We start from the raw sequence: 72089 nt of genomic DNA on the forward strand, positions 1-72089 counted from the left end.
TGAAAGACCAGTACCAAAAGAATTTTGCATCTCTAAAGAAAGAAATTAAAGAAGATACCAGAAAATGGAAAGATCTCCTATTCTCTTGGATAGGTAGGATTAACATAGTAAAAATGGTAATCTTGCCAAAAGCAATCTACAAATTCAATGCAATCCCCATCAAAATCGCAACCCAATTCTTCACAGACCTTGAAAGAACAATTCTCAACTTTATATGGAGAAACAAAACACCCAGGATAGCCAAAACATCCCTAAAATAAAGGAACTTTTGGAGGCATCACCATCCAAGACTTCAAGCTCGATTACAGAGCTATAGTCCTGAAAACAGCTTGGTATTGGCACAAAAATAGACAGGTAGACCAATGGAAAAGAATTGAAAACCCTGATATTACCCCACACACCTCTGAACACATGATTTTTGACAAACAATCCAAATTTATACGATGGAACAATGAGAACATCTTCAACAAATGGTGCTGGCATAACTGGTTGCAGACATGTAGAAGACTGCAGTTAGACCCAAGCCTATCACCTTGCACCAAACTTAAGTCAAAATGGATTCAAGATCTCAACATAAATCCAGATACACTGAACATATTAGAAGACAAAGTGGGACATACCCTTGAATTAATCAGTACAGAACACCTGCTTCTTGAACGTTACACAGTAGCACAGACACTGTGGTCAACCATTGATAAATGGGACTTCTTAAAACTGAGAAGCTTCTGTAAGGCAAAGGACACAGTCAATGAGACAAAATGACAGCCCACAGACTGGGAAAAGATATTCACCAACCCCACATCTGACAGAGGGCTGATCTCCAAAATATACAAAGAACTCAAGAAGCTAGTCCCCCAAACACCAAATGACCCAATTAAAAAGTGGGGTACAGAACTAAATAGACAGTTCTCAATAGAGGAATCCAAAATGTCTGAAAAACACATGAGAAAGTGTTCAACATCCTTAGCCATCAGGGAAATGCAAATCAAAACAACTCTGAGATACCATCTTACTCCTGACAGAATGGCTAAAATCAAAAATACCAATGACAGTTTATGCTGGAGAGGATGTGGAGAAAGAGGAACACTCCTCCACTGCTGGTGGGAGTGCCAACTTGTACAGCCACTGTGGAGATCAGAATGGCGACTCCTCAAAAGGGGAATGAGTCTACCACAAGATCCAGCAATTCCACTCCTAGGCATATACCCAAAAGAAGCACATTCATATAACAAGGACATATGTTCAACCATGTTTATAGCAGCGTTATTTGTAATAGCCAGAAACTGGAAGCAGCCTAGATGCCCTTCAACCGTAGAATGGATAGAGAAAATGTGGTATATTTACCCAATGGAGTATTACTCAGCAGAAAAAAACAATGGAATCTTGGAATTTGCAAGAAAATGGATGGAACTTGAAAAAACCATTCTGAGCGAGGTAACCAATCACAAAAAGACAAAAATGATATGTACTTAGTCATATGTAGACCTGCTTTATGATACATAGTAGTGACCATGCTTTATCAGACTTGTTTTTAATGATGTTGCTCAAAATGGTTTCCTCCCAGATGATGACCGAGAAGCTGATTTAAAAAAAAAAATGGTGTCAAGTACCACAAGAGTAACAGAACTACACTGTTTTCTGGGATTTTGTTTTTTACATTTTGTTGTGATTTTGTTTTTTACATTTTGTTGTTGTTTGTTTGTTTTTTGGTTTTTGTTTTTGTTTGTTTTTTGTTTTTTTAAATGGAGTGTGCTTGATGTCTCTACAATTTTGTTCAAATGACTGCAGAACCTGGAAAAGCTGTTGTTGATATTGATGCATAACATATTGCCATTATTGCTCTCTCTTTATATATATATATATATATAGATAGATAGATAGATAGATAGATAGATAGATATAGATATAGATATAGATATATAGATATATATATGCTAATTGAAACTCAAATATGTGATGAATCCAAGGTGTTTCCGAGAGTTCTCACCTGTGCATGCAAATTTGATTTCATCTTTAGTAAGTAGTTAAGTTATATGCTTGCCAAAAAATAAAATAAGTGACATACTGGAAGACAAATGTCACACAATTTCAATTTTATGTGTAACCTAGAAATGATGAACTTATGGGAACAGAGAACAGAATTGTGGCTATTAGACTTCAATGTGGGTCTTTTAGCAATGGTGAAATGATTGGTTTAAGGATATAAAACTGCAGTTGGACAAGAGGCATAGACTCTGTGAAGTCTTGAGGTCTACTGAGAGCATGATAAATATGGTTGATAACAATATGCTATATTTTAAAAGTTGTGAGATGGTATACTTTAAGTGTTCTCAAAACAAAAATGATGAATGTGTGTGATATAACATGTTAATTGGTTTAATTTAGCCATGCCATTGTGAATATACTGTATTGTGTATCATAATTGTGCATGACTTTATTTATGAGCTAAATAAATGAATGAAAACAAAAAGAAATGTTCAGCAGTAAATGGCACTATTAAATGTGTGTCCTTTTGGAGAAATTGTGTGACTTTGGGGCAGGTTTTGAGATTGCTGTTGCTCAAGCTTCCCTCAATGTGACTTTTAGTTGACTTCCTCTTGTTTCTGAGTCAAGAATATAGCACTCTTAGCTCCAGCACCAATTCTGCCTGCACACCACCATACTCTGCCATGATAACAATGAACTGAATATCTGAAACTATAAGTGAGCCCCCTCAATTAAATGTTTTCATTTTTAATACTTGCTGTAGTGATGGTGTCTCTTCACAGCAATAAAAACCCAAACGAAAACAGTATCCATGAATTTTTTGACAACATATGCAGTCCAAGTGTTGAGATATATGAATGACAGAATTATTTTTGTTCATGTTCCTTCATTTTATATCAGAAATGCAAAAAAGTAAGTTTGGAATTCATTTAGTCATCAAGAAGAGAAGAATAATTGATTTCTTGATTTTTTAAATTTTAATCAGCTTTATGATAACTAATGTATTCTCTTATTTGAGAATATCTAACATGGCACATTCTGAATATGGCTATCTGCCTTACTTGTTGGTTTTATCTAAGGATTGAAAAACTGGTTTATACTTGCATATTGTTTGTTTTAGCTCTGCTGCCTTTGAGACAGTCTTTCTCTATGTAACCTCAGCTGTTCCCCCAACTATGTTTCATGTCTCTATGTCCTTGCAGCTGGTATTACACAAACTCACCACCATTCTCTTAGGTGTATCTTTGAGGAACACAAATATGTGTCTCAATTAACAATTTGAATTTAAACACTAACAATGTACTTATTCACATGATATTGAATTTTAACTTTAATTAGAATATATTTTATTCCATCATTAAAATCATCAACTTACAAAGTGTCTCTTTCTCGAATAATATAACCCAAGAACATCAGCTCTACATAAATGATGTTCTGTTGCCACCTGTATTATTTTGTCACATAATCAACTCCCATCTGCTGAGGCTAGACATGAACCCAGCTACATAACCCTGAATTTTAATCTGTCCTGCCTGTGTGATGTCTTGGGGAAATGGTTGCACAGAACATGTGGTTGTGGCCAACCAAGGTTTGCGTTAATTTGAAACTTACTCCAAGACAGTCACCCCATGCCCTACAGTGTCTGCATGGCCAAGAACTGGAGATTGGATAGCCCAGAGAACTAGGGCAGAACCCACCACAAATGGTAATAAAAATCAATTAAAATTATTTCCAATGATATTCTGTTGTACTTATAGATCAATGCCCTGTCTAGTCCGTCATCATAGGAGAGGCTTCCTTTGGGAGCAGATAGAGTGGGTGCAGGGATCCACAGTAGACATTTTGTGGACAGAGTCTAAATTTGAGGTCTCCATTTATTCATTCCTCTCTCAGAGCTTGTGGAAAACTAGGGAAGAGTGTGGTGGCACATTGTTTATGATCTAATAAAGCCACTGGAGATCAGAATGCAAAGACAGCTAGACCAGCTATACAAGCTGAGAAGTGGTGGCACACACCTTTTTAATCCCTGGACTCAGGAGACAGGCAGATGGATTTCTGTGAGTTCAAGACCACCCAGGGTCAAATTAAAGTGATTCCATCTAAAAGAGAAATAGCTTGTGCCTTTAATTCCAGCACTAGAGAGGACATAAGGAGCTCAATGTAGTCTCAGAGAGAAGTCTAGGATGCTGAGGGTTGGTGGAGAGCAGTGCAGTCTGGAGATGCGATCTGAGGACATGATCTCCCCTTTGGTCTGAGCCTTGGTAGAGGTGAGAACTCTCTAGCGTCTGGCTGCTTTGCTTCTCTGATCTTCAGCTTTAACTCCAATCTCTGACTCTGTGTTTTTATTATTTGTGTTACAAAAAATGGATACGAAAGATTACAAGAGTCAAAGGGGATGTAGGACACTGGAAGAACATGCCCTACCAAATCAACTAAGCAGGGCTCACATGGGCTCACAGAGACTGGAGCTGAAAGAACAGAGCCTGCATTAGTTCCTCGGCATATATGTTATAGCTGCTTTTGTGGGACTCCTAAAAGTGGGAGCTGCTGCATCCCAATACTTAAGCCTGCTTTTGGGACTCCTTTCCTCCTCTTGGTTCCCTGGTCCAGCTTCGATATGGGGTTTTGTACATTGCCTTATTGTATTTTTGTCCTGTTAGCTGTATTCTCTTGGGAGGCCTGCTCTTCTCTGAAGAGGAAATGGGGGAGTGGATTAGGGAGAGTGGTGAAATGGTGAGGGGAGAAGGGGGGATGGAGGGAGGGGAGACTGTGGTTAGATGTTCTGTATGAAAGAGGGATCTCTGCTTAATTAATTAATTAATTTCAGATCTAAAAAAATGTTGATACACTGTAAATGCGGTGGTTACCCCATGACCGTGAGAAATTTCTGAATACTTCAGTTTACCGGAGTCTAGCTCCGGATGAGGGCAGGATCTGAAGATTTGTGTATGCAAAAGTCGCGACTGGAGGAATCCGACATGACAGGACACTTCCTCGTTTCATTTTAGGACAGAAGGACAGAGAAGAAGCACAATGACAGAGATCAGGTCCCAGCAAGGGATGTAAGGAGTAGGAGAGGGAAGGGAGTGAGCCAGGGCACGGTGGGCTCGAATCTTGCAGCCCGACTGACAAGCAGCCAAAGTGCTTCATAATTTATACAGAATCCAGTAAGTAGAGCTACATTTATATTGTTCCAAAACATAGATCATATCACTTTTTTGTTTTGAAACATGTGTTTCACTTCCTTTTGCTCATCTTTTAGTCATCATTAATAAACTATGACAGAACAGAGTTATGATTTCCAATCATTTTTTTCCTCAAGTTTTAACATCACTGATACAGTTATCTTTCATAACCAATTTTACTCATCAACCACATAAAATCTTTAAGAATCTAAAGGTTTTGACAGTCTGTTCCAAGGCTAGGAGTTTTTGTGGCTACAAGGACATTAGACCAAAACAATCTTCAACCTATCCCTGGCATACTGCCATGTCCCAAGTAGCGTATTATTAACTCTTAGTAGTCAGAGTGTCAAAGAACTATGTTCAGGCAAGAGCTGCTATTATGTCAAATTCTGACATAATATGATGTTCATATTTTATATCTTTATAAAATATTTTTATCATCCTTCTCCATCATTCTTTGCCCATCAGTATAAGTCCCTGTGTAGGACAGAGGTAACTAAGGCTAGTCTAATTTTGTTGCTGTATATGCCACAGAATTGCCTGATTGTATAGTGGAAAGAGGCTTGCAATCTGACATGTGGCCAACTCCTCTAGTCCAGTGAATCTTGTTAACCTTTTTGAGCTTACTTTGTTTTGAATATCTTGTTCATGTGTAGGTGCAGGAACAGATGATTCAAGAGTGTTTCATAGCCTCATAAATAGACCTCTGGCTTCTTCATGTGTGTCACAACCTCCAAAGCATAAGGAAGACCTTCAAGTAGACAAGGATATCTCCATAAAAGTGAGAGATGTAGCATGTTCAGGTCTTTCCTGGGGAAGCTTAAAAGCAGAACTCCTGAGAGAAAGCATAAATAATTCATAAGAAATTTTCTATACATCCAATGTCTCTAAATTGTACAAACATTAAAATATCCCAGTATGCAACAGGTGGAGATGAAGGGCAAAGGTGTCGAGGCAGCCATCATGTGGCTCAGCTTTGCTGGATTTTGTGAAACACCTATGCTGGCCTAATGACATTTGCCTTTCCCATCACATATGGCTGTGTCATCAATTCATACATAATTGCTGCCAATCTATTTTGTAATCCATTCGACTTTTACTTTATTAATACACCCATATGATGAAAGAAAAAATCTAGCCAGGTGGTGGTGGTGCATGCCTTTAATACCAGCACTCAGGAGGCATAGGCAGCTGGATCTCAGTGAGTTTGAGACCAGCCTGGTCTACAAGAGCTAGTTCCCTGACAGTCTTCAAGCCACAGAGAAACCTTGCCTCAAAAAACCTATAAATTACAACAAAACTTAAAGAAAAGAGTTGTAACAATTTAAGATACGAAAATACAACCACAACAATTAAATAACAGCCTTCGAATTTAAAAAAAAACATTTTAGAGTATTGAGCTACCAAAACTAGCAACTATTTATATTACTACTGATATTATTTTATTTATATCAGTATTAACTCAATATTATTTGTTGTGCACTCTTGTTATACTCAGGGAACAGAGAAGTGATAAAGCAAGCACTTTTTACCTGTGAGAGATATCAAACTGTAGAACATTATTTTATTAAAATAAAATGTAACTTTACTTTTAATTAGTGATATTCAATGTGCAAAAATTTAAATAATGAATCTATAGTTTATTTTTGCTATACAAATGTTTACTATACCCCTTGGTGGTATTTTCTTCACTTTTGTTTCAGCATTTGTTTCTAGTGGTTATTAAGTTTGCTTTTTTGTTCTTGTTGCTAGAATAATTCACAGGTAAACCCACTCAAGAAACCTATTGTGCTTCCTGATCAAAGTGATAGCAGGCTATAACGAGCAATTTAAATTTTAATGAGCATATTCATGCCCAAGGTCATAACAAATGTTAAAAAATATAAAATGAGCTACCACAAAACACTAATGATAAAGCAAGCCCTAAATATGGGTAGATCAAGGTAATATTAGGCAGAGTGTACTTTCAGAAGGATCTGTGGTATTTTCTTTGAATAGAGAAGCTTAGTTCAAGTAGGATATATCATATTAAATAAAATAGCAGACTAAAGTGTATAAGTCTTTCTTCTAAAAATAGGTAAACAAAAATCAGGAAGGTAAAAATTTAAGCAATGTACCAAACTCTATAGTGTGAATACACTGTTATTTCCCAATTTGAGACACTGCATTAATATATTTCCCAGAATATATTTTTAACTTAAGATAATTAATGTGTAGTATACTCAATTGGCTTATAATTTGACCAGTAAAAAAAGGACAGAATATTTCTTCTTCTTTTAGCCTATTTTTATTGCTAGAATGAGAATTTTAAGAAATAACTTTTTTGTGATAATGGTTTTTAGTTTTGTGTTGTTTTAGGACGGATGTATTAAAGAAGTAAAATGAAATTTCTCTCTTAAAGGGTTTTTTGTTTGTTGGGTGGTTTTGTTTGTTTTCTCGAGACAGGATTTCTCTGTATTGGTTTGGAGGCTGTCTTAGAACTGGCTCTGTAGACCAGTCCGGCTTTGAACTCACAGAGATCTGTCTGCCTCTGTTTTCCAAGTGCTGGGATTTAAGGCGTGAGCCACCAATGCCTGGAATATTAAAGAGTTTTTCACAAAACTTTGCTAAATACTAGACATGTGAAGCTCTGGGTTTTTATTTGGCTTCTTTAGGAATGGTATAATTATTGTATGATGATAAATGGTAGGAGGTGTAAAATGTTATAAATATATTCTCAGCCATAATCTTCTGCTATGTTGAAATTTTCACTCATAAACAGTGAGTCAGTATTAAAATTTATAAAACAGAATTAGGTAAAAAATTTAGGTGATATAATGTCCATATTTTATGCTCCATAATCTACAGACATAAGACTGTATCTTCTCAATGTACAGTTATATCTAACAATTTTAGCATGAAAGCTATTACCATAATTGTGTTGCATTTTTAATGTTTATGTTATATTTGGTAAACAACATAAAAAGTAAAACTAAATATAGATCACTGACAAGAAAACCATCAAATCATTATAGAAACCACAGGATACATGGGAAGTGAGTGTTTAGGTACAGTCTAGTATTTCTGACTTTTAGTTAAAACTTTAAAAATTTGTAGTAAAAACATTGGTACTTGTTTCCCATAAAATTTATAATGTTGCAGTGTGATCATTTTTTCTAGCACAGAATAAACCATACAATTGTTGTTGGCCATCTACATGGATAAAAATAATAAATTCTTGCAGTAGTCCAAAATTTCCAAATGAAAGTGGGATGTCAGAATTTATCAAAGTATCTTTATTAAATACAGAGAAAATATTAACACAGATAATTAGATACACATCAAATATCATGTCAGAGTCTATTGGAAGGCTACACATCAATCTGGTAAAAAATGCAAGCATATATGGATATGAAATTATGAAATATAGTCAGTACATATCTATATATGCGTAAATACGGACTTAAGTTCATAATTGTCCTTCAAAATTACTCTTGATTTGTTATTTTAATTTTTGAACTTCATGTATTTATTGTGGCAGGGACACATTCATTTCATCATATGCTGACGTCAAAGTCAAATTATGGTTGTCAGTTTTCTCTCTCCACCAAGTACCATCTTTTCAAGAGGGTGCTCAGGGTAACAGATGTGGTGGGAGGCATCTTTGTCTGCTCAGGCATCTAACACATCATCATTGGTTATTTCAAAATGCTTATTTTTAAAAGATTTTTAGGTGCATATGTGTTTGTGTGATTGTGCCATATGCATAAAGATACCTATGTTGGCCAGAAGAGGAGACCAATTTTCCACTGGAGCTGATTTATAGATGACTGTAATAATATAGAAGTGGGTGCTTGGAACCAAAATCTGGTCCTTTGGAAGAACAGTAAGTGGTCTTGGCTACACAACAACATGCCAGTCTCCTGATTTACTATTTTTAGAGTCTACAACTCACTATACATTAATTCCTGACAGAGTTTTTTTGAAAATCTTCACATTAAGCTTGTGTAACCCAAGCTCTTATACTGCCTACACAAATACAGAAGTTATTAGATCTGGGTCTCACAGATTCAAGCATCAGAGGTCCCATGCCACCTCTCTTTCCTGCTGGAGGTAACACAGACTATGTTGGTTCTGCAGCTGTCAGACTGAGGTCCATGATTTCCCACTTGATAAGGACAGCTGTTTCTGTGGGCTTTCCTAGCTTGGTCTTGACCCCTTTGTCCATCACTCCTCCCTCTCTACAACTGGATTCCAGGAGTTATTTAGCTATCTTGTTAAAATAGTATAGTATATATTTCACAGCATTTCCACTTAATTGCTGAGTGTTACCTGTAATGTTTGTGGTCTGTTTGATTAGAAAACTTAAACGTTTAGGATATGAGCAATTTTGTAGGGAGGTTAAACATGCAGAAATGATTCCATGGATTTTTGTCACCATTATATTAGTCAAGTTTCTGCTACTGGAACATAAATTCAAGTTCCTGAGAAAATCAGCTAATTGACAAGGTATTTTGAGTCATAGACTCAACAGCTTCAGTCCATTGTTGCTTAACACCTTTGTGTTAGTGTTCATTCAATGTATCCATATCATGGCAAGGTGCATATAGTGAATAATACTTCTTGCCTCATGGATTCTAGAAAGGAAGTGGACAAAGTTCCCCATATCCTCTCATGTGTACAGATCCAACTTAATTCTTTAGGCTTCATCTCTTGTTTATTATTTCCTTTATGTTTTGCTATCATATTATAGTTAAATCATTTCCCCTTTAATAACCTCCTTCCAAATTCTCCAATAAACCCATCCCTTCTCACAAATAGAATTAGGTTGAGAAGAAACAGAATATCAGTTCTCAAAAAAAGCAGAACACATAATCTGGATAATCCAGATGTATCCAGAATCAAAAGGAAAACTCAGAAAAGAAACATAGGAAAAGGGGGATATTATGAAAAAACAAAACCTTTGAATAATGGAAATAGATTTCACACCACAAAGGTTTTTCTCTCTAATTCCAAAAATGTGCCTTCCGTATGTGTCTCTGAAGACATAGAAGATCCAAAACTTGGAAGTCAGTTCCTAGGATAATCAGTAGTTACTCTATCACATACAGACATGTATTTCACAAAGGAAGCAATTGTGTGTATTCATATTTGAGGTCTTCTATCTTCATTGAAGATTTGCAAAATATTCAGATCTCATTAAAACATAATACTTTAACTGTAACTCTAAATGTCAAATGGTAATGTCAAACTTTTTAAAATATTCATGTTTATCAAAATACAAGTTACTATTTGTGTGCTTAAGTGTAATATTGCTGATGAATCAACATTGCAATCCATTCTCCACAAATAATTCAAGACATGTTGAAGGGTAAATAAAATGTAATTATCAAAATGCTTGCTCATGATTAGAAGGGCTAAGAACATTGCAAAGTAAAACCTGTTTTACAGAGTACATAATACATATACCAACAAAAGAATTACAGTGTTCTCTATTGCATATTTTTACAGAATGTTTAGTCATTGCAGCATTTTTCAGATTTTTTAAACTATATAAATGTATTATGTGAGTATGCACATTCACAGATATGCTTTTGAGTTGTGAGTGATATTTACTATCACTTAGTCCAACCTCATAATTTTCTGTAGTCTACTTAAATAATTTCACAAATTAATGAATACCATCAAGTCCAAACCTATAATTTCACAAATGGAGAACCAGAAATATTTATTCACTATTTATGATACTGTGTATTTAATAAATTTAAACCATGGAGAAAATCCCAATCCTTAAACTATGCTTTTATATTCCAATTGATGGCCCTATTTTATTTCAATAGATATCAGAAATATATGACTGTTTCCTAAGAGAAAATTTGGGTATATCATTGTCAGCGCATGGCTATGTATGGACATTGGTATGAACACATATACTTCAGCAAAGATATTCTACAAAATACTTGAAGATTATTTTTGTTTTCTATATTATCATTTTCCAGTTCCTGTCTTTTACTGTCATTTCTAGGTATAAATTCTTAAGCAGAGACCCACAGCTAAACACTGAGCTTAACTCCTAGAATCCAGTTCCAGAGATGGATGAGTGATGAGCCAAGGGGTCAAGACCAGGTTGGAGAAACCCAAAGAAATAGCTGACCTGAACAAGGAGGAGCTTATGGACTCTAGACTGAGAAATCAGCATAGTACTGTTCCAGACCCCCTGAATGTAGATGTAAGTTTGAAGGCCTGGGCAGTCTATGTGGCTTCTGCTAGTGGATCAGTATTTATTCCAAGTACATAAATGGACTTTGGGAGCCCATTCTATATATAGGGATGCTTTCTCAGTCTAGACACACGGAGGAGGGCCTAGGCCCTGCTCCAAATGATATGACAGAGTGTGAAGATCCCCATGGAAAACCTCACTGTCCCTGGGGAGCAGAAAGGAGATGGGATAGGAGGTTGGTGGGGGGCAGGGGAAAAGGTGAGAGGGGAAGGGAGAGGGCACTGGGATTGACATATAAAACAAGCTTGTTTCTAATTTAAATAAAAAAGGATAAATTTCTTATCCAACTCAACAAATCAGGGTTTATCACTAAGTTTAAAGACAACTACATTATGTTGCATCATTATTTGATTATTCTCAGAATAAGGCAAGTCAGCCTCAAGAAATATTATTGCAAGATAATAAATTAAGAGATTCAAATGTTGATATATTTTCAGTTACCTATTACTATTACTTTACTGTTTTGTTTCCCTATTACAAAAATTCTTGAATTAATGTTGGGAATATGTGAACAGTTTTGTGTGTGCTTATGCAGGGTAACAGATTTCTGAACAAGACCTACTAGAACTATCTGCTAAATAGTAAACTGTGAAAATAATTGGATACAGAAAGACGGTCAGGATTATATATTGATTTATTTTGGAAGTTTAAAAGTCTATTTCTCAACCGGGCATTGGTGGTTCATGCCTTTATGAAGAGAGCTGCGTGGAGCCGCACCTTAAAGATGGCGCTGGTGTGGCAATCCAGGGTTGGTGGTCCATGCCTACTTAAGGGCTGGGAGAGGCTTGCCCGGGGAGAGAGATCGCTGTTAACAAGGTCCTGAATAAACTGCTTTCAAGAAGAGCTCCGGTGTTGCATCATCCTTGCTGGTCGAGGAGGTCGTGACACCTTTATTCCTAGCACTTGGGAGGCAGAGGCAGTCTGATCTCTGAGAGATGAGCCTGGTGTACAGAGCAAGTTCCAGGACAGGATCCAAAGCAATAAAGAGAAACCCTGTCTCGAAAAACAAAATAAAAAACAAACAAATATGTCTACTTCTCAAATGGTTGTAAGATTTTGTTAGTTTAATCTAAAAGCACTGGAGATAATGGGAACACTGCCATGATTCCTATAAGCTCTCAGATTTATAATTATAGGGCTCCAGTCTTGTGAAACAGATTGTTTCACAGCAACCATGTGGCTTTTGTCACATTTATCTGACATAGAAATTATGACATTGAAACGAGTTTATTTGCATTATGTCTACTTTTGAAACAGAAATATAAAAATAGTTTGAATCAGCAAATAAATGTGACATGAAATATGTTATAGTGGTTCTGGAGAAATGGCTCCAATGATAAGAGTACTTACTGCTGTTGCACAGGACCTGGTTTCACTGTCCAGCACCCACATGGCAACTCACAATCAAGTATAACTCAAATTCCAGGAGATCCAATGATCTGGACCACCAGAATACCAAGCAAAAATTTACTACACATACTTTCCTGCAGCCAATTCACTAATACATGTAAATAAATATAAATATTTATAAGTGAATACTGGTCTGATATCAACCGAACATTATTATCTTCCATTGAACAGTACCTTACAACAAAATCTACTACAAAAGACAACAATTCAGAAATATTTTGGAAATTTAAGAATAAATAAGGAAGAAACTACACTAAAGAGTATATTGTGAGAAATGTGTTAGTTCTTTCCGTATATACACATTAAACATAGTGGTCAACATTGCTAACACTGTATTTTTCCAAGAAATTATTTTTTTTAGTTCAAATTAGAAACAAATCTGTTTCACATGTCAATCCCTGCTACTTCTTCCTCCACTTCTTCCTGACCCCCCACCACTCCATTCTCCTTCTTCTCCCCAGGGAGGGTAAAGCCCTCCATGGGGGATCCCCAAAGTCTGTCATATCATCCTGGGCAGGGCCTAGGCCCTCCCTCATGTGTACAGGCTGAGAGAGCATTCCTCCACGTGGAGTGGGCCCCCAATTCTTTCTCACACTAAGGATAAATACTAATCTACTCTCAATGTACCCATAGTGTTCCAAGGCCTCCTCACTGACATCCACATTCAGGGATCTGGAACAGTCTCATGCTGGCCTCCCAGACATCATTCTGGGGTCCATGCTCTCCCCCTTGTTCAGATTAGCTGTTTCTGTGGGTTTCAAAAGCCTGGACTTGACCTCTTTGCTCATCACTGGGTTCCAGAGTTCAGTTCAGTGTTTAGCTGTTGGTATCTGTCTCTGCTTCTATCATCCACTGGATGAAGGCTCTAGAATGGCATATAAGGTAGTCATCAATCTCATTATAGGGGAAGGGCATTTAGAGTAGCCTCTCCACTATTACTTAGATTGCCAGTTGGTGTCATCCTTGTAGATCTCTGGAAATCTCCCTAGTACCCTGAAACTGAGAAGATTCTGTAAGGAAAAGGACACTGACAGCAAGACAAAAATGACAGCCCACAGAATGGGAAAAAAATATTCACCAACCCCACATCTGACAGAGGGCTGATATCCAAAATATACAATAAACACAGGAAGCTAGCCGCCAAAACACCAAACAATGAAATTAAAAAGTGGGTTGCAGAACTAAATAGAGAATTCTCAACAGAGAAATCTAAAATTGCTGAAAGATACTTAAGAAAGTGCTGACACTCTATTTTTAATTAATTCTTGGTTTTCATTGCCAAGTTATTGTGTCTTTTCATGGAGTGTAATTAACACTTATTATTTGAAGAACAGTAAATGTTATTGATTTTTAATGAACACTTCTGTTTTGACATACAAGTGTGTATGTAAATACATGCCTGAATGAGCATGTCATGTATGTGTCTACTTGTATGCAGGAATATGTGGCTTGTGGTCATATATGGGAAAGCATGAGCCTTCTTCCTCCTCTATCACTCTCAACTTTATTATTTTGACATGAAGCCCAACATTTTGGTTAGACTGACTGACCAGCAAGTTCCTATCATTTGCTTGTCTTTACCCTCAAATTCTGGACAACAGAAAATTGCAAGGAATGCAGGTTTTTCTTCGGGTAATAGTGATTTGAATTCAAGTGTTGTTACTCTTGCCTAAGGAACAACATCCCAGGATTTAGCAAATACTCTATGATTAATAAGTCAATAAATAACATAAAATGCTACTATCCTGTATCAATTTAAAATAATTAGTATATTCTCAAAACTTATATTTAAATTATTCTTTCTATTTATATAATGAAATAACATGATTATGGGTTGATTCTTTTTAATTTTTTAGACAATAATTTATAGCCTAGATTTGCTTGAGACTGCCTGCTTCACCCACCCTGTCTTCAAACTAGTGATGCAAGGTGCATGGCAATTAACTATATAAGATATAAGAAAAACAAAAGCAATCAAACATACAAACAAACAAACATGTCCACAGGTTAAAAAGAATGTTGACCTTTATGGGATGCTGTACTATCCATTTCAGTAATGTACTTTAAATTTCAAAATATCTAAATAATTATACCAAAGTTTCCTCAGAAATCAATTAAAATATCTAAATCTAAATTAAAGACACATATCAACTTTTTCGAGGCACTTATGACACACATGTTACTTAGAACCACAAGACCAATGTATTCTTACAAAATAGCTATGGATAATAGCAGTTGAGTGGCATTTTACAGAATTCAAGGAGAAACTTTAGTCTTTGGTCTTCTCCCTTGAACTTTGATTTTTGTCACTCTGAGAACTTATTAATAATATCAATTGTATATACAGTGAACAGGAACAATACTTTGTTTTATAGTGAAAGTAATTGTAATCACTACCACTGAATGTTTTAATTTTAAATCAGCTTTGTCTTTGTCTATGTAGCATATCCTATTGTTTTTATTTCTCATCTTTAGGTATGTCCTGTAATTATTATTTACCACAATTATTCTCTTTCCTCTGTATTTGAAGTTTGACATTGTTGCTGCTTTTTGTGATAAGTACCAAGGTCTGCCTGAGTAGATGCCCCATCCTGTGATCTGCTTTGCACATGTGTTCCTGGTCTAAGTCTGAGCCTTTAACATGAGGACCAACATAAGATTGCTCAAGTGAATCACATGATTTTAAGTGTATCACTGGAAGACATAGCTCTAAATTTCTAAATTTATTTATGAAACTTACAATGACATACTCTGCCTATCTGGTACAATTTGTCATTTATTTCTGCACAGTGGACTGTAGAGAACTATTTGAGCACATGAGATGAACACACAGTCCTGCCATAATCACTGTGTTCCTGGTAACAGATTTCAATTCATTTTAAGAGTGTGTATGCTATCTCTTCTTCATATCCAATAAAAGGCTACCTGTAATTGTGGGTAAAATTAGTTGAATGATGCAAAAGGAAATTTTTGCTTAATAAATATGGGATTATGTTAATTTCACATTATGCCAATAAATTAATGGCACAAATATTATTCATCTCAGAATTGAAAAAATATAAATGCCAAATAATAGTTGTGTTTGTGGTAAGATTAATGAAGAAAAAATTAAACGAGCATGGCAGTACTACAGCTCGTAAGTAGGAAATGCTCACTGCACTGCCTGTTCTTACACTATAACAGTCATTTGCTGTTTTTTTGTCTAAATTGAGAAAAGTTATGTAACTTCTCTCTAACTAGTGGAACTACATTTGTATATTAACATCTGTACCTAAACCTAATGATGTAATTAAATAAATAGATGTTTAATATCTAGAGTTTCGATTCACTTGCATCTTACCAACATGGTTCCAATCATTCTATTCTTAAAATTTACAAAAAAATCAACTGCTATTGGCTTACATCATTTTAATCCCAACAAGTGGGAGGCAGAGTCAGCAGAAGCAGGCAGATCTCTGTGAGTTGATGTCCAACCTGGTCTACAGAGCATTACACAGGAAAAAAATTACAAAAAAAAAAAAAAAACATGGCTAGGCAGTGGTGGTGCACACCTTTAATCCCAGCACTTGGGATTAAATCTTGAGACCATTTTGGCCTACAAGACCCAGTTCCAGGACAGCCTCTAAAGCCACAGAGAAACCCTGCCTCTAACTGCCCCCCCAAAACAAACAATACATACCTAATAGGACAGAGACCACTTTGCAGACTCTCTGATGATTTTCATCCCAAAAGATGTTGCATAAGTGCTAAGTGAAAGGTCAAGTTAAAAGAGGAAATCCTTAACTTTAGAAGACTTTAGTATAATAGTTATCAAAACTATTACAATAATTATGCCTTCCTTCAAATATGTCTTTTTTATGTCTTACCAACAAGGACTTTATGCCTTACCAACAATAAATAAAAAAAATGGATGTAAACATTATCAATGGCCACACAAATATTAAGAACAAAATATTATTTTAAATGGAAAATAAAATGATAGAATTAACAAAATGTGGATTGCACAAAAAGATAAAATTCCTAGATTGTGACTTTGAAGATTAGGTAAAAACAAACAAATAGACAGAAAATATAAGTGATTAAAGTATCAAATTTTCATTGAGAAAAGGGATTAAGTATTATTAATTATTACTGACACATGTTTAGATTCGAGAAATGACACTATGTGAGAAGCAGACAAAAGGGATTGGTTGTCTGTTTGTCAGTAACATAACACTAAACATATTGGGAAAAACTGCAGAACTCAAATCATAAGAGAAAAAAAATGTGAGCAAAAACAAGAAAGAAAAGACATTGCCCACACTAATTTAGATGAGTTGGAAAGCCAATAGCATATTTATTATCAAACAAAAATGAAAGCTAGAAGTTTCTGAAAATGAACTAAAGATGAAAACATATACCTTTAAAATAACAGGTATGTTATCTTATGGAGAAATTTATTGTGCTGATTAATAAAAAGAAACATGAAAGAGGTGTAATCTGTCCACTATAATGGTGTTAAAAACCCCTCCAGTGATCAATAATATTAATCTGCTGCAACTTAACTAAAATGATGCCTTTTCCTTATGGTATTGAATATGTGACAGCTATTAGTGTTTTATTGACAATGGTGATATTGTTTTTTTTTGTGTGTGTGTATAACTGAAAAATAAAATCAGTGTTCTCCTAATAAAAAGTAGTAGAAACTGCTTCAGAAAACAACACACTAAAAGAATACATAAAAGAATTTGTTATTCACATTGATAAGAAGTTGCAAATTCACTGATGAACAAAGCGCTATAAAACAGAACTATAAGGATATTCAATAATAAAATTATAATACCTTACATTAACAAATATTGTACAATTGAAAACCCACAGAGGAAACTTTGCTATGAAAATTACATGCCAAAGATCAGGTTTGAGTAACCATCTATTTTAAAAACTGTAGACACTAAAACATAAATGGATAAATCCATCAATATTTTATGGAGAAAATGTAAATAAATTCTTTATCAACCATAAACAAATTGAAAAAAATTGTCAAAATTCATAAATATGTAACCACCCAAAGTAGACAGACAGGCTATTTTGACACCTAAAGTAATGATCCTATCTCCTCAGCTCTAATTGAGCAAACTTAATTGCAATGACATATGTTTTCCTACTCACTGCACTGGCACAATTTAAAATATTTTTATGTGAGCCATTGTCTGATATGTGGAATGAGAGCAGATTATGTACACTGCTGTAGGTTATGTACACCCAAATAACATTGACAACATGTGACAGACATCTTAGAATCTGATAAACAATTAGTACAAATAGATGATATTTATTCTATGTGCTTATCCTACAGAAAACTTTCCTGATGCATGCCAACAACATTAAAATTAAATTAAATATGGCCTACATGCATTAAAGATCTGAAGTATATACAGGATAAAAATTATTACATATTCATGTGTATCCATGTACAGACAAAATAAAAATAGAACAGTGAGTAATATTGAAATGAATCATGTTTCAAATATGAATAAAAATTGTTTCCCTGTGAAAACTAAAGAGATTCAGATTACCTCTATGTGTGTTGTTATGTACTACAAGTATTTTTTTAAATCAAAAACAATGAAGTGTTTCTCAAGTGTTTTTAAGAGATAAATTCAATTCAGAGTTTCAGTTTAATGTATATCTTGTCTAAACTGACTATCAACCACATAAGATGTGACTATCCTTGTGGTGTTGATAGAGTCAGCATGTGATCAAGTATCACACTGCTCTAGATCAGCGAGTGCTTGCCTGCAGCTTCTGTGAGCTCCTGCTTCCAGCTAAACAGAATGCTTCTGGAAACAACAGCCCTTGTGGCTCTTAGTGTCCAGAGGGAAGTAAGGTACCATCTAGTAGGGCAGAAGGTATCTGAAATGCCCCAAAATGCATACAGGTAATTATTCTTTAGTCATTTGTTTCATGCCTTGATCTGTCTCCAAAGAATATTTTGTGTATTAAATGAGCATACTCCATTCTAGAGGAAGTGAGAACTACTGACTCAGGACTATGGAAATTTTGGCAGAGAGGAGTATGCTTGGATTGTCCATTTCAAAGGTGTTATTTATAAGCAAATTTCTGAAAGCAAAACCCATGCCTGAAAGGTGGTTAGCAAATAGAATGACTATAAACATTTTACATTAATTTTTACTATTTCAGTGAGGAAACCAGACTTACATAAGAAGAATTAATAGATGCAATTGCAAAGAAATAAGAGGGATCCCAACATCATGGTTATAAGGGAAAAAAGAAACTTTTATAAAGGATACAGGGCTTTATGAATTTGTAAGCATGCCATGATAATTTTTTAAATCTATAAGATTGTAAATTATCACATTCAATACATTATGTAGATCTAGAGAAAGACTAGTGGAATTAGGATAAAAATAAATAAAGGGTAGACATGCATTGTTATTTATAACTTTCAACTATTCTATAGTAAATGTCAAAAACAATAAGCTAATTACAATTACTGTTTGGCACCATTATCTTTAAATAGTTCAATATTAAAATGTGATACAAAACATAATTTGCTGTTTCATTAAACAGTATTTCTGGCATGGCTGGGTCCTGTCTGTGTTAGCACGATTTTCCATTTTTGCCTGCTTTCTCCTTCATTTATCTTTGGGTTGCTTTGTTTTATTGTTTTCAACTGATTTCCAGTATCAAACATAACTAAGATGCACCTTATTCATGCACAAAATGTGAGGTCTTTTCTTGCCAAATCTCATCAAATTAAATTCCTGGACTTTGTTGAAACTGGACAAATTTAAGACAATTACTGTCATGTATAACAGTGTGTGCTAATTACTTTGTGGAGTGTGTTTGTATCTCTCTCAATCAGTCACTGTAAAAGGAGAATAATATGCAATGATTTGATTCTATTGACCTCAACTAACACCTGATAACTTTAGTACCACCATAACTTCCGGATTCAGAAAGACAAACTGTAAAAGCCATCTTAGAATATATAAATTCTGTCAAGGAAGTAAAACAAGGGGAGAATGTTGCCTTATCAACCATGGAATGTCCACAGATAGCATAAATTATCCAGATACTGCATCTAGTCATTTCCTGATAAGTCTTCTAAAAGTGTAATCCTATAGCCAGAAACATCAGTGCTGCCCAAATTTAGAACTGTAAGATTTCAAAATATACCCCAGTATTACTGAATCAGAAAGAATAAAGGTGTCTCAGTGGGTAAGAAAGTCTGTCATGCAAATACAAAGAACTGATTTTGAATACCAATACAGCATGCAAAAAGTCAGGTACAGTCACATGCACTGAAACACTAGTGTGAGGGTGGGAGTTATGGAGAGACAGGAATGTCACTGGGGTAAATATCATGATGGCCCAGCAGGAAAAAGGGAGCTACAGGTCGGTGAGAGACACTGTTAAAAAGGAAGAACCTATAGTAGAGCATGTAAATCCTCCCCTAGCCTCATAACCCACATGTACAAAAACAGAAACACATATGTGCATAACACACACACACACACACACACACACACAATATATATATATATATATATATATATATATATATATATATATATATTGAAAATTGATGGCAAGATTGGGCAATCTGTTACAAATCCTGTGGTTATTGAGATGTACATTTAGATTAAGGACTTCTACTTTTTGAACTAATTTCTACATTTGTCCTACTAGAACCATTTCATGTGTCTATATGAGTGATAGTATTAACAAAAATCATTTTTCATGCATTTAATTAAGTTCACATTTCTGCATTAAGAAGTACAACATAAGTACATTGTATTCATGATATGGAGATCCATAAATGTAACTGCAAACGATATGAAATGCTGACATTGAAAATTACCTATAAAATATCACAGTGTTGTGGTGTATTAATAGAATTAATCTGACATATCAAGGTACTGTGGGCTATTGTAACATTTTCAGCAATTATTGTAGGGAGTAACCCTAGCCCCGCCCAATAGTCCTGGGGCAGGTACCAGGTGGACCTGGGGACTCGCCCATTAGGGCGGGGTGAAGGAAAGCCGGCATGACGTAAAGGGGGCTTCTTAAAGGACTGCACGTGGGGACCGCGCTCTCTCTTTGTTCTGGCCGCGCTGGCTGGGTTCTTAACCTAGCTCTGGCCTGTGTTTCACCCGGTTGTGCTTGGAAATAAAGAGACCTTAATCCAATAAATTATAGGATAGTAATTGCTGTGACCAATTAAGATTTTTCCTAATTTTCTTGACTGAGGTAAAAACATCTGTAATTCTGTAAAAGTCACCTATCTTCATTCCCAACTTTTTTTTTTAAAAAAATTGTACCATATAGAAGAGTCTATGAATATATTAATACATTGTTCTTTTGTACATTTTATACCTTTGATGATAATGTTATTATTTTATTTTATTTTGTGGTTAATGTTAGACAACAATCCAACTCATTTTGCTATGGATATCTTGTTCCATTATTAACAAAAGGAGTGACTATTGTTTTACTATTTAATGATTTATTTACCTTCTCATAAAGGTTATTAAAGGTAGACTTTTGGTTCCACATCTTTTAACTTTTTACAAAAAGACTCAATCAGATTTTTGATAGAGTTTTATTTCATCTGGAGATCATGTTCATATGGACACTTTAATATTACAACTTTTAATCTATTAGCAACAGATTTCCTCTTTCATATTGTATCCTTACATATTGTTTTATCAATTTATTAATATGATCTTTAAATATCATACAAGAGATGTTCAGTGAACTTACATTCAGAATTTTTCCTTAGTTCATTTATGTTTTCAAGTAATATCACAATATCACCTTACTATAGATTTTGTCCTACAATAGAATTTGTAACTAATAAAAGTGTGATATTCATTTTATACCAATTTTGCACTTTTAACTTTTTACACCATATTTGAACTATATGTTTTAAGAAATTATGTAAAAATAAAACTAAGCATTCAATTTCATGATATTGTCTAACTCCAAACTGAGTAAAAAAAATATGAGATTTATGGCCTATTCTCTTAAAATACATTCAGTAAAGTAACATTATAATAACATATTAATTACATTAAAAGTGTATATTCCTTCCTTATTGTTTCTGTATCCACGTTTTTCTTTCCATTTATCCCTATTTGCTACTGGAAACAAATTCATTTTCATTATGATTACTGAAAAGTATTTAGTAATATTGTCCTATTGTTGTCATGATAAGGCAAACATTCAATTTCAAAGTTTAAATTGCATTGCAAGGAACCAGTAAAAGCCAATTGAGAGCTTCATCACTCTTGAGGCCTCACTGGAATGAAGATAGTGGGAACTAGACTACTTCCCTTTTACGTAATTGCTTGCATTTTCAGTGTGTATGGATCTTTAGCATCATTAGTTAGGTGAATGTTCCATATGTGTTAAGTTCTGTGTATATGCAGGCACTTCATTGAGAAAGGAATCCTGGCCACTTTCACTTGGTTCCTTCCAGACACTGTCTCAAGTTCTTTTGTTATCTTTGCTATACCTTTGGCTTCTTTTATTGTAAGAAATCATAACCTTGGCTGCCTTATTTCACAGAGTTTATTGACCTCAAAATTTGTCCACACTGTCAATGTGTGTTATCATTTTAAGAACCTGAATATTTCACTGTGTACAAACAATATTTTCTGCATCTATTCACCTACAAATTGGGGACTTAGGGTACTTACACAAACTGGATATTGTGGATAAACTTTGAGGACTCTTTAAGATCATCATTTCAACTGGATTTGATATAGAGCAACTTAAATTTTATTTTAATTCATATTTGAGGAAGCACCATACTGATTTCCATGGAGACTACATAGTTGTACATTGATAGTCCATAAAGGGTCTCCGATATTGTGACACAATTTAATAGCTAAAGATCACATTACAGTATGTAAGCTTCATATTATGTTAAAAAGAGTCTTATCATCTCACTTGTTTATCCTACTTAAACACAGACCCACAAAATTGACACTAACATTTAGAGACCTAACAACAATTCCCGAAATATAATGCATGTTCAATAACTCACCTACGGTGAAGGCATTATGGGTAGATGAAAATGCACAAACTCATCAAAACTACAGCAATTATATCTGAGAAAACCCTAATGGAAATGTAACTGTAAAATTGCTACATGATAATCCTAGGAAAATAGTGTAACTGCATATATCCTGGGGACCTTTGACACTGTTCGAGAGTACTGAATAGGTAACTATGTAATGACCACCTAAATATATTTTAAATATGATAGAGCTAAATCTGTTGTAAGTATCATTGGGGTAGATCACATTATGATATGAAATTTGGAAATTGTAATTTAAAAGAAATTTGTCTTTCTGTTGTGATGGCTATAGTTTTATATATTCCAAAGTGAACCGGATGGTTCACAATTAACCAGTAACTTCAAAATTCATTAACAGGGACAACAACATGTGGGTTTTTCTACAAAGAGAAACTCTCACAATATGCTACCATTAGAGAGGCTTTCTTTTCCTTATCTATTGTTGTACAAATCCCATCTCAAGTTTGTGTCTACATTTCCAACTATCCTGACACATGAGCCTTAAACCAAACAGATTAGGATCATTTCTAACATTTTAAGCTGTGTTTCATTTCAGATGAATTTCAAATATATATATTGACAGTCACCAGAGAGAAGAATTAAGTTGTAAAAGAAGAGGCTGATTTTAAGCAGAATGTTAATATTGCTAAAGAACCAGAAACAAAAATGGAAAGTCTATTCTACTTGTTACTATATTCCATCAGTGTAATGCTTCCTTACATATTTGTCAGAAATCAAGTGGAAAATTTTCTGAACTTAACAAGTGCTACAAAATCTTCCAGTTTCAATTTCCTGTTTAGAGACTTTTAAAGTATTTTTCCAATTTTTTAAATTATTTAATTCAGAAACAATCTTATTTTACCTATCAATCACAGTACCCTCTCCCTCCCATCCTCCCTTGCCCCACCACCTAGTGCTGCCCCCATCCCATCCACTCCTTAGGGAGTGTGAGGCCTTCCATAGGGTATCATCAATGTCTGTCACATCATTTGGGACAGGGCTTAGGCCCTCCTCCATGTGTCTGGGTTGAGAGAGTATCCCTCCATGGGAAATGGGCTCCCAAAGTCCATTTGTGCACTAGGGATAAAGACTGTCTCCACTGTTAGAGGTCTCATAGACTGCCCAGGCCTCCTAACTGGCACCCAAAATCAGAGGGCTAGGTTCAGTCCAATGCTGCAATCCATATGCTCTCACTTGGTCAGGTCAGCTTTTAAAGTTTAAAATATATTCAATCTTTACAGTTACCACTTATCTGGTTACTTGAAACAAGTTTTTCCCTCTACACTATTCATGCCTTCCACACATACAATTTACCCATTATTTTTTATTCTGCAATAACCTTTATGAATGTGTGAAAAATATGTAAGGTGGTAATTTGAACTGTAAGCTATAGAAATAATATTTTGCCTTTAGAACAAATATCACATATTACATTGCCTTGTTCTAATTGTTCTGTTATATTTCAATTTGACAATGTGTTTGCAAGCTAGAATTTGACTTTTTATTTAAGAAATAAGACAATGAGTGTAAGACAATGAGTGTTATACCTGTAAAAGGTAATTTGTTTTCTATGACAAACTCTTTACTTGTAAAGAAACATAAGAGAAAGCAATTTCAAAGTTATTAGGAGGAATAATAAAGAAACAAACAAATACCAAAAAATAAAATCTTTATTTTCCCCACAGAGATCTGTCTATAGAATAAATGAAAAAGTACCCATAACTCAAAATGAACTCAAATTTAGTTTTACCAAGTGCTGCATTTTTACTTTTTTTACTTTTGTAAAATAATTTTAGAGTAAAATTCAAATACATCTTCAGATGAAAAATAGTCAATTATAAAGTGATTAAAATTTAAAACTAGTCATATATTTTCCTTCCCTGTGATTTGTCAGAAACTAAAATTCTATTTGATTTTGTGAATTTGTGTACCCACAAAGACATGTAGAAGCACAAAAAACGAATCAACAACAGCTGCAACAAATGCCCTTTTTGTTGCTCACTCACAGGCATCTGTGAATCCAGAGCTCTCAAGTTTGTGTATGCTTGAAAGAAAACTCAGTGTTAGTTTATGTGTCCATGGATATACCATAAAAAGATTATGGTGTAGAATCTGATGTAGATTTCAAATGTTTGTACAAAGTACAGCTCTTATTTATCACCATCCATGCCTTAGAATAGCATACCGTATAAAACATATGAGTTTTTGTTTCTCGTTTAGTCTTATATATCATTCAAGGGAATCTAGTGTGGCAAGAAAGCATGGAATAGACTTTGAGAATCCATAGAGGGTTAGTCCCTGAGCCTAGACCCAAGGGGGTGGGCCTAGCCCCTATCCCAAAGGACATGAAAGACTCTGAAGATTCCCTTTGGAAGGACTCACCCTCGCTAGAGAGCAGAAATGGTATGGGATAGATAGGGTGTTAGTTGGAGGGGCCAGCAGAGGAGGGAGGGCAGAGGGACCTGGGATTGACATGTAAAATAATCTTGTTTCTAATTTAAATAAAAAACAGAGAGAAAAAAGAAACCATGTGCTTGAAAAAAATGATGAAGCTCATATTTTTCCTGAATTTTTTAGTAGGCATCCTTTTCCAATTTAATAAACAGATAATTCTGCATCTATTGTGTTCTCCGCCAGAATACTCAAGGCATAAGATGAAGAGGATAGCTTGAAACTATGAATTTACTCATGTTACTTTGGATGCTGGGTATCATTTTATTTAAGATTGAGTTAGGCTAGGGTCCTTTGTTCCATGGCTGCCACTGACCTGCAGTATTAGTAAAACTCTGCTTTTGGCTCCTCTCCACAGGGATGTATTAGTCCAAGATGCACTTTAGTTCAAAGCCCTGAAATAGGCTTCCCCTAAAATATATAATCCTATTGAAGCTGTGACTTGCCTATTTCAGTCCCAGATGATATAAGATCACAACTCAGTTATATATACACTTTAAAGCTGACAGTTCTGCTCTAATTCTGGATAAGATAAAGTAAGTACACTCTATCCAACTGTATCCACTATAGCCATAAACCCTGGGTAAAGCACAAAAAATAGCCATCAAAGGAGTAATAGAGAGGACTGGGAGAAAGAAGATTTCGAGCTACCAGTCACCAAATGACGAATTTGTCATTTTTTATTCCTTCTGCTATCGCTTACTTGAAATCAATGTATCAAACGCCCATAAGTGAGCAAAGCACAGACAGAATTACACAAGAAGAGCTGTGGCTCTGACTAAAAGCAATGGAGTTTGTTCTCTTAATGATAAAACATCATGTAGAACCTTCGTCACAAATGCATGTCTCTTTCCAAGTTCTTCATTTTTTCATCATCCAGACACCAAACAATTCTGTCTGGATCTGGATGTGACAATCAACTTCTTCAGGAGATGAGGGTGTCCAAAAGATTCTTGTCTCTCAACTAGAAAAATTGTAGTCCCTACCTAATAGAGACAATCTTTTTATTGATAAATTTTTTTCTGTTTTGCCTGACTGACTACAGGTGTCAGTCTATAGGAATCAGAGTGGGATAACCAAACCTGCATATTTCTGTCCTTTGAGAGCACATAGAACCAGATCACGCAAAAAGAGATATTCCAAAGAGCATTACTGACAAATCGAATTCCTTCTAATGCTGTTTTGAAGTTCTCAACTCATTGTACTGTATCTGTCTAGATGGGATCCAAACCAGCATGCCAGTGACTTCGAATTTTGAACTTACTGCACAGTGGAGGATATCTAAGAGAGATGTATAAAAAGATTCATAATCTTTGAAAGATGATGTAATATTAGAACAAAAGAAGGTGGCTGGAAAAAAAAGAAAAGATGAGCCATGGTAGAGCATGTCTTTAATCCCAGGAATTGGGAAAAGAAGCAGGAGGAGCTCTGTGAGTTTGAGGCCAGCCTGGTATATAGAGCTAGTTCCAAGATGCCTAGATTATACAGAGAAACACAAACACACACACACACACACACACACACACACACACACACAGTGAAAAATCACAGCCTGGGGGTGGTGGCACAGGCCTTTAGTTCCAGCACTCAGGAGGCAGAGGCAGGTGGATTTCTGTGAGTTTGAGGCAAGCCTGGTCTACAAGAGATAGTTCCAGGACAGGCTCCAAAGCCACAGAGAAACCCTGCCTCAAGAAACCAAAAAAGAAAGGAAGGAAGGAAGGAAGGAAGGAAGGAAGGAAGAAAGAAAGAAAGAAAGAAAGAAAGAAAGAAAGAAAGAAAGAAAAAGAAAAATCGCAATAGGGTGATTGTGTATTTGTAAATTGAAGAACCCTAAAAGTCTATTTCAGGCAGATGTTTTCTCCCATTAGTGTGTCTTAGCTTTTGAATACTTACCTATGTTTCTTCCAACAAATGGGGACAAATCACAGGGGGAATCCAATATTAATGGCATAATGGAATAGAAATTAATAAAGTTGTGTAGGGAAAAGGGTGGTGATAAGTTGATGTAGGGGAGGGCAGGATGATAATTGGAAGTAGGACTTTAGAAGGAGGGCTAGCAAAAGGAGTATCAGAAGGGATAATTGACACTACAAAAACCTACATAGAAAAATTAAATGGAAATCTACTACTATAGAATTTTCCTGAAATATAAACATATAAATCCATTTAATAATTTTTGGTGAAGTTAAACCATAAAGAGGAACAGTACATCAATGAGACACCACATGATTGCAAATAAATCCCTGGTACAATTAATGGGTCAACTATTTGTGAGATTTTTGCAAAGGGTCTATAACTCCAAGAATTATCTGTTAGTGACAATATTCTAAATCACTCTCCAGAACTTGGCAGAAGGTGCTAATGCTGAAGACATCAGATAGTGAACTCATACATCATAGAAAAATAAAGCCTGATTTCACATTGGAGAACTTTATTCTTACTGGATAAATATTCATAAAAGAGAACCTGAAACCAATGTTTCATGTACTGATTTTATAATGATTTTAATTATTTTCATCTAGAAATAGTTATATAGCCTGGACATTAATGGTAGAAAACACTACAACTGCACCTTATGGAGGACACACTTTTCATTTTCATTACAAGAAAAGACCTTCATGCTACCTAAAGTTTCATATAGTGTGGTGGTCTTGAGATGATGAAGATTGTTGTAAAATTTTGAAAAATATTTATAAAAGTGTCCATTGACTAGAGCTGGGTGATAGCTCAATACATAAATTGTCTGTTGTGCAATTAGGAAGACATCAGTTGAAATTCCCACACATCAGCACTCATCTATGACCCCATCATTGAACAAAGAGATTGAAACAAACACCATTAGGACTCAGGCCAAATAGTCTATTGAAAATGGTAAGTTCCTATTTATTTATTTATTTATTTATTTATTTTAAATTAGTTACTAGCTTGCTTCACATGTCAATCCCAGCTCCATCTCCCTTCCTCCTTCCCCACCTCAACCAACCCCATCCAAGCCCTCACCGCATTCCCCTTCTGGTACCCAGGGAATGTGAGGCCATCCAAGGGGAATCTCCAAAGTCTGTCTTATCATCCCAGGCAGGGCCTAGGTCTTCCCCCATGTGTTCAGACTGAGAGAGCAACCCTCATGTGGAATGGGCTCCCAAATTCCATTTGTGTGTCAGGGATAAACACTGGTCCACTACCTGAGGACCCACAGATTGTCGATGCCTCCTCACTGACACCCATGTTCAAAAGGTCTGGATCAGTCCCATACTGGCCTCTCATCCATCAGTCTGGTGTCCCTGAGCTCCCCCTTGTTCAGGTCAGCTGTTTCTGTGGGTTTTACCAGGCTGGTAGTGACCGCATTGCTCATCACTCATCCCTCTCTGCAACTGGGTTCCATGAGCTCAGTTCAGTGTTTATCTGTGGGTGTCTGCCTCTGCTTCCATCAAACACTGGATGAAAGCTCTAGGATGGCATATAAGGTAGTTATCAATCTCATTATCAAGAAAGGGTATTTAAGGTAACCTCTCCACTATTGCTTAGATTGCCACTTGGTATCATCCTTGTAGATCTCTGGAAATCTCCCTAGTGCCAGATTTCTCTTTAAACCTATAAAGTCTCCCTCTATCATGATGTCTCTTTTCATGCTCTCCTCTATCCTTCCTTGACTCAACCTTCCTACTCCAGCATTTCCTCTTCTCCCCTCCTATTGTCCCCCACTCTTACTCTCATTTCCTTCTCCCCTTCCCCCATACTCCCAATTTGCTCAAGAGATCCTGTAACATTTCCCTTCTACCAGGTACCATGCATGTCTCTCCTAAGGTACTCCCTGTTTTCTAGACTCTCTGGCACAAATTAACAAAATCAGAAATTAAAAGGTGGACATAACAACATATACTGGGGAAATCCAAAGAATCATCAGGTCATACTATGAAAACCTGTACTCCACAGAATGGAAAATTTAAAGGAAATGGATGATTTTCTGGATAGATATCATTTCCCAAAATTAAATCAAGAACAGATAAACAATTTAAATAGAACTATAACCTCTAAGGAAATAGAAACAGTCTTCAAAATCCCCAACCAAAAAAAAAAAGCCCAGGGCCAGATGGTTTCAGTGCAGAATCCTACCGGAAATTAAAAGAGCTAATACCAATACTATTCAAATTATTCCACACAGTAGAAGCAGAAGGATCATTGCCAAACTCTTTTTGTGAGGCTACAATTGCCTTGCTGCCGAAACCACAAAAAGACAAAACTGATATACAAAACTACTGACCAATATCCTTCATGAATATTGGTGCAAAATACTCAATAAAATATTGGCAAACCAAATCCTAGAACACTTCAGAAAAATCATACATCATGATCAAGTCAGCTTCATACCAGAGATGCAGGGATGGTTCCACATATGAAAATTCATCAATGTAATCTACCATATAAATAAACTTAAAAGAAATAACTACACAATAATCTCACTAGATACTAAAAATACCTTTGACAAAATTCAACACCCCTTCATGATAAAGGTCTTGCAGATATCGGAGATAACAGGAACATACATAAAGATAATAAAAGCAATATACAGCAAACTGACAGCCAACATCAAACTAAATGGAGAGAAACTCAAGGTGATTCCTCTAAAATCAGGAACAAGACAAGACTGTCCACTCTTTCCATACCTCTTCAATATTGTACTTGAAGTTCTTTCTAGAGCAATAAGACATCAAAAGGAGATCAATAGGATACAAACTGGAAAGGAAAAATTCAAACTTTAGCTATTTAGAGATGTTATGATAGTCTACATAAGTGCCCCAAAGAATTCTACCAGGGAACTCCTACAGCTGATTAACACCTTCGGCAAAGTTCCACTTTTAAAGAGGTGTCATAACTCAAGAAACAAAAAGTGTGATTGAGGATAAAATCCCACTACAAAGCTCTGGTTCCTGTTCCTAAATAGGTGATTAACACGTATAGAATGAACACACACACACACACACACACACACACACACTAAGAATTTCAGAGCATAGGGACCTATGAGACATTTCATAGTTTTCTTAATACTATTTCTCAAAAAACAACATCCCGCATGTTGTTGTTGCTGTTGTTTTTCTTGCTATTTTTGTCATACTTTATGATAGATCAAAATACAAGACAACATAAAGTTGTATATTATAATTACATTTTCTTCCATTTTAAATCCAAAAAAAAAATACCCAACCAACAGTACTATGTCCTACACATAGACAAAATCATAATTATGCCAGAAACTATTCTAATGGACTGATAAAGGGATTATTTACAAAAATATAGATTTGCCATTACCATGTATTAGTATTGTTTTATATAATTTACTGTGATGAAATAAACAGTAATTGGAAAACTAATCAGAAAATGAAGACTGTAGCTACATGTGTTGAAGCCTGGTTGAATGGAGAAGAGAGGAATTACCAAGTGTAGGGAAGTATCTTATTTTCCTTCGTCACCTTCCACTGTATTTATCTACCTGCTTTTCTAAGGCTCAATGAGCTGTCATTGCATGCTGCCAGGAATTCTTTTGACTGAATTGCCATTATGTAGGATCTATTGTCCAAAGATTTCAGCTCACAGTTTTTACATTTATTGCTGTTTTGAAGTTTGTAAGTGATGAGGTTAGACTTCAGGACAGCACCCACATTGAAACTATATTTTATACAAAAAGTTTTGAAATGAACTCAACCTCTGAGATGAATTTGGGGACTAGGGGTTATACTTCTGATAGTGCATATATGTGACTTTCACCAGGCTTTTGGTTATATTACTAGTGTTTATATAACTAAAAATATCATTAACACTAAATAAAATGAAAGCAATTCATTATTACCCTGAAATTGTCATGAGAGTCTCATGACAGCCAGAAACCTGTATATAACATAGCCTCTATTTAATTTGTATTAAACAGTTGTCAGATATTTATACTAAAAAGCAAATATTTTTAAAGAATCATAACCATATGGTAATTTCATTTCAATCTCCAAAATCCAACTATAAAATAGCACCTTTAACCAAGGTTTTGATGTGATGAGAATACAGGTTTAGCATTAATTGGCATGTCTTAGTCTACTTACATTCCATTATTTTGGTAGTCAGCACTGTTCCACAGGGACTACCCACTGGCAGGAGGGGAATGGCTATTCCCAGTGTTGTCAGCAAGTTTTGGCTTTCCTCACTGTAAGCAGATGGTGCTGTTTGTCATCTTGCTAAGCTGTGCTAAACAAGTAATGATTAGATCCTAGACTGTACTAACAAATGGACAGAGGTCCTTATCACTTTAGGGACTAGGAAAGAACAAATATAAAACTGACTCCATTAGAACTGCCTTTTTCACAGGGCCTCTTGGCACACACCTTTAATCCTTGTGGCAGTGGCAGGTGAATCTCTGAATTTGAGGACAGCCTGGTCTACAGTGAGAACCAGTTTAGCCAGAGCTACACAGAGAAACCATGTCTCAAAAACAAAACAGAAAATGGTAATTTTGTATTCTTCCAGACTACCCAAAACACAAATATGAGAACTGAAAGATGACTAGAGAGTTGAATTCTATGCCCATGGGTGTGTCTTGGATAATTATGAATTAATATTTTTGAAGCTTCTTATAAACCAAGTAAGAACTAAATTAGTAGTGGTTACATTTAGAGAATTAATCCCAAGTAAATTTTCTCTCCTTGTTCAACTCTTCATTGCATGTTCTAAGTGCTAAGATCAAAAGATGGAATATTGAGGCAGAAATAACTTCAGAAAAACTTTAGTTTTAAAATGGTCACATGTTGGTTTTTATGTCTTAATATTAGGAGAGTAGAGGCAATTAACTTTGAGGATTTATTAGCTTTCATCTTGAGATGGAAACTATGGAGATGAGAAATTTTAGACGAATTATGCAAGTTTCAGAGAGTACTTTTGGTACATTGTGCCCTCAGAAAAGACTGATTCCATGTTTAATCCAACAGACTGCCTAGATATTAGATTGCTCTAGTGGGGAATGAAAAGGCTAATTGGTTCCAACTATAACTGTATTTATGGTCATTACTCTAAGGTTTGGAGCACTTGTGAGGCTGTGGTATAAAAGAAACATTCCATGGATTCATATTGGGATCCTGTGTTTCTATGTCCACGCCTTTGACCACAGCTCTAGAAGTGGTCCCTAGACAAAGTTGTGATCCCATTTATGCTGATAAAAGGAAAATTGATTCACATTCCATTATTTGTAAAGTTATCTGATGTTTTGTTTTGTTATTTTTTGCTACAACATTTATTTGTATTTAAATGTTTGGACAATCTACTAACAAGAGCCAAAGTAAAGACATAATAAAAATAAATTGTTTGATGTTCCCTGTTCCATGTGTATCATAAACAGCGGTAAACAAAACCCCATGTAGTTAACTCTTTTCAAAGTTTTTATTTTGTTTTTATTTTTGTGATCTGTTTTTCTTTTTTGATACTTGCTTAACATGCATCTTCTGTAAAAATAGCTATCAGGAATATAACTTCAGATAATGGCTAGCATTGTTTTAATATCTTATGGAATTTTCATGAACAATCCAAGCATAATTGTTAAGAACACATGTATTAAAGTTCACATGTAAGTGGAATAAAATGTATCAATGAAAAAAATAAATAAAATTGCTTCATGTTCTATTCATTTTTAAGAAAATTGGAAAGAGTATTTTTTATCTTATAAATGAAGACTGATGCTCCTCTACTTATCTATTCTTTTTCCACCTGACCACCATACCTAAAAAATAAATAAGTAAAATTACCTGCAGAGGAATAATTCACTGCTCCTTGAGTTATTCTGAATATATTATTATCAGTAGCAGTTCAGATTCATCCCCACCTCATGGTCTGCTATGGTACTTCCTAGAGGTTATGTGGAAAAGATTGTTCTGATTTTTTTCCTGGGTATAGTTTATATTTTGTCTTTAAAACATTTAACATAATATCATTTTTATTTGAAACATAAATACTATTTTAAAAACTCCTTACTCTGAAGTAAGTCTTAACTAGGTTTATTCTCTTGTCTTGAGAAGGGATTTAATTTCTGGTTTGAGAATCTTGGATTTATTGGAGAATTTCACATTTTTATCAGTGAAAACTAACTTGAGATAAATTACAGAAAAATTCAGAATAGCAGTTGCTATTTCACACACACAAAAATGATTCATATAAAGTTTTCTCTCAGGTAAAATAAATATGAAGGCAACTCCCTCGGGCCAGATATTATGAATTCACATTCATTATAGACTCAATATTATCCTGTATTTACACTGTCAACTTTAAGACAGTATGTTTATAACTAAGGATACCTAACTGACAATGATTTCTGAGCCATGTGTTCTTTTTCTGGTAGAAAGAGAGGAAATAGTAGCAAATACACTGTTATGTAGCATGAATAATAAAAACCAAACAGATATTGGAGTTAAAGATGAAGACCAGAGAAGCAAAGTGGCCAGCCATTAGAAAGTTCTCAACTCTACCAATGCTCAGACTGAAGGAGTAATCCCAAGTGCTGGGATCAAAAGTGTGAGCTCTGTTTCTCATATAGATTGATTCACTCTCATGTAAAACTGGATGGACTTGAACTCACAGAGATTCATCTGCCTCTGTCTCTTATGTGCTAGAACGAAAAGTGTGAACCACCACTGCCTGGCCTCTAAGGCTATGGCTTTCTTTACTCTCTGAATCTCAGGCAAACATTATCTGTTACATAATAAATAAAATGTCACTATACTGTTGTATCTAACAATGTAGTTGCCTAATAACCACACAGGCTACATTTTATGTTATTATCATGAATTCTCTTTAGAAATGTGCTGGGAATTTATACTTTAGGTATGAACATTACTAAACAATGGAGCTTCATAATTAATATGACTGGGGAATGTGTACTAAATGGAAAACTATCCTCTGTTATATTGAACCTAATTCCTACCTCCTATTTATCACAGCCCTGAATTCATAGACCACAAAGGAAGGGAATACTTAATACCAACAAAAGCCAATGTGCTCAACAGCAACTGATGCCTCAACTCTACCTGAAAACCAAGAATACAACCTCTCATCATAAACTAAAAAAATCTATATGGAGTAATGCATGAAAGTGTTATAATATTCCATTTACTACTTCCTTGTGAGATGTTTGATGATATATGCATGTCTCTCACAACACAACAGTTGTTTTTCAAAGCCTTTATTATTCTAAATAGAACTAGTTACAGAACTGTAAGAAAATGATTTCTCAATGATATTGAGGAAAAAGTATAACACATTATATGTCATCCCAAGCTCTTATTTTCTAAATAATGACTAAATGTAATAAAAAGTCATCTAAAGTTAGAAGCCATCATGTTTGAATGTAAAAATGGTGAAATCTTTGCTTCCTGATCATATTACAATTAATCTGGTTGTTAGATTCATTTTGTAAGCAATAAAATATACAGTTTGTACTTGAAAGCAGAAAAATTGTGTTTATGATGTGGAAGAGCCAACCACACGCAGCAATAAATAAATTGACTTGGAAAACTCCACACAAAATTTTACAATAAAATGGCAATTTCCTACAATAAATTACATTAACATTGAGATGGAGATGTAAGACTTAAGGAAATCTAAGTGGGCGGCATTACTGCCAGAAGTCTTAGTATACATTACTGGGTATTTTGCTCTTGTTACAGAAGTTGTTGCCACAGAAAATATGCATATAGTGTCAACCACAACAGATAAACAACCCACTTTGAAGACAGATCAAATTGTTCATCATTTTTGTGCTGCTGTAAAATAAACATGTAACATGGATTGAAATTTTTCAAAAGTGATGATTAAGCTATAAGATGAATGAGCAGGTTAAATAGAACATGGCATACCCTCAACAAGTTCACAATTTCTTTCTATCATACTTTAAGATAGCATATTACCCTGGTGGTGAAGGTGCATGCCTTTCATCCCAGCACTGTGGAGGCAGAGGCAGGTGGATCTCTGTGAGTTCAAGACCAGACTGTCTACACAGTGAGGTCCAGGAAAGACCCAAAGTTACAGAAAAACCTTATCTAGAAAAAACAAAAACCAAACAAGATGACATCAGCTGTCCTTGAGAATTCTTGCCTAATTGAATGGAGGGCATTAATCAGGGAGGAAGGCAGACTCCTAGAATGGCAAGCAGCCAGGGACGGAGTTGATGCACCCCTCCAAAAAATCCTAGGAGAAGGTATTTATGCTGACCCAAGATTCAGGCTGAATATGACCACCATATGCTGTCCCTATGCAGGACAGCAGCACTAAATGTATGGGACAAGGTTCGTGAATCAGGAGAACAACTAGAAGCTTTTGCAAAAATAGAAGAGGGCAAACAGAACCATTTAAAGACTTCTTAGACAGATTAACCAGAGCAGTAGACAAACAGGTAGCAGATCCAACGATATGACATTCAATTGTGTATAGCTTAGCTTATGACAGTGTAAACTCAATGTGCAAAGAATACTTTTGCCTCTAAAGATTAGCTCAGCTCCACTAGAAGAATGGGTTCTGCATACTGCCCATGTTGACTGTAACATAAAGATGCTGCAATCTGGGCAGAAGAAGCTGTCCCAAGAGGTTTCAACAGACAACAGGAGATTAGAAAAGATAGCAACAGAAGGACTTGGGAAGGAAGAGCACCTTACAGGGGCTCACACAGGTATCAAGAGGCCAATGCTCATCGGCACCATAACCCAGAGCCTCGCATAGGAAGAGCACACTCCAGGAGTCCACAGAGGCATCAGGAGAATAGATGTTTCAGCTGTGGTAAAATAGGACATATAAGGAGAAATTGTAGGCAGAGAAATTCTAACGATTCCCCACGCGACAGGTCATTGCCCTCTGGGTTATGTAGGAGATGTGGTAAGGGCAAGCACTGGACTAACGAATGCAGATCAATTAGGGATTTTCAGGGGAACTTATTGGTGCCAGGAAACTAGGAAGGGGGCCTCAAGCAGTCCCCTGCCCTGAGAACAGTCCAATCATTCCCAGTAACAGTGGAAGACAATCTCTCACAGGACGAATAGATAGTTCCATGTGACCTCCAGGAAGACAGAATGCATTCTGCCTGTGCCCACCATAAGATAACTCTTATGATTATGGTTGATAATTAAGATGAAGCTAGACTAGGAGAAATCCTAGTCATTGGCCATGCAGCAATTTGTACGTAATATAAGTCTCTCTGTGTTACTTGGTACCTTAATGTGGCAGTGAGCAGAACTCAGGCTGTCTGGTGGAAGGATTTATCATTACAGGGAAATGCAAATCAAAACAGCTCTTAGATGCCATCATACTCCTGTCAGAATGGCTAAAATCAAAAACACCAACCAGGCAGTGGTGGCACATGCCTTTAATTCCGGCACTTGGGAGACATAGGCAAGTGGATCTCTGTGAGATGGAGACCAGCCTGGTCTACAAGAGCTAGTTCCAGGACAGCCCCCAAAGCCACAGAGAAACCATGTCTTCAAAAAAACCCAAAACAAACAAACAAACAAACAAACAAAAAACCTACCAATTATACTTTATGCTGGAGATGAGGTAGAGAAAGAGGAACACTCCTCTATTGCTGGTGGTAGTACCAACTCATACAGCCTCTTTGAAAATCAATAGGGGCTTGGGTCTATCTGTAGTCTTCTACATGTTTGCACCCAATTATGCTAGCACCAAATTTTTGAAGATGTTCTCTTTGTTCCAGTGTATATATTTGGATTGTTTGTCAAAAATCAGGTGTTCATAAGTGTGTGGGTTAATATCAGGGTTTTCAACACTATTCCATTGGTATATTGTGTTGGTCCATTGATCTTGGTATTTTTGTGCCAACACCAAGCTGTTTTCAGCACTATAGCTCTGTAATAGAGCTTAAAGTCAGGGATGGCGATGCCTCCAGAAGTTCCTCTATTGTACAGGGTTGTTTTGGCTATCCTGGGTCTTTTGTTTCTCCATATGAAGTTGAGGATTGTTCTTTCAGGGTCAGTGAAGAATTGTGTTTGTATTTTGATGGGGATTGCATTGAATCTGTAGATTGCTTTTGGCAAGATTGCCACTTTTACTCTGTTGTTCCTCAATATCCAAGACCATGGGAGAACTTTCCATTTTCTAGTATCTTCTTTTTTTCTTTCTTTAGAGACTCAAAATTCTTACAGTACAGGTCCCTGAACAAAACTTAAGTAAAAATGGATCAAAGACCTCAACATAACCCCAGCCACACTGAACCTATTAGAAGATAAAGTGGGAAATACCATTGAATTAATTGGTACAAGAGATCGATTCCTGAACATAACAACAGTAGCACAGACACTGAGATCAACAATTAATAAATGCGACCTCCTGAAACTGAGAAGCTTCTCTGAGGCAAAGGATACAGTCCGAAAGACAAAATGGCAGCCCACAGACTGGGAAAAGATATTCACCAACCCCACATCTGACAGAGGGCTGATCTCCAAAATATACAAAGAAATCAAGAAGCTAGTCTCTGAAACACCAAACAATCCAATTAAAAAATGGGGTACAGATCTAAATAGACAATTCTCAATAGAGCAATCTAAAATGGCTGAAAGACACATAAGAAAGTGTTCAACATCCTCAGCCATCAGTTAAATGCAAATCAAAACAACTTTGAGACACCATCTTACTCCTGGCAGAATGGCTAAAATCAAAAATACCAATGACAGTTTATGCTGGAGAGGATATGGAGAAAGGGGAACACTTCTCCACTACTGGTTGGAGTACCAACTTGTACAATCACTTTAGAAATCAGTATGGCAACTCCTCAAGAAAATGGGAATCAGTCTACCACAAGATCCAGAAATTCCACTCCTAGGCATATACCCAAAAGAAGTACATTCATACAACAAAAACATCTGTTCAACAATGTTCACAGCAGCACTATTTGTAATAGCCAGAAACTGGAAGCAGTCTAGATGCCCCTCAACCAAAGAATGGATAGAGAAAATGTGGTACATTTACACAATGGAATACTACTCAGCAGAAAAAAACAATGGAAACTTGAAATTTGCAGGAAAATGGATGGAACTCAAAGAAACCATTCTGAGCGAGGTAACCCAATCACAAAAAGACAAACATGATATGTACTCACTCATATGTGGATTTTAAACATAGAGTAAGGGATTACTGGCCTACAATACACACTGCCAGAGAAACTAGTAAAAAGGAGGACCCTAAAAGAGACAAACTTTGTCCCCTGGAGAAGGGGAAAGGGTCACGATCTCCTTAGCAAATTGAGAGCATGGGAAGAGAGCATGGAGGGAGCTACGAGAATGAGAAGGGAAGAAGAGGAAGGATGCACAGGTCATGAGGGAGCAGAACGAATGAGCCAGGTATAGATTAGAAGAAAAGATATGTGATAGGTAGGGTTTTAGTTAGAGGGGTGGTAGGGGAGGAGGGGAGAGAGGAGGGAACTGGGATTGTCATGTATATCAATTGTGTTTGTAACTCAAATCCAAAATAAAAAAATAAAAATTTGAATAAAAGAAATTTTATCCAAAAAAAGAAAAGAAAAGAAAATCAATATGGGGATTCCTCAGAAAAATGGGAATTGGTCTACCACAAGATCCAACATTTCCACTCTTAAGCATATACCCAAAAAATCACATAAATACAACAAGGACATCTGTTCAATGATTTCATAGCAGCATTATTTGTAATAGCCAGAAACTGGAAGCAACCTATATGCCCCACAGCTGCAGAATGGATAGAGAAAATGTGGCACATTTACACAATGGAGTACTACACAGTGGAAGATACAATGGAATATTGAAATTCACAGGCAAATAGATGGAAATAGAGGAAACCATCCTTAGAAAGGTAACCCAGTCACAAAAACACAAACATGGTATGTAGTCACTCTTATATGGATTTTACAAATAGAGCAAAGGATTACCAGCCTACAATCCACACATTTATATATATTTAAGCATTTAAATGTTCAATAAATTTCTGCTTATATGTTAACTGTATCACTTTAAAATGTGTGCATACACACACATATATATGTACATATAATACATATTATATATATAATATAATATATATATATATATATATATATAGAGAGAGAGAGAGAGAGAGACTTACTAAAGTTGTTATTTGGATGAAATGTAACTGTAATTGTGAAAATACCTCATTTGAAATTGTTTGTACATTTTTCTAGGAAATATTTTTGAAAAATAATAAATTTGCCTTGCCAAATTGTGAGGCTTTTTGTGAAAAGTAGAGGAGTTCACATATGAATTTTAGCAGTTAAGGAAGCTGTTCCTATTTGGCCATAGAGTAGATCTTTAGTATACTGTAAATCATGAAATACAAATTAAAATGCTTACACTGTTATATGTATTTTTATATGTATATAAAGGATACATTGGAATTATGCTAAAGTCTTGAACATTCTTCTAAATGTGGTCACCTCATTTGAGTGATAAATTGTTAAGATTAGCTTTCTAATTCATTACAGTCAATTCTTTAGAAAATTGTAATAGATATTTCAGGGAATTAGAGGATTAATCAAGCAATCTGACAAACAAGCTAACCTGATAGTTTGAAGCTTTCCTGAGTATAATGTAATTTTAAATGAAGAGAGATCATATCCTATGAGCAACAAATTGAGATACTCCCCATAACTTAATTTTGTGTGGTAATCACATTAATGAAATAGGATTTTTAAAGTATTTTAAATCCATACATTCTTAAAAGAATTGTAATTATCTCTTACAGCAGAGACTGTTTTAACCTTCTCAATTTCATAAAAAGGCTTTTTTAAAAAATTGTTATTAGCAACAAAGAGCTCTTTCCATCTTAATTTATTTTGAAGTCTACTTTTAAATTTTGAATTGTCTTTCAAACCCCCAGAAGTGTGTTTGTATGTGTGTATGTATTTGTGTATGTGTGTGTGTGTGTGTGTGTGTGTGTGAGAGAGAGTGTGTGTGTGTGTGTATGTGTGTGTGTGTGCGTGTGTGTGTGTGTGTATGTGTGTGTGTGTTATTAGTGAAGTTTATCTTATGAAGAATCTTTTAAAGGAGGATCTTTTAAAGTTGATTTAGAAAACACAAATAAATAAAGAAAGAATAGTGCAACGAGGTTTGGTTAAACATACTCCACCTGACATTATTTAGTTTTGTTTGGAAGAAAAACACCAACACGTTTCTTACTCAAGAAGAGAAAAATAGAAATTACAGTGAGATCTAAGAATTAGCAGCTTAAAGCTTATACAAAGAAGCAAATGTGTAAATGAGTGCAGTGTCCTAAGCCAGACAAGTACAAAAGTGTGCCTGCTGGGAAGTGGGTGAAGGACAACTGTAAAGAGGGGTATTGGGTATTTCTAAGCTAGTTGAAGTCTTAACATACTCACATGGCTCTGCAGAAGCTTCATTGTGTGGATTCAGTCTTTCAAAATAGTCCCATGCCTTTGCATTAGCAAAAATCTAAAAATTTTATGACACCATCAAGACCTGCTTTACTTTGTAATCTCTTTAAATTGCAATTCTAAGAATTGTCCCTCTGTTGAACACAATTCACCATTCTATACAAGATAGGCACCCCCTGGTGGATAATGTATGTTTGCCTAGAAGAATGTTTGCAGGCACTGCAATGAATCCCAAAACCTCTGCTGATTTCCATATTTTATAATACTTTACCACCTTCGTTATTTTTTTTTTTATTTTTGGCTAGGAACTTGAAACACAACTATACCTAACAATCATTTCTCTGGAATGGAATAAGGGCCATTGCACAGAGTCCCAAGTAGAAAACAGCATTGAAAAGGTACATAAAATTATGCAAAGTCATGTCAAGAGAAACTAGATATGAAAGCCAACACATTTTAAATATGAAAATAACTGATTAATATTTGTTAATTATTTATATTTTATCCTAAGTACTTTTCTTTACATTTATTTAAATAAATACCTAGCTTTGTAATAACTTTAATAATTATACTTCATAATAACTTTAATTATAATTATACCTTATCTGTATTTCCAGATGTATACATTTTTAAGGAAGTGAAACAACTCACATGTATTATGTGGCAGACCTGGTATATATACAAAGAATAGCTGATTCCAGAAACAATGCAGTCGTACTTACTTTAGATGCTTGAATTTTAACATGTGATATTATTTTCATTCACTATCATTTATGTGTTCTCATTGATAAAAATATACGCTTGAAAAGGGAAGTTAAATTAACTAGCATGGTACAGAATTTTTCAGATTATTTTTATATAGTGATGTTGTAGAACTCTAGAACAAGATTAATCTAACATATTGAAATAGTTGAAAATTACCAAAACTATAACATCACAAACCCTTGTGAAAATTCATAAAATGAGAATTCATTTCAAAAATAAATATTTCAATGTCTTTTGGAAGTAGTACCTTGCTAGTTTGACTGGAAAATCATGTTTCATTATAATTTATTGCTGATTTTCACAGTTTTCAACTTTACATTGAATGAGCTACCCAGACTGTCACAGTAGGAATAGTCTCTTGTCTCTTTGGAGGTGAAACCCAGACATCCCCAGTCTATCTTGCTTATTCTGTTGCTGTTCTTAGTAACAATATATCATTGTGGTTTTGACTTTCTGGGGGTGTGTTTCTCCCAGAGTAATTTACTGGGCATAGTTCAAAGATCAGTTTCTTCTATAAACTAAATAATGTTTAATAGATTGTACCCATTCATCTAAAAAGATCAATTTAGATATATGAGGGAACGATATAGTGTCTGTGCTGCTGTAGTGGCTAGATATTCTCCTCAAGTAAGCAAAAGTAATGTATGTATTACAAATGTTATCTGGGCAATTGTGTTAAAGGTAGCCTCAAGACTAGACAAAAAGCAACAGACTTTGATGATCCCCCATGGAAGACTTCACCCTCCCTGGGGAGCAGAAAAGGGATGGGATATGGGGTTGGTAGGGAATATAGGAGGATGGGACCAAGAGGGAATTGGGATTGATATGTAAAATAAGATTGTTTCTAATTTAAATAAAAAATCTAGAGGAAAAATATCAAATCTGGGTCACAGGCAGTGGGACCAGTATTTACCCTAGTGCATGAACTGGCTTCTGGGAGTCCATTCCCTATGGAGGACACCTTGCTCAGCCTAGATACAGGAGGAAGCACCTTGGTCCTATCTCAAGTGATAAGATAGACATTGTCGATTCCCTGTGGGAGGGAATGGATGAAGACAGTTCCTCCATGTGGCTTTCCACTCAGACAACGTTAGGCTCTATCACGTTGAGTGATAGAGGAGTGGATGGGAGCTGGAGTGGGAAGAAGGTGGGAGGAGGAAGAGGATATAAGGGAGAGGGAACTGGGATTGTTATGTAAAATATGATTGTTTTAAGCCATACTGCTGGAATGCAGTTGTGGGTAGGGAGGATGGATGAGCAGAGGAGCCAAGATGGTGATGGAGAGACCTGAAGAAACAGTTGACCTGACCTAGTGAGAGAATGGAGACCCACATGTCATCATAAAGCTGGAGAACCAGTATTGGACTAAACCAAACCCTCAGAATGTGGGTGCCTCCTGGCCAAGATAGTCTGTGGAACCTCTAACAGTGGATCACTTTATCTGTAGAGCACAAATGGACTATGGGGGCCCATTCCCTATGGAGGGATACTATTGCAGCTGAGATACAGGAAGGAGGGCTTGGGTCCTCCCCCAATTGATGTGATGGACTTTGATGGTCTCCTGTGTAGGGCCTATCCCTAACGAGGGGCTAGAGGAGGGTTGGGTGTTGGTGGGGAGCATGGGAGGATGCCAGGGCAAGGAAATGGGGGAATGGATATGTAAATAAGAGTGCTTCTAAAATAAATAATAATAATAATAATAATAATAATAATAATAATAATAATAATAATAAAAGAGCTAGTTAGAAATAAGCATAAGCTATTGGCTGAGCTTTTATAATTTATGATAATAAGTCTCTACATGGCTATTTTGGAGCTGGCAAGCTGAACAGAAAAATCTTATAGATGCTTAGTGTTACTGCAACTTGATATACCATCGTTGGCTGATATCCATGGTAGGGAGACATGCCCTTATCTGAAGAGAAACAGAAAAGTGGATGGTGGAGGGGTTGTAAGGAGCACAGGAAGGCAGGGAAACTGTGATTGGGCTTGTAAAATAATAATTAATAAAAATAAATTTAAAAGAGTAAAAAGAATAAAACTAAAAAAATATCAAATCATAGTGCAAAATACACTCTTGATTGATTTCCATGCTAAACCTCAATAATATAAGAATATTGGTACTTTTACAATTATAAGATATAGTATATTGTTTATACTTATGTAACTGTATATGTCTATGATTTCATTGAGATCAAGTTTTAATTTAAAATCATTTTTTAAAGCCTGAATTACAATGAGTTTTAGTGTGCATCAAGAGCTGGGAAGTTAACACTGACACAAAATTTTAAACAGTTTTACCACACCAAAAAGAAACGTGATAAACATGACATACTACTTTTAAATTACAAAATTAAAAAAAAAACCTGAACATCATTAAATTTAAAAGGATTTTGGCTTCAAAAGCATCATCAAGAAAGCAAAACCAAAAATCTTAGCGAGCTATATATGTGAAAGACAGCTATTACCTGGACAAAAAAAAAAAAAAAAAAAAAAAAGGCCAGTTCAAATTGGCGAAAGAAAATAAACAGTGAGTTCTGAAAAGAAGAAATGACAAATATTTAAAACCTGCTCAACATTCTAAGCCACCAGCATATATTGCCTCCAATCTAGTGTTTTTATGATGTTACTAGGTATGTGAATGAATAAGTGGTGTTCTGTGTTTTTCTGTCTTCTTTTGAGCATTTTTTTTCTGTTTGTTTCTTTCTTTTGTCCAATTAAGATGTGTGAGTGTTGTAATATCTTATTATATGTCATTATCATCCCTCACAAGCCATTTTTTCTAATGATAACCATTAAGGGTCAAATCTTGATGGGAAGAGAAGTGTTGAGGAATTGGCAGAGGGGCAACTAACTGGTATATATTATGTAAAAATAAACCTCTATTTTCAATTAAAGGAAAAGAATTCAGGCACACTTTTACATGTTTTAAAAATTAATTTTCTATAAAACTAAAGTTCCAATGTCCGTATACTCAATATCCTAGAGAACTGGATGGATATTGGTCCTACTGTGAATCTCTTACAATTCTGGGTCCACAGACCAACTTTTTCATGGACACCACCTTGCTAAGATTCTAATACTAGATGTTAGACTAGGGTAAAATGTAGATGTAAGTTTCTGTCCTATCCTGTGTCCTGTCCTGCATCTGTACAGTGTTAAATAAACACACAGAGGCATATATATACATATATATATATATATATATATATATATATTAATTATAAAGTATCTGGCATATTGCTCAGTTTTATTACTAACAAACTCTTACAACTTAAATAAACCCATAATTCTTATCTATGTTTAGCCACATGGCTTGGTGCCTTTTCTCAGTAAGTCATTCTCATCTTGCTTCCTCTGCATGTGGCTGGTGACTGTGTCTCTGACTTTTCACTTCCCATACTTTCCTCCTCTGTTCTACCTACCCATACTTCCTTCCTGGCTACCTGCCAATCAGCATCTTATTAATACAATATGAGTGACAAATCTTTATAGTGAACAATAACATTATCCCTTCAATAACACTGCCGTTATCCATACTCACAGGTTTTCCTAAGGTTGTAAAACTGGTATTTCTCTTCTTCTGTGCAGATACCCTCATCTGTGTGCTAACTGTGATGGCTCATTTAAGTGCTCTGGGTACCCTTCCCATCTGAAGAGCTTGATTCAGCTTAGTCTATTTATTTAAGAGCTGGCTTATTAAAATAATCTCATTTTAGGAATTCTACCAATTCCTACCAATCCTTGAGGCCCATTCCTCAATGGGCTTTTCCATTATGAACACCAAAAGTTAGCTAGGGAAAATTTTAGAAAGATACAGTTTACAAATGGTACACTTCTAAGGACCTGTTGTATTTACCTAAAATGTTTTCAAATGGCTCTTATAGCCAAACTTTCCATTCAAGGGAAATATAACCATATTAGCCTCCATATAAAATGACCATTTACTCAGGAGATATTCCAGTACAAGCAATATGAGTAATCACTTCAGCCATGGCTTACACTGAAATCCTTTTCCCTAACACCATGCTGTCATTATCTGCAGCAGTGCAGCTGAAGATCAGTGCTCCATTCCATAAATATAAATTCACCTCAAGCAAATCCCCTACTATGGGACATCTGCCCAGCAATTAAGACAAGATTTAGTCCAGATGGAAACCGATGAGTGGATGAGTGGAGACATGTCTAACTTGATTGTTTCTCTGAAGCCTCTGGAAATATTACTTATGTTGGCACAGTCATGCAGGCAAGGCTTACATGTTCCTGGACAGTGAATGATGTGACACAAGAGAAAACTGTGGGTCTTCACCCATTGTGACTCTGATTCACTACAAGGTTACACTGTTCTGCAGGTAGCCACAATCCATATGGGACTATTTTACCTATTTATTTTAATTTGAGCAAATAAAAAAATGAATAAAATTCAAATGTCAGTTCTTCAGTGAGACTTTCCACATACAATGTAGGTAATAGATGCACGGGTCCAGTTAATACTAGTATAACAGACAGATAATAAATGTATCACTAGATAACATTTAATACTCCCTAAAGAACAATACTTGTTTAGGAGATGGAAGAAAGCTGTTGCAAGTCATGAGGAGGGTGAGCATTTTCAGAGCAAGTTCATTGAAAGGAGTCAGGGGAAGAACAAGGAGTAAATACAGAAGAAAAATGATAGCAAATGTCATATTTGCATGGCAATTGTAAAGAGAGGATATTGTTAACAAAGTATGCCAAGAGAAATTGTTCTGATAAAACCTGTTACACTTATTTTCAAACCAAGAATGGACCAGATCAGAGATCAAGGAAGGATAACTAGAAACCACTAGATCAAAACAAATACAAAAATAACTTATGCCTTACGTTTTCCATCTGATATGTAATAAGGGTTGGATATTACAGTGATTAACTTATTCTGAGTCATATAAATTTACATATTACACAGGTTATACATTTTCTTTTTTAGATAAAATGTTTTCTTCTTTCTTTCTGATTATATAAATAATTCATGCTTTTTAAAATACTTTAAGCAACATGGAAAAATGGAAAAGGAAAGTCAAAACACTTGAAGTTTTCAATTACTACAAAAAATCAACATTCATTTTTGATGAGATACAAAAATAAATATATTCATATTCACATATATTACTTTGTAGTTTTTCTTTAACAACTTTTCTGTTATAACTTTGGCATCATTTGTGTTTCATCATATGCTTTTGGGAGTTTGGTTACTGTTTCCCTGATTCGAATGCATGCATGCATTTTTCAGACAATCATGTAAACACTTTTGTGTAGGTATTTTTTCTGGTTGAAATTATGCTTATACACATATTATTGAAACTTGAATTTTACCTTAAGTTAGATTTAAAAGGCTTCTTTAGACACCAATAAATATTAACTCAACTGTGCAAGGGTTGCTATTTTTGTAGTGTGAATATATCATTGTTTTGCTAGTAAATTCCATTCTACAGCTCTTTTGCTCATCTACCCTCATTGAAACTTTGTTTACTTGACCTTCACTTATTTCACTATCTTCCCAAAATTTAGCATGATACCGATAGAAATTCTGAAATTTTATAAGTATTCACAGGAGAATACGGTTTTGAACATGCACTAAGAGGTTATTGGGATGTCTTTCTCATGAGTTATTTGTTGGAAAGTCCATTACTAAACACATCCATTGACAATAATACAAAGAGAGCCTTTGAGAAGTCATCAGAATTAGATGGGTTTATGAGAGTGGGTCCCACATGGTAACCTCAGAGGCTTTGTATGAGAAGAAAAAAATTGTGTCATTAGAACCCCAGTTTCATTCATAATGTGATTCATTTTTAAATGTTTTCATGCATCAAGAGGAGCCTCACCACATGCAAATGTCATGCTGATGCTATGATATCAAGCTTCTTTGAACCTGCGGACAGGTAAGGCTCTGTATTTTTATAAAATATGAGGTCTCTGGTATGCATTTATGGCAACAGAGAGGATGTAAAATGGAAGTATTATAATACCAAAATATCTGTATGAATTCCACACTTTACTAATGCCTGTTACCATTTATCCTAAGTGACAGCAATCTAGTTTGATCATTCCTAATTTGAATGCTCTAATTGTTCTTTTTATCCACTATTTTAAAATTGATAGGTGAATTTGGTGGTTCTACATATCTGTCTTAGCATATTTTTCCTTTTCATTTCTTTTATTTATATTTTCAGAAAAATATTTGATTATATATATATAATATATATATATATATATATATATATCCCTTAATTATCAGACTGCCTCAGAGGAAAATTCATATTATTTTAAGAGTTCTGTGACTTCCATTTTTGATATCCCTTTGACATAACACTATGTAATTTACATACATTTGAATAATAACATAGGGTACCTTATATACATTAGATATATTATTAGTGTGAAAAGATGGGTAGTTTATTTGCAGTTTGTATATTATCCACCTATAAATTTTTATTTTTAAATGCTGTTTCACCCTGTGAATTTAAATTTTATATATTAAGAGTTTCTATAGATTTTATTACAATCAAAAATTTTCGATTACATCTTAGTGCATTTTCTTGGATTTAGGGTACTCCTCCTTTGATCCTCCAGTCCTTTGTGTGTTTTTAATCTTTTAATAATAATTTCACCTGAAATAGTTATTTACATATGGGATGAAGTATCATTACATGTAAATTTCTATCAGAAAATGTCATTGGCACCAACCATATCTATTAAATTAGTAAATTGAAACCCATAATTCTTATATCAACACACACACACACACACACACACACACACACACACACACACACACATTTCAACACATACACACAACACACACACACACACACACACACACACACACACCACACATATATATATATATATATATATATATATATATATATATATCTTTATTTCAGTGCCTGGGATTACAGGCCTTTATTTATTTACTTTACTAGAAACAACCTTCTATTATAATCCCAGTTCTATCATCCTTCCTTCCTCCCCTGCCTCCCCAGCCTAACCCCTATCTTCTTCCCAGGGAGGGTGAGGCCTTCCATGGGGAATCTTCAAAGTCTGTCATCATTTGGAGCAGGGCCTATACCCTTTCACAGGTGTCTAGACTGAGAGAGTATATCTCTATGTGGATTGGGTTCCCAAAGTCCATTTTTGTCCTAGGGGTAAATACTGATCCACTTCCAGAGGTTGCATATATTGCCCAGACCTCCAAACTGACATCCTCATTCAGGGGTTCTAGACACACCTATGCTGGATTCCCAGCTATGAATCTGAGGTCCATGAGCCATCCCTTGTTCAGGTCAGTTGTTTCTGAGGGTTTCTCCAGCCTGGGCTTGACCCCTTTCTTCATTATTCCTCCCTCTCTGCAACTGGATTCCAGAGTTCAGTTCAGTGTTTAGCTGTGGGTGTCTGCTTCGGCTTCCATCAGCTAGTGAATGAAGGCTCTAAAATAGCATATAAGGTAGTCATCAATCTCATTATATGAGAAGCTCATTTAAAGTAGCCTCTCAACTATTTCTTAGATTGTTAGTAGGGCTCTAACTTGTAGATCTCTGGACATTTCCCTAGTGCCAGAGTTCTCTGTAAACCTATAATGGCTCCATCAATTATGGAATCTCTTTTCATGCTCTCCTCTCTTCTTCCCCTGACTAAATCTTCCTGCACTATCGTGTACTCTCTCCCTTCCTCTTCTCCCCTCTCTTTCTTTCAGCTCCCTCTTCCTTCCACCGTTGCTCCCAATTAGCTCAGGAGATCTTGTCCCTTTCCCCTTCTCTAGTGGACAGGTATATCTCTCTATGGATCCTCCTTGTTTCATAGCATCTCTGGTGGTGTAGATTGTACTCATTTGCTCTATGTCTAAAATCCATATATGAATAAGTACATACCATTTTTGTCTTTTTGTTCCTGAGTTACCTCAATCAGGATGGTTTCTTGTATCAGAACTTAAGTATTTGATTTTCCATTATGTCCCTCTCCTATTTAGTCACAGTTTCTTGGCAGTGCAGGGCATGAGTTCTCATGGTGTGATCTTTGGATGCAGACAGATAGTGGATGGTTAATAGAGCATGCTTTGTGTCACTATGTCATCAGTGCATCTTTTTTGTTGTTATTTCAATTTATTATAAAAGGATGCCAAACTAAGGCATCAAAAATGTTTTTTTAAGTTTTTGACATGCCTTTCTATCCCTTGGAGCTTCAAATAATATTTCTTGACTTTCTAGATCACAATGACAAAGCTTCTTGATGAAATACAATGTATACAATGACAATCCCCAAAGGAGGTCAGATTACCCTGCCATCTGAATAAGGCGTTTCTTGCATGAGGAGGCCAACTCTAGAAAGCTCCACAGAGGACAAGGGTGACACATAAACAAACTCACTGATGTAATAAATGACATCTTTTGTGGAGAAAGAACTGACACTTCCTGCTGACTCATGCAGAGTGACACTTCCATGAAAAGCCACCAAACCTCCCCCCTTTAACTCCAAGCCCCAAGTTAATGCTTCTGCTTCCTATTGGGCCCAACTGCTCAGTAGTGAAGGGTTTAATTCCTAATGGAAAAGTATGTCTTGAGAACACGAGGTCCAGAAAAAGTCCAATTGAGGAAAGCCCAGGAGTGCTATGCAAGAGTCAAAGCACTTGTCAACTGCACCAGATGGTGACTAAGCCATGCGGAGTCAGGGCAGCCTTCCTTGATTCAATCAGTATTCCTTCATCACTATAGTCCAGTCCCAATCTTAGTACCTGTACACAGTAAGTGGTCAAAAAGAACAAGGAAAACCCGAGATGGGGGAGGGACAGGAAGAGAGGGAGAGGGAAAAGAAGGGAGAGAAAGAGGATGAAGTCATCAGTGTATATTAAAGACATCACCATTGTAGACTGAAAGTTTTGTAGCTGGATTGATGTCAGCTTTCTCCTCTGGTGTAATCAAAGAATCTTTCAATACAGGCAACACTAGTCAGAAGGGATAAGAGTTTTTCTAGAACGCAACTTGACTTTTCCATATTCAAAGAGTTGTGTAGGTGTTGTATTCAACAATAGAGATTGTCATCAGCTTATGGAGAGCACCCAATAACAATGACAATAATGTGGGTTGTGTGGTGCTTTCATGGGTGCTGAGCCAGCAACTCAGATTTATTTTTTCTGCATTATTATTTAAATTAGAAACAATACTATTTTACATGTCACTCCCAGTTCCTTCTCCCTTCCCTCCTTCCCTGTTCCCATAAATGACACCCTACCTATCCCATACCCTTTCTGCTCCCCAGAGAGGGTGAGGCATTCCATAGGGTTCTTCAGAGTCTGTCATATCCTTTGGGATAGGGACTAGGCCCTCACCCATGTGTCTAGGCTCAGGAAGTATCCCTCTATGTGGAATGAGCTCCCAAAGTCCATTCCTATGCTAGGGATAAGTACTGATCTACTACTACAAAAGGCCCCATAGATTTCTGAGGTCTCTTTACTGACACCCACATTCATTGGGTCTAGATCAGTCCCATGCTGGTTTCACAGATATCAGTATGGGGGACCAAGAGTTCCCCCTTTTTCAGGTCAAGCTGTTTCTGTGGGTTTCACCAGGCTGGTCTTGACCCCTTTGCTCACCACTTCTCCTTGTCTGCAATGGTATTCCAGTTAAGTTCAGCATTTATCTGTGGCTGTCTACTTCTACTTCCACCAGATGCTAGATGAAGGCTAAAAGATGGTGTATAAGTTAGTCATCACTCTCATTATCAGGGGAGGGCATTTAAGTTTGCCTCTTCTCTGTTGCTTAGATTGTTAGTTGGTTTCATCCTTTTAGATCTCCAGATATTTGCCTAGTGCCCTATTTCTCTTTAAACCTATAATGGCTCCATTATGTATCTCTTATCTTGCTCTCCTCTATTCTTTCCCCAACTCAACCTTCTTTCTTCCTCATGTCTCCTCACCCTTCTTTTCTCCCCTTTCATAGTCCTAGCTCCTGCTCTCCTCCCTTCCCCCATGCTCCCTATTTTCTCAGGAGATCTTGTCCCTTTCCCCTTCTCTAGGGGACCTTGTATGTCTCTCAGAGTCCTTCTTGTTTCCTAGCTTCTCTGGCGGTGTGGACTGTAGGCTGGTATTCTTTGCTTTATGTCTAAACTCCATATATGAGTGAGTACATACCATGTTTGTCTTTTTGTGACTGGTTTACCTCACTCAGAATGGTTTCTACCAGTTCCATCCATTTGCCTGCGAATTTCGAAATTCCACTGTTTTTTTTCCACTGAGTAGTACTCCATTGTGTAAACATACCACATTTTCTCTATCCATTTTTCAGTTGAGGGGCATCTGGGTTGCTTCCAGGTTCTGGCTATTACAAATAATGCTGCTATGAACATCGTTGAACAGATGTCCCTGTTGTATGAATATGCTTCTTTTAGGTATATGCCTAAGAGTGGAATTGTTGGATCTGGTGGTAGACTCATTCCCATTTTCCTGAGGAATCACCATTCTGATTTTCCAAGTGGCTGTAGAAGTTTGCAATCCCACCACCAGTGGAAGAGTGTTCCCCTTTCTTCACATCCTCTCCAGAAGAAACTGTCATTGGTATTTTGATTTTAGCCATTCTGACAGGAGTAAGAAGGTATCTCAGAGTTGTTTTGATTTGCATTTCCCAGATGGCTAAGTTTGTTGAACTCTTTATTATGTGTCTTTCAGCCATTTTACATTCCTCTAATGACAATTGTCTACTTAGATCTGTATCCCACTTTTTAATTGGATTATTTGGTATTTTGGAAATGAGCTTTTTGAGTTTTTTGTAAATTTTTGAGATCAGCCTTCTGTTGGAGTTTGGTCAATATCATTTCCCATTCTGTGGGCTGCAAATGAATCAAAGATCTCAGTTAGATTTAACCCATTCCCAAAAGTGGGATTTCATTTGGTTACAGAAGGTAATGTGGGAATTACCAATATAGAGCCAGGTAAAACTAAATGTACTACTAAGTACATCGAGATGAAGAAGAAAAGGAAGAAGGGCCTGCCACATGAGCACCACTCACTATTGAACCTTCCCTATGTCGACCTGTCCATACCCTCAAAGGTATAGTCAGGCACACCTGTAGCCAGCCCCTAGCAGACATGGCTAAAGAATCTCCTACAATACCCCTTTTAGTCTAAAAGAGGATTAAAACATAACAGTGTAAAGTATCCAAAATTAACAATCATAAAGGTGAATTATAAGAAGATAAAACAATCTGCTTATGTCATATCCTAACTATGGCTATTTTAACTAAACCCTAAAGCCATCTGAAAGAGGTGTCCAAGCCTGAACACTTCCTTCTAATCCCAACCATAAACTATCCCTAACTAGGGATATACAGGATTTTAAGTGATAACAATGGGGGGAAAGGGGCATAGCATCCTCCAAGTTACTTCCTGCTGAAATGGGACAGTGATAGCCTCATGGGGTCCTGTAGGAAGAAAATGTTAGTATAGTGAAAATCTTGACTGGATTGTATCCAGTCCATGTTAGATGGGATTCACTTGATTGAAGAACTTGCTTGAAATCCTCAACTTGATTGAAGACAGTGTCTGAAGTTCTGGCCAAATTGTCATTTGAAATGGAGCAAGTTGGATCCAGTGCAGTGAGGAGATGAGGAGATATTTTCTTTCCAGGGTGTCCAGCGATTGCTGTCACTCAGGTCTTCATTGTGTGGGACTCAAACATAAATGTTAGCAGAGAAATGTTTGCTTGTGTACGTATGCATAATAGAAAAGGCAACCATAGGAGAATAACAATTATGACAGGGTGTACACCTTGAAAAAAAGAGCCAAGAAAAACAAAGATAGTCCCCAAATTCTTCTCTTATTCTGTATTACATCAATTGACTTCTTGATACAATCCAGAAACTTTGACGTTTAGAGAAACAACTTGCTTGAATTTTAGAGGAGGAAAGCCAAATCCACCATTAGTTTAATTGAATAGGGACTAGGAAATAAAGAGAAGTAGAGTTCTCTGAGGACAGATGTGAAGTTTAACATAGGCACGTTCCTTTTGCTTGATCATTATTGTAGGGGATGCTGCAGCCACGCCTGCTTAGGGGCTGGCTACAGGCTGGAAGGGCATGGTCAGGGTGACTTAGGGAAGGTTTAAGAGTGAGCAGCACTCATGTGGCAGGCCCTTGTTCCATTTCTTCTTTAGCTCAATGTACTTCTTGCTGTCCGGCAGGCTGGCTAGGTGGCTCTGTAAGTAAGGCTTTTCCCTATTGAATTCCCTTGTACTTTTACCTGGCTCCATATTGGAAATTTCCCACATTATCTGGTTGTCAGGAGTATTATAAACCTAGGCCCCATTTGGGAGAGCCCACAGGTTCCACCAGGATGATGAACTAGCTGGCCTGGAAAGCACTCCCTATCTCCACACGTTCTTCCAGCTTGCAGCCAACCCACTGCACCACAAGTGCATCCCCACTTCTGATGAGCTGCTCAGAACCATCATCCCAGCTAGGAGACTTCCACAGACCTCCTCATGGTTACTGTTGCAGTTTCTAGCTTCGTGCAAGGAACCAGCTTGGGCTTCGGCCTACCCGCTCCCAGAGGCCTCCTGCCCTTGAGCTGAGGGCAGGAAGGAGGCCTCAGCCTTGGGAGTAGGTCTCAGCTTTCAGCAGGGCCCAAGGTTTCCCCTGGCTGTGGCCTTAAAGCCGAGTCTCTTTCAGTGGTAGAGGCCTCAAGGCTGTACACTTCCAACTAAAGCACAGGAGGCTGTGTGACATCATTCCAGTGCTGCCACCATCTTGCCTGACCCACTGACAGGTATTTTACTAAGGTACATCTCATAAACTAAATAGAAAAATCCCAAAGGAAAGGGATGTGTTTTGCTTTTATTTTCACAGGAAAACTCATCTCCAGAAGGCAAAGGACACTGCATTGGTAGATACTTAAGAAGAGAAGGTAGCTATAACCATCAGACAAAAGGAATGTGCCATATGTTAAACTTCACATCTGTCTCTCTGAGAACTCTAATTCTCTTTATTTCCTAGTCCCTATTCAATTAAACCAATGCTGGATTTAGAGGTGGATTTGGCTTTCCTTCTCGAAAATCCAAGCATGTTGTTTCACTAAACTTTAGAGTTCCTGTATTGTATCAAGAAGCCAATTGATGAAATACATAATAAAAGGAGAATTTGGGGACTGTGTTTGTCTTTTCTTGGCTCTTTTTTTCAAGGTGCACACCTTGTCATAATTGTTATTCTCCCATGGTTGCCTTTTCCAGTATACATATTTACAAAAGCGAACATTTCTCCACTAACATTTATGTTTGAGTCCCACACAGCCAATGAAGACCTTCCTGACAGCAATCCCTGGACACCCTGGAAAGAAAATGGGCCACACCTCCTCGAATGCACTGGATCCAGCTTGCTCCATTTCAACTGGCACTCTGGCCAGAGCTTCAGGTACTGTCTTCAATCAAGTTCAGTATTTCAAGTGAGATCTTCAATCAAGGGAATTCCATCTAAAAAGAACTTGATACAATCCATTCTAGACTTTCACTATACTAACATTTTCTTCCTACAGGACCCCAGAAGGCTATTATTGTCCCATTTCAGCAGGAAGTAACTTGGAGGATGCTCTGTACCCTTCCCCCCATTGTTGTCACTTAGGATACTGTATACACATAGTTAGGCATTGTTTATGGTTGGGATTAGAAGGAGGTGTTCAGGCTTGGACACCTCTTTCAGATGGCTTTAGGGTTTAGTTAAAATAGACATAGTTAGAATGTGACATAAGCAGAGTGTTGTATCTTCTTATATTTCACCTTTATGATTGTTAATTTTAGATAGTTTACACTGTTAAAGTTTTAATCCTCTTTTAGATAAAAAGGGGAATTTTAGGGGATGCTTTAGCCATTCCTGCTTAGGGGCTGGCTACATGTGTGCCTGACCATGCCTGTGAGGGCATGCCCAGGGTGATGTAGGGAAAGTTTAAGAGTGAGGCGGCCCTGCTTTTGCTTTCATCTTCTGCTTGCTGTATTGAATGCTGCCCCACTGAGTGCCTAGGTAGCTCTGTAAGGAAGGCTTTTACCTATTAAATTCCCTTGTATTTTTACCTAGCTCCATATTGGTAATTTCCCACATTAGGTTATAGCTACCTTCTTTTATTAAGTATCTACACATGTAGTGTCCTTTGACCTCTGGCAATGAGTTTTCCTCTGGTGATAAAAGCAAACACTTCCCTTTCCTTTGGGGGTTTCTATTTAGTTTATGAGATATACCTTAGTAGAATACCTGTCATTTGTCCTTGTTGAGAGGTTTGTCTTTTTCAATTCGAATCTTGATCAAATTTGATGGTATCCAAAATTTTTCTTCTCCTCTGGAAACCAATGCAAAATCCCTACCCCTTTGTAACACATGTCCTGGTTTCCATACAGAGGTTAGTGCATCTTTGAAGTATACCAGATGATTCAGTACAGCAGTTTTTCCATAGTCCAATGTCTATCTTCAGTAGATTGTCCTTTCTCATTGACATTAAGAAAGTTTAGTGTTAATAAAGCATTATGCAACCTATCTTTAGGGATTTTGTTTCCAACCCTGTCTGTGGAACATCTTCTTAAGTGTTCTATTAGATCTCTCAACCACTGTTTGTCCCGTAGTATTTCATGGTATACAGGTGACATACTTTATAATATTTGAAAAACTGTTCCAATTTTTGGAGACATTGTCAGTTTTTATTGGAGCAGGTATACCCATACTTCTCATAACCTCTAGCAGGTGTGTAATAACAGAATCACCTTTTTCAGAGTTAAGAGCAGTAGCCCTTTTGAATCCTGAAAAAGTGTCTATAATATGATACACATATTCAAATTTCCAAATTCTGTAAAGTGAAATACATCCATCTGCCAAACCTCATTCCCAGAATACCCTTAGGATTACAGCTTGCTGGCAATGGAGTTTGATTATAAAAGTAACAAGTAGGACAGTTTCTCACTATTTCCTTGGCTTGTTGCCAATTGATGGAGAAGTCCTTTTTCAAGCCTCTGAAATTTACATGATGTTTCTTATGAAATTCTGAGGTTTCTAGCACACTTCCTATTAATAAACGATCAATCTCTTGATTGCCTTGTTCTAGTGGGCCTGGCAGACCCATATGGGATCTGATATGTGTAATATATATAGGATTACTTCTCTTTCTGATTGCTTCCTGTAATTGTATAAACAGTGAAGTTAATTCTGCATTATCAGGAACAAATTCTGCAGTCTCAATGTGTAACACAACTCACTCTGCATATTGAGAATCATTAACTATATTAAGAGGTTCTGTAAAATCCATAAGTACCATGAGAATTGCATATAATTCTGCTTTCTGTACAGATGTCCATGGACTTTGAACTACTTTACTTACCTCACCTGCTTTATAACCTGCCTTACCTGATTTGTTCACATCAGTGTAGAAGGTAAGACATATAGAAATGGGAGTTTGTTTTACGATACGTGAAAGAATCCAGACTGTGCTTTTTATGAATTTAAATTCTGTCAGTTTTGGGATAGTTGTTGCTAATCAGTCCCAAAAAGTCAGTAAGAGCTATTTGCCAATATTCATTATCCTTCCACAAGGAGAAAATTTCTTCATTAGTTAAAGGTATTATAATTTCTGCTGGATCTTTTCCAGTCAGTTGACAGAGTTTCAATTTGCCCTTTAAAATCAAATCAGAAATCTTTTCTATTTATGTCTTTAACTTTTTATTCTGTTTATGTGGCAGAAATATCCACTTCAATATGATGTCTTCCCTCTCCATCAGAATCCCAGAAGGGTATTCTCTGGATGGCAAGATAACCAGAATACAGTCTAAATTAAGGCTTATACAATCTACATTTACATCCAGTATTCTGTTTTCTATCCATTGTAAGTCCATTTCCACCTCAGCGGATAATATTCTCAGACTGTTTAGGTCCTTATCACCTTTAAGGGCCATTTTTAAATCTTTTAAGCCATGTCCTTCTACACCAATAATCGTCTGTAGTTGACAATATTCCCCTAATAATTTCTAAAGAGAATTAAGAGTTTGATAACGATCTCTTCTAATTTGTAACTTCTGTGGCCTGTTTTTTGTAAGTCTATCTTGTAACCTAAATAGTTAATAGAATCTCCTCTATGTATCTTTTCTGGGGCAATCTGTAACTCCCAATGAGACAGAACTTCCTTCATCATTTCAAACTTACGTTCCAGGGTCTCTTTATTAGAATCTGAAAACAAAGTCGTTCATGTAATGATAAACAGGAGATTGTGAAAATTTCTTATGAATTATTTCCAATGGTTGCCATACAAAGTGCTAACACAAAGTAAGACTATTTAGCATTCCTTGTTTCAAAACCTTCCACTGATAGCTCTAACTGGCTGTGAATTATTAAGAGTTTGTACAGTAAATGCAAATTTTTCTCTTTCATTTTTCTGTAACAGTATTGTGAATAAACAGTCTTTCTGATCACTAAGTATGATAGGCCATCCCTTAGGAATCAAGGAAGGCAACAGCATTCCATATTACAAAGAGCCCATTGATTGAATTACTTTATTTATGGCTCTCAGGTCTGTCAGCATTCTCCTCTTACCTGACTTCTTTTTGATAACAATACAGGAGAATTCCAAGGGCTGTTAGATTCCTCTATGTGTCCATCCTCTAGCTGTTCCTGTACTAACTTTTCTACAGACTCTAACTTTTCAGAGGTCAATAGCCATTGTTGTGCCCAAACAGGTTGATCTGTAAGCCACTTCAATGGCAGGTCCTTTGTCTCCTCTGAAGGTATCATTTGTACCTAGTTTCTGTACAGCCTGGAATGTTGGTAACGGTTTTCCATAGCATCTTACCAGATCTTTTCTACTATCTATAGATTGTACATAATTTGTATCCTACACTGGAGGAATATTAATCTGCATATTCCATTGCTGTAAAATATCTTGACCCAAGAGATTTATAGCTATATCTCCCATGTATGGTTTCAGTCTCCCTTTCTGTCCTTCCAGTACAATGCAGACCACCAAGTGAACACTCTGTCAAACTCTAGATAGAGTTTGAATTCCTAAAAATTGTACATTCTCCTCTCTAAGAGGCCATTTCTGAGGCCAGGAATTTGGGTAATAATAGTCACATCCACCCCAGTGTCTGCTAAGTCAGTAATAAGTTTATTATTAATTCTCACTTTCAACTGAGGCCCTTTATCCTTAATAGAAGTTTGCCAAAATATGTTTCTCAATTTGTTCAGTCACATTTGGTTCTTCATTGCTAGCCAAACTACCATCTAGAGCAGTATTATTTTTCACAATAGGCAAAGAACTTTCTATTTGTCCTGTGTCAGATTGTCTTCCACAGCTAATGGGAATGAGAGGAACATTCTCCATGTTGGGGATTTCTTGAGGCCTCCCTCAGGGTTTCCTGGCCTTAACAGGTTTCCTTGCATGTCCCTTGTCAATAGACATTCATTGGTCCAGTGTCTGCCCTTACCACATCTTCTACACAATACAGAAGGTAGTGGCCTTCTATATGATGCATTGTTAAAATTCCTTTGTCTACAATTTCTCTTACTATTCTACCACAGCTGAAACATCTAGGTTCCTGGCACCTTTGTGGTCGTCTGGGGAAGGCTCTTCCTACTCGATGTTCTGGTTCATAGTAGTGATAAACTCTGGCCTCTTAGTACCTATGTTTGCCTCTGTAAGGTGCTTCTCCTTCCCAAGCCCTTACATCCTCACTTCTAGAACTTTCAATCTCTTGTTGCCTTTTTAAACCTTTTGAAATGGCTTTTCCCACACAAGCTCCATTCTTTAAGCAGAGCTTATCTGATCTTAAAGGCAAAAGTATCCTTTTGCATATTGGGTTTGCATTTTCATAAGCTATTGCATATATAATAATTTGTCTTTCTTGATATGTTACCTGTAGTTCTACTGCCCTAGTTACCCTTTGTAAGAAGTCCTGGAACTGTTCTGTAGGTCCCTGTTATATTCTGGTATGAGCTTCTAGGCATTCTCCTGGCTCATGAACCTTATTCTAGGTGTTTAATGCTGCTTTCCTACACAGGGACAGTATATGGTCATCATATTCAGACTGAGTCTGTGGGTTATCATAAATACCCTCAACAAGAATCTTATCTAAGAGGTCTTCATAACCGTCCTTTTGCCTTGATGTTCAAGGAACTTATTTTCTTCCCTGTCTTCCACTGGATTTGGCATGAATTCTCAAGTACAGCTACCACCAGTCTTTCCAAGTCCATGGCCGTCACCCTGTTAAAGGTTGCTCATGAATGTATGAGCTGTTTCATATATGGGCTATGAAGACAATATGAGACAACTGATTCTTTATTATTCTTAACATCCTTCAGCTGTATAGGTTAAGCCATCTATCCCTGAGGATGTTTCTTAGAAGGTGGCTTTTCTACCATGGTAGCTTGGTAGACTAAAAGTGTACAAGTAACAACATTAGAAGAATAGTCATGATACCTGGGTGAAGTAGGTGCCTCAGATTATAGTGATTCTGTCTCTGAGGCATCCCAATGCTCTTTAAGCCTAGTAATGATATCCTCATGAAAAGTTTCAATTTCCTGCATCATAAACGATTCCAAGCACATTAGTGAATCTGTAAATTGCTCTAACTGTTCCTCTACATGTTTTTCTAGGTCTTTAATGGTTTGTCCTTATCCAGTATCTGGGTGGCATAGAAACTGCCTTCTAGGAATTAGAGTCTAGACTGGAGGTCATGATTTGCTGATTTTGAGTCCTCGGCAATCTACCTTGTGGACCTATATAATCTGTCAGCCTTGTTCAGTAAATTATCTTCCAATCATTCGAACCTAGATTCCAATTGTTATCTGCTACCTTAGATGCTTCAATAATTGATTGAATGGCATTGTCCAATTCTTCAACCCTATGCTGGGTATTTTGCACCTTTCCATCTAGTTTCAGGGTCATAGAGCCGATCTGAATTTCTATCTGGCTATAGATATTTTTAGTTTGTCATGGTCCTCTGACAGCCTAGCCTCTAATGCCTCAGACATGGAGGATATCTCTGCATTTATCTTATCATAAATACACTGCATCTCATCTTGGGTAACAGACAGCTCTGTCTTTAGTGTATTGTACATAGAGCCAAGCTTATCACCCAAATCTGTTCCACTTGCTGCACAATTGTGGCCTCACATAATCTGTTGTCGAAAACCTCATTTCATAAAGCTGTTATTTCCTGTAAGTAGGTGGTGAGGTTATCTTTGTCCCTGTTTCTGAATCCTCTGATTAGTAATGTTATTTGTACCAGCAAGCTAACTGCCATTACTGCATACAGGCAGGTAATTGGCAGATTAGCATCATCCTCAAATATTGAATTCACGTAATGAGCAAAAATATTACCAATTTTGGCAAATGATAAATATTCCACCATGATCTTATCTCATGATTTCTGCTCCAGATGCAATAACTATCTTTGACCAAAAGGTGGCGCTGGCGTTCAGCTAGTCTGCGGATTTTGGCAGCAGTTGGTGAGGCAAGATGGCAGTGGCAGCAGTGGAGCTGAGATCACACAGGCAGTTGCACTTAGCTGGGAGTGCACGTCCTTGCAGCTTCAAACAATGGAAGATGCATATCTTTATGGCCACAATAGTCAGGGGAAGCTGTGGACCCTGCTGAAAGCAAAGGCCTACTCCTGAGCCCTACTCAGCTCAAGGACAGGATGCCTCCTTGTGCTGGCAGGCTGCAATTTGGGCCTATCCCATGCACGCACCACTAGAAACTGTGACAGTAAAACTGTGGGGGAGATCTGAAGAACTCTCCCAGCTGGGCAGATGGTTCTGAGTGGCTAAGTGGCATCCGGAACACACTTGTGTGGCAAAGAAGGTTGGCTGCCAGGTGGCAGCATTTGTGGAGAGAGGGAGCACTTTCCTGGCCAGTTAGTCCACCATCCCTGTGGGTTCTTCCAAACATGGCCTAGTTTTACAAGGTCCTGCTTCTGACACCAGTTAATGTGGAAAATTACCAATAAGGAGCCAGGTAAAAATACAAGGGAATTTAATAGGGAAATGCCTTACTTACAGAGCAACCTAGCCAGCCAGCAGGGCAACTGTAATTACAGCAACCCGACAATGAAATTGAAAGAAAGGGTCGCCACATGAGTGCCACTCACTCTTAAACCTTGCCCATGTCACCCTGACCACTCACTCAAAGGCTTGTTCAGGCACACTGTAGCCAGCCCCTAGCAGGTATGGCTACAACATGCCCTACAAGGAGGCTTTTACAAGATGGATATGGAGAGGACCTAGGAGTTGATGTAGGGAATGGTAAAATCATGATTAAATATTATTGAACCAAAGAATAACACTTAATGAAAAAAAGACAAGGTAGAAAAAAATTGATCATTCATTGAAAGAAATGGTATATCTAAAATATTCAGGTTAGAAAAAAAAGATAATTTGGGATTATGAAAAGACAAATTCATAAATAACAGATTTGGAGGAAGGAGAAAAATCTTAGCAAAAGGTACAGGGATTAATTTTAACAAAATCATAGAAGAAAAAGTTAACAAATCTAATGAATGCCATGCTTATGAATGTGAAAGAGGCATCCAGGACATCAAATAGGCATAAGCAGTAAAGAAACTTTCATCAATACATTTATAATCAAGACACTAAATGTGCAGAACAATGGCAAAATATAAAGGGTCCAAGGAGAAAGGACCAAGTTCCACAAAAAGTGTAAGTCACATTAAAATAACACTTGATTTTTCAATGGGAACTTAACAATCAAGAATAAGACCAGGGTTCTCTCTCTCTCTCTCTCTCTCTCTCTCTCTCTCTCTCTCTCTCTCTCTCTCTCTCTCTCGACTGGGTTTCTCTGTGTAGCTTTGGAGCCTATCCTGGCACTCGCTCTAGATACCAGGCTGGCCTCAAACTCACAGAGATCTGCCTGTCTCTGCCTCCCAAGTCCTGGGATTAGAGGCATGTGACACCAACACCCAGCTAAGACCAGGGTTCTACTTCTAGGTAACTGTTCATCTTTCTGACACACAATAGCCTCATCTGAAGATAGAAAGCCACAATCACAAAAAAAAAATCTCCATCAGATTGGCCTCTAGGTTTGTTATTGAGGCATTTTCTTGATGTTCATTGATGGGACAGTACAGCCTATGGTTGGAAGTTCTTTCCATAAGATGCTGGCATGGGTTTGCATAAGAAATGCAACAGATTTTCAAGGAATTTGGTCTAATAATTTATAATTCTACATACTTTTTCTTTTTAAATCTGAGGCAGGGACTCTCTTTTTAGCCCTGGCTTTCCTGAAACTGACTATGTAGAGCAAGTTGAACATGAATCCAGAGATCTACCTGCCTCTGCCTCTCAGGTGCTCAGATTAAAAGTGTATAGTAACATACCTGGATTATAATAATTATAATAATTTTATAATTTATTGACAGTAGTATAAATTTTGATATTCTAATTTTGTTACTTATGCTTAAAATTTATGATTATTTTTTGCTATTTGTAACTTTTTTCATCAAGATTAAACGATTGTCAGCAACAAGTATTTGGTGCTATTGATTTGTCTGCAGAACACATTTGGTATTTTTTTTTTAATAGTTTAAGGCATTCCTACTTTGATTAAAGATTATAAATTATTATATTTACAAATTTACAGACATTTATAGAATGTCCCCATCAACTCATTCATCAATATCTGCAGTTGAATTCCTTCATGTGCTTTGCAGTTTATTTTTCTTACAATAATAAGTAAAATTGAATACATCATTATTGGTTAAAAGTTTCAACCTTTTAGTTTGGCTTTGTGTAACACTTGTAGCCTTGTAAATCATTCTAAAAATTGGCCTTGAGCTCAGAGATCTCCCTGCCTCTGCCTACCATGTGTTTGAATTAAAATGTGTGCAACAAAACCTATAGTTTTATTTTTTTTCTCTTCAATAACACCCTTCATAGGAGGATGGTGCCTAGCAATTACTTACAATTCTTCATTTTTATTTTTATTATTCCTTTCTATTTTAAGTTTTAATCTTCTTTATCTTCCTTGGGTAGCATTTTACATTGCTGTCTTAATTTTTCTCTTTTGTTTATCTAATGCTGTGAATCTCTAGGTATTATTTAAACTGCATTCTATAATTTTCATGCTGTAAATCTTCACTGTTAAATCTGAGTCATTGTGTATTCTGTTCTTTTAAGAATGTTTTATCCCACTGTGCTACTTAACTTTTGAACACCGGTTTTCTAGTTCTTCCTCTTCTATTAGCTCAGAAGTTACTGGCTGTTCTAGCATTATGTTGTTTTTATCTGCAATTCTGTGCATTTCCATTAAATATATGATTTTAATCCATTGAAAGTTGTCAAACTGCTTCATAAGCCTAGTTTTTATGAAATACCCCAAGTGTTCTTCTTAAGAAGGAGCATTCGGCAAACTTTAAATGTAGTGTTCTTTAAAGATCAATAGGCTCTTCAGTTTTGTCATTTAAATTGGCACACCACTGAGCACCTTGTCCTAGTTTTATAAATTAATTACAGACATGTTAAATACACATCTATTAATGGGGTTTTCACTTTATTATTTATTCCTTTTTTGAGAATCTTCTTAGTGGGCAATGTTTCAGTAATATGTCAAGTTTTTACATCTTGTTAGAGTTTTAAAATGGCCAAATATACATATGTAAACTAATTTTTCAAAAGCTCCTTATATATTATTTCATCTTTTAATAATCTAATTTTCTCATATACACATAATGTACTTCGATCAAATTCATTTCTTTTCCTTGTCCTATATCTCCAAGTATACCTATTCCTGCTACCATTTCTTCCTCCCTTATTCATGCTGTATTTTGTTCTCTCTCTTTTTTCTTCCTTCCTTCCTTCCTTCCTTCCTTCCTTCCTTCCTTCCTTCCTTCTTTCCTTCCTTCATTTCTTTCCCCCCCTCTCTCTCTCCCTCTATCTCTCCCTCTGTGTATGTATGTATTTGCCACTAAATATATGGTTGTATATACTTTGTTGCAGTTCCATCTGCTGGAGCCTGGGTCTTCTCCCAGATATTATTTTTAAAAGAGTATGGCTTGAGTACCTGTGACTATCACATGTCGAGAAGGATTGTATATATATATATATATAATATATATATATATATATATATATTCCTAAAGTGAGGAATGAAGGGTTATGGATGATGTGTAAAGCATTGCATAGAACTGAGTATTTCCCAGAAGCATGGTGAAAATGAGCCTCTCAGAAAACACAAAGAACAGCTGAACCTTTCCAAGTGATTCAATCAGCCACTCTTTTCCTGCCTCTTCCTTTTATGTGTATAGTGACCATAGAAAAACAGACAAAACAATATAAAGAAAGCTAATGATGGCAATAATGCTGACTGCATTAGTGACAAAGAATGTATCTGACTGTTACAGTTCTCTGTAAATCCCTGACTTGTATATGTGTGTGGCCAGCAAATCACCTCAGTTCTTTTCCATCACTGGAATGAGAAATCTCTGTTATCATTAATATACACACACACTCTTTCTGTGAATTCTCTCATTTTTTCTGGAAAATTCTTTGTCAGAACTGTCACTTATATATGGATAGTATGACTTACAACATCAGTATGCTATAAATATATTTTTCTGACTAAGGAATTTATTTTTTGAAAATAAATTAGCTGCACAGAACTCAATGGATTTTACTCATACCTCATGCAAACCTTTCTTTAATACTGAACTTCTGGTGTAGTGCATGAAGCAATGTATTGCATTTGCAATCAAAGTCCTAATTTTCTTTTCAGCATGCAGTTCTGCTGGCTGTGAACTTTTTATTTCAAATTATAACACAAAACAAATTCCAAAGGTAGATGTCATTTCTCTGAATCTAAGGGTATCAGTTTAATTCATAAGAGTAGAAATCAATCCTTTGAGTTCAAGAATTTATTATGCCAAACATTATTTAAAAATGGTTGTCTTTTCCTGAGCCACTTTGTATGCTGGGTCCCAGGATGCAGACACATTCACAAGGAGAAACATCCATGATGCCTTTATGTTCTAAGTCAAACTAGACATCTCTGGCCATGAACACTGAAAGATGTGGATAACTTTGGAACATGCCTCAAAATCATTTTACCTTCTATATGTAAAGGCAAATTTAGGTTTAAACTAGAAAGCATAAAGTCCTGTTACACAATTAGGGGACAGGATCTCTACTAGGGAACCTAACCCAAAACTCTTGAACCCACTAAATTTGATAAAAGGATAGACAACTCATGGCAGTGGACTCAAGAGTGACATGGACCTTTCTTCACCCATAGTGTTTAATTTACCAAACTGAGTAATGAACCATTTAATAAATTTAAAAAAATCATATTTAACCAGTATATTTTACCTTATGATATACAATAGAATTGGAGAAAAATATTGTTTGAATTATTAATAATTTTAAATGGAAAAAATAAGATGGGTTGTTCTCTAAGTTACTGACTTTGATTTATTTTTGGTTTTTTTGTGTGTGTGTTTTGCATTTGTATGCTTTTTTTTGTTTGGGTTTCGTTTTTTTTGACACAAGGTTTCTGTGTGTAGGTCTGCTTGTCCTAGAACTCACTCTGTAGTCCAGGCTGACCTCAAGCTCACAGATATCTGCCTGTCTCTGCCTCTCAAGTGCTGGGATTAAAGATCTTTGACTCCACTGCCTGGAGTCAATCTTTCTTTTAAAAGATTGAAATATAATGCATATACATGTTGATTTTTGTGTAAGGTGTAAATTAATACACATTATCATGAAACAATATGAACCAAGTCAACATATTTATTAGGATATCAGTCATTGCAGTCACTGTGATTGCTAAGCAGGAAAAGTGTTTGCAGAACATAACTGACAAAGAGAGTCCAGTCACCTGAACCCATGTATAAAGGTGGAAGGAAAGAATTGAGTGAATTTCAGAAAGGTGTGCTCTGAATTCCTCATGTGGGCTGTGACACAAACACACCACCACATCTGTCTCCACTCTCTTTCACACACAGGTACAATAATAATAATAATAATAATAATAATAATAATAATAATAATAATAATAATAATAATATTTTTAAATTTTCAAAAATCCTCTAGGAGGATTTTCATGCTGATTACAGATTCCTATTTTTTGAGTCTGTCTATTGAAATTGTTATTTTATTCACAGACATAATTTTATACATATAGTACATTGCTGAAAGAAGAAAAAATTAAAATTGATGATAGATTCAAGGTGCCCTTAGCTCTGTATCACACTAACCTGATATAAATGGGACCATTTTATCATCTTCCTTTGGATGAACTGAATCCGAGTAAACTACAGAATAATGAATGCTAACAATTTTAAGGGATAAGTTTTTATTCTCAGATTTGTTCCACTGCTATCACCAATGTTCTTAATAATCTGTACTTTTATAAGTATAACACACTTAATAATTGGGTCAAAGATTCTATATAATTGAGTAATAAAATAAATATCCAAATAGCAATTTATAAACCTAAGTTGATAAAAATCCTATGCAATTAAAATTTTGACTTTGTTGAGAGGGAAGTGTTTCATAGAATCTGTGCTCTGTCTCTGTGTGAACCATCTGTTAATTGTAGCATTTCCTTAGGTGTTCCACTTAATCTTATGATCTTGTAAGATGATCTTCTCTTACCTTTGTGAGAAAAAACATGTCTAGAAGAAAAATTCTTGAAAGACCACTTTTCTGACCTTACTGTATTTACACTTCTTTACTCCTGACCTCCATTTCTGTTTGTTGACTATGAACTCACAGGATAAATCACTACCTACTCTGTTACTACTGTGTCTTCATTAACTAGGACAGCATTTCTCACTTTTATGTGCTTAATAAATATTTTAAAGGAGTGTATGGTCATTGAACATTGAAGAACATCTTGAGTCACAATGATAACAGGAAAAGAAAAGAACAGTATTGTAATGACACAATGAAAGCAGAAAGGAAAAATAAAGAGTTTGCATTTGACACTATCCTTTTTCTCTTTTTTAATTGCAAATTTCAAATGAATTGAAGGATAACAATGCACTCAGCAGGAAATTCTATGCTACTTATGTTGACACACAAAAATGAAAGCTTTTATGTTGCCCATGGCAATTACAAGGATAGTTGCAAAATTTTCTTCAAATAAATCTGAATACTTAAGAGCAAGTAATTGTGTCTATTTTGTTCCAGCTTGCAAACTGTACATTTTAGGATACGCTGCTTACAATAAGACAACCTAGTATTTGGTTTCTTTATTTACTTGTTTAACATCCAGCTATCCAATTATAATGTACTATTTTAAGTATACTACCTGGCATGCATATAACATTGTTGATTTTTATGAAAAGTTGTTTCCAGTGTTCTTCCTTCTCATCACAAAGGAAGGCTTCAGGGCTAGAATTCTTACTTAAATCACAAGTCTTTCAAGTAGATCTATGGTGTTTAAAAATAGTTTCTTCTTTAGAATTGAGTAATAGCCCATTTTTAAGCTTAGTTATGTTTTGCCTCCAGGAAAATACTAATTTGATTATTTTTTAACTTCATGATGTCATGGAGGAAAAGGCTGCTGAATTGGTTTTAGCATAGTCAGTAAAATAAAGTCATGGTGGACATGAGGAGTATCATTAAATATATATTACCTAATGATGTCATTTTCTTGAAAAAGCTAGAATGAATGGAAAATGCAGTTGTTTGTTAATTAATGAGTTTTATTCTCTTATTTGTTTTAGATATTATATGCCAAGAAATACTTGAACTTTTCTATTTTCTAGCTCTTATTGTACTATAATTGACACAATAATCAACTGAACACAGTTAAAGTGTAGACTTTTACAACTTGGTATATAGATATCCATTAAACTATTACTTGGTGAATACAATAATTATATCTTTCATTCCTGAATGTTTAATGCTTCCCTCTTCCCCATGCTTCTCACTGCCCTATCCATGAATTCACTCTCTTTTCTGTGAGTGTGGTTGATGTTTTAAAATTTCAGGGTCAGTACAAATCTTGTCCAAGGGAATCTCCCAGGGATCTACAAAGATGATGCCAGACAACACTCCTTGCAATAGTGGATATGAAGACCGAACTAGCCACCTGCTGTAATCAGACTGGTGCCTAGCCCACCTGACATCAGATGGGCTTTATCCAGCACTATGGAAACAGATGCAGACCTACAGCCAAACACTAGAAAGAGTTCAGAGAATATTGCAGGGGGGGGGGAAGTATCATAGGAACCAGAGGTGTCAAGGGCATCACAAAAATTCCATAGAATCAACCTACTTGGGTTCCTAGGATCTCACAGAGAGGGAACTAATAACCATGAAGCCTGCATGTGACAGACCTAGGCATTCTGCATATATATAAAAGTTGCTTTTCTTGGTCCTCTGGTCTCTTTTACTGGCGTTTGGAATCCTACTCCTCATACTGGGTCACTTTGCCCAACATTATATCGTGGGGAGGTGCTTTGTATTACTGCAACTAGATATGTTTTCTTGATACCTATGGAAGGACTGCCCTTTCCTAAACGGAAACTGAGGGGGATTTGACTAGAGGGCAGGTACAGAGGGTAATGGGGAAAACTGGAAGGAGCCTAGGGAATCTGTGGGGCTGGGGTTAAGTAAATAAGTAAATTTAAAAGAAACATTTTATGACATATACTCCCCCACGGGGGTCAACATCAGTACAGGATTTACCTATTTTTTCAGGTATTAATTGTCCATCTTTACTTTTTCTTTAGCTTGGGGCTCATTTTGGTTTGGGGGGTTTGTAATAGCTTTTATTCATTTCATTTACTCATGAATGGACAGCCCAATTTTTCTCTGTTTTGACAATAGTGCAAAATAATAATCACTAGTAATTTAAAATTTTTAGTTTCACATATGGTTTACCAATCATATGTTAACCTCAGGGTTAGTCGTGAGTTCGAAGTTGAAGCTTACTTTATCTAATTGTCCTTCACTCAACCTTCTAGATGCCTCCCTTCTCTCAATTTGTTTTCTCATATGTTTTGCTGAAAATCACTTATCTACTAGTTTGTGATTTATGTCTATATTCTCTATTAGAGTCTATTGTTGAATATTCTCTTATAGGGACCTACAGAATCTTACTTATTTTAGCCTCAAAATGAATCTTAAAAGCATGTAGGCCAAGTATTATAAAACCATTTCCTAGTTAGTCAAGATGAAGGTGAAACTGAAGGTCACTGCTTGGTTCTGTTGCTTTTTCACAATGGCTTTTAATCAGTTTACAAATGTGTGTGCCTTATTCCCCCTTACAGGACTGTTTTAAAATGAGTATTTATGCTTCTTAGATACTTCTTGATGAATTATATCTTAAAATATTGAATTTTAAAACCTTTTAAAAATGATTTTCTGATCAATATTTTTTTAATTAAATTGAAAACACACCAATCCCAATCCCCTCTCCCCCTTCCTCCCATGCCCCAGCAACTAACACCCTACCGATCCCATAATTTTCTGCTCCCTAGGGAGGCATTCCTTGGATTTCATTAAAATTTGTCAAGCCATTTGGGGGAGGGCCTAGGCTAAGGCCTGTGTATCTAGGCTAAGAGAGTATCCCTACATGGGGAATGGGCTCTTGAAGTCCATTCCTACACTAGGGATTCATCCTGGTTCCACTGCCCAGTGCTCCTAACTGACACCCATATTCAGGGACCCTGGTTTGGTCATATGTTGGTTCCCCATCTGTAAGACTGGGGTCCATGAGTTCCCATTTGCTCAGGACCGGTGTTTCTGTTGGTTTTCCCAGTGTGGCCTTGACCCCTTAGTTTGTTATTCCTCCCTCACTGAAACTGGATTCCAGGAGTTTGGATCAGTGCTTGGCTGTTGATCTCTGCTTCTGCTTCCATCAGTCCCTAGGATGGCATTTAAGGCATTTAAGGTATCCTCTCAACTATTGTTTAGTGTTCTAGTTTAGGTCATCCTTTTGGATCTTTGTATAATTCCCATATAGTGAATATAACGTATAGTGGCTCCCTCTATTGATGTGTCTCTCTTCTTGCTCTCCTCTATTCCTCTTACCACTCAATCTTCCTGATCCCTCATGTTCCACTTCCCACTTGTCTTCTCCTCTCCTCTTTCTCCTATATCCCTCTCCCTTCACCCCTACTCCCCATTTGTTCAGTGGTTCTTCTCCCTTTCTGCTTCACTGGGGTCCATGTATATTTATTTCTCTTATGGTCCTACTTGTTTCCTAGCTTCTCTGGAGGTATGGATTGTAGGGTTGTAATCCTTTTCACTATGTCTAGAATCCTTATTTGAGTGAGTACATACATTGTTTTTCTTTTTCATATGCAACAATTAATTCTATTTCTTGTAAATGCATGCAAATCTTTATGTACAAACAACACTGTAAATCAATAACAACCTGTTATTGAGGATCTGATTGTGAGTAATGATTTCTGTTAAGGTTTTACATGGCATATTTACATGTTGATAATTTTTCACATGACATAGATACTAGCTTTCTGTTATTACTCTAAATAGCACTCCATTTCATTTTTATTTGCTGATTTTTTGTGAAAGAAAGCCCCTGGCACTTTTGTGATATCTTTCTTGCTCAAATAAAGACTGTCTGGGGGGTCAGAGAATGGAGCTTGCCACTAGCTAACCATAGTGGTCTGGAGGTCTATACAGACAGTCAGGAAGTGACATAGCTGAGACAAACAGGAAATTGCTCTCTTCTTTGTGGAGACACTTAGGAGGTAAGGTGTGCTGTGGCTTGCTACTTCTCAGCATTTCCTTCTATATCTGACTCTGGCCTTTTATTATCTAGACCAATTAAGTATTCCTTATATATGGCATCTTAGTCTTTCTACTTATTTAAGGTGGTTTATCTTTTATCAATATTTTATGACCAATTTTGTTTCTGGATATATATATTCCTTTGTCATTTCCTTCCTGATAATTTGAAGTTCTATTAAATGCCTTGGAAGACACTATTCATTTTGGACATTTTCATTTTATCTTTTGTACTCTTGTTTTGGATGGTTTCTATTGCTTCTTTACCTGGACCAGATAGTTTCCTCACTGGCATTTGTCAATTTGTGCCTAGTTTTAAGGACGTGGAGCACATCTCAAGTGTTAGTCCCCACTTCCACCCCTACATTGCTTTAAAAGGCTCTCCTTTGTTTCTGGTGCCCCATATACAAATCCCAGCTGTAACTGCTTCTCTGGACTGTCATTTTCAACTTAAGAACATATGTTGCTCAGAGGCTCCTTCTTTGCCATGTTGACTGAAAATATTGGATACCTTTGTGGGTCTAGATCTCCCCCTCTTTTATTTTTCTCTTTATTTCTGGATTCCACACACTTTTTCATGGTCTTTCATTCACACTGGTTGTTTTGCAGGAGTGTGACTCAATAAATAGTTGCAAGTGGTAGGAAAGTCTAAGAGACAGACAAGAGTTTGAAAATGCATACTATAGAATACTATTTGAAAGCTTTAAACCAATTTACACCATTATAAGTTTGTCATGAATCAGGATGTAAAGCAGTGAAAGGCTGAGA

This window comes from Cricetulus griseus (genome assembly GCF_003668045.3).
Source record: "Cricetulus griseus strain 17A/GY chromosome 1 unlocalized genomic scaffold, alternate assembly CriGri-PICRH-1.0 chr1_1, whole genome shotgun sequence".
In the NCBI taxonomy this organism is placed as follows: Eukaryota; Metazoa; Chordata; class Mammalia; order Rodentia; family Cricetidae; genus Cricetulus; species Cricetulus griseus.